At 34.0% G+C, this 72,089-nt stretch overlaps 4 protein-coding genes across 9 annotated transcripts in view; 2 read left to right on the top strand and 2 right to left on the bottom strand.

Annotated features, from left to right (window-relative positions):
* Positions 1-6,066, top strand: part of LOC100801355 (asparagine synthetase domain-containing protein 1) — a 12,549-nt gene extending 6,483 nt beyond the window's left edge. For 2 of the 5 annotated variants that reach the window (XM_006605476.4, XM_006605474.4), the window contains exons 9-14: positions 2,319-2,412; positions 3,200-3,396; positions 4,342-4,441; positions 4,543-4,659; positions 5,011-5,067; positions 5,615-6,066. In XM_006605476.4, the coding sequence (XP_006605539.1) occupies positions 2,319-2,412; positions 3,200-3,396; positions 4,342-4,441; positions 4,543-4,659; positions 5,011-5,067; positions 5,615-5,728 (679 nt within the window). In that variant the 3' untranslated portion in view covers positions 5,729-6,066. Of the gene's footprint in view, positions 1-2,318; positions 2,413-3,199; positions 3,414-4,283; positions 4,507-4,542; positions 4,660-5,010; positions 5,068-5,614 lie in introns of those variants that run through there. The other 3 variants (XR_001386968.3, XM_014772772.3, XM_014772773.3) reach the window with 3 other exon arrangements.
* Positions 6,067-29,320: 23,254 nt separating this feature from the next.
* LOC100812197 (L-ascorbate oxidase homolog) lies at positions 29,321-31,743 on the top strand. Its single transcript, XM_003556642.4, has 3 exons — positions 29,321-30,062; positions 30,151-31,148; positions 31,351-31,743. Exons 1-3 carry the CDS (start codon positions 29,688-29,690, stop codon positions 31,649-31,651), a joined length of 1,674 nt encoding a protein of 557 aa, XP_003556690.2. The 5' UTR covers positions 29,321-29,687; the 3' UTR covers positions 31,652-31,743.
* A 19,052-nt stretch (positions 31,744-50,795) lies between these two features.
* Positions 50,796-60,523, bottom strand: LOC100782805 (transcription factor Pur-alpha 1-like). 2 transcript variants are annotated; one of them, NM_001254479.2, is made up of 5 exons: positions 59,848-60,523; positions 59,724-59,771; positions 51,795-51,935; positions 51,444-51,686; positions 50,796-51,348 (listed from the first exon to the last, which is right to left on the bottom strand). In NM_001254479.2, exons 1-5 carry the CDS (start codon positions 60,121-60,123, stop codon positions 51,196-51,198), a joined length of 861 nt encoding a protein of 286 aa, NP_001241408.1. In that variant the 5' UTR covers positions 60,124-60,523; the 3' UTR covers positions 50,796-51,195. The 2 variants fall into 2 exon arrangements, with proteins under 2 accessions (NP_001241408.1, NP_001357519.1); NM_001370590.1 differs by having other exon boundaries at positions 50,796-51,305.
* Positions 60,524-64,223: 3,700 nt separating this feature from the next.
* On the bottom strand, positions 64,224-70,703 carry LOC100780119 (RGS1-HXK1-interacting protein 1). Its single transcript, XM_003556541.5, has 8 exons — positions 70,435-70,703; positions 68,461-68,527; positions 67,766-67,843; positions 65,628-65,680; positions 65,345-65,481; positions 65,187-65,251; positions 64,580-64,638; positions 64,224-64,489 (listed from the first exon to the last, which is right to left on the bottom strand). The coding sequence occupies exons 1-8, from the start codon at positions 70,576-70,578 to the stop codon at positions 64,400-64,402; spliced, it is 693 nt and encodes a 230-aa protein (XP_003556589.1). The 5' UTR covers positions 70,579-70,703; the 3' UTR covers positions 64,224-64,399.
* Positions 70,704-72,089: the final 1,386 nt, after the last annotated feature.

Genomic DNA, 72,089 nt, shown 5'->3' with positions numbered 1-72,089 from the left:
CAACATTTTCAAATTGAGAAGCTGCATGAGCAGGCATGCCATACCAATATTTTTTTTTTTTGCACCAAAATGATGATGATTTATGCTGCAAATTAAACATAAGTGAAAAGAAATTGTCGAACAATGTAGAAAATGATGTTGACAATGGAGCAGAAGGCTAAATTTTGAGAAATACCTGTACAAATATTGATCTTGTACATGCCATGCAAACATGCTGAACAGAATCCCGATGTACAGCATAGGATCAGTTATTCCCTACAAAGTTTATTCATGGGTTAAAAAAAACAATTTAAATTCATTTTTGGTTTCAAGAACTTCTTGCTTACTGGTATTTCCTTGTCAACTAAATGCAATTTGGATTGTGGCAGCTGTGAGAAATTCTGATATAAAAGAAATCAGATATAAATATATTGAGTAAGCAATAAATACTTATGCATAGAAGAATGGCAATACCACACATGGAAATTTTTTGAGGATCACACATGTAAATAGAACAAAAGAAATGGAGTCAGTATAAAATCTGAAGTCAACCTTAAATTCCATTTACTTGTTCCAAGCTTGTATTGGGAAAAACCCAAGTCCCACATCAGCTAAAAATAAAGCCAAGTTAGAGTATATAAGTGAGGGACAACCCTCACCCCTTAAGCTAGCTTTTGAGGTTGAGTTAGGTTTAAACTCATTCTAAGAATCTAAGATGGTATTAGAGTATATCTAAGCTTAATCCAAAGGGCCACCCACAATAGTTATCCACGCACCACGCCTAAGAAGTGCTGGGCGTGACGGAGTGTATTGGGAAAAATCTAAGTCACACATCAACTAAAAATAAAGTCAAGTTAGAGTATATAAGTGAGGGGCAACCCTCATCCCTTGAGCTAGCTTTTGGAGTCGAGTTAGGTCTAAATTCACATTCTAAGAATCTAAGAGCTTGTCATTAGGATCACATGAAAAGGCATTATCCTCAATATTTATCATACTGTTCCCTTTCCTTCATGTGCCATCTCGCGCAAAAACTCTTTCCCTCTAAATCTCTTTTCCATAATGTATGGGCATTGAAAATGGTCTGAAATGTATCTTTCTAGTGAGATTGTTTTTCTGAGTTGACTGGAAATGATTTCAACCTAGTTTCAAATAAAATGATATTCGACCAAATCTTATTGTACCCGTATGCATAACAGATACTAGTACTGTACCCATATCCTTGCTACTTAGGCTTTAAAGATTGTAATTCCTCAAATGCCAAAAATGGCAGTTGAGCAAAGACAGTGGCATGGCTGATTGGTTGTTGGTGACTGGAAGGGAGGCAGGAAAACTAAGTGATCGGAGGCTTGGGAATAAATGTGTTGGTGTACCTGTGGAAGAACCTGTTCTGATTTAAAATTGATGTAGATTGTAGAATATGTAGGCAGAAAGGGAGAGATCAGAAATAGAAAATATTGTTTTCACCATTTCCTTTACGGAAGTTTGAAAAATAGGAAATTCATAAAAATAAGGTGGGCAGAAAGGGAGAGATCAGAAATAGAAAATATTGTCACCATTTCCTTTATGGAAGTTTGAAAAATAGGAAATTCATAAAATAAGGTGGTATTTTTGTAATTGTCATTGAACACATATAGATTGAAAATGAAAACAGAAAACAAACAAAACGTATCCTAAGGAGAAAACAAGAAAATGAAGAAAACAGGGGAGTGACAGAGTAGACCAAGATTGGAATAGAACAGAAAGTGCCAAAAAAATATTGATACTTAATTCAACCTCAAATTAAAATGTATGTTAGTACAGCACTACAGCGCAGCAATCCTTGAATGTGCAAATTTCAACTTGATTCTAAATTACTGAACAATCAAATGACCTAATTTATTAAAGATTTTCTAATAACCCCAAATTACTAAAAGTTCCAAAAATACAATAATTTCCTTCCCAATATATGTCATATACCTAATAATCCTACAATTCTATTTCTATTCCTCATTCTTTACTCTGATCTCATACTCCATGACTTGGTATCATGAATTCATGATGCTTATGTTAAGCTTCAGTCCAAGTTTTATTGTGTTAGTTTTAATTTGCATGTAGGTTCTAGATATGTTTACTACAAAAACAAATACGGGTGAATTACACAGGTAAAATGATATCATTGGGCTGTATTAAGGAGAATAAAGAAAGATATTCTTTTTTTGGCTTCATGAACATCAAATACATAACTTTTATATCTAATGAGTCTCTTATTTTTTGCTTTTGATATATATTAGATGTTCTTTATGTCAAAATATCTTTTGTAGCATCTATGATGTTCAGGTGAAAGTGCATTATAATTGCAGGTGGAGACTTGTGGAAATTGATGCTGACTTGTCAGACTTGGTGTTCGAAACTAGTCATGTTATGTCCCTCATAAATCCTGCCAACACCTACATGGTACTAATTAATGCTCTGGATCTGTAATTTATAATATTATTCTATCATGCATAAACTTTCTAGTTGCTTTAAGGATTTGAATTATCAACCAACTGCAACTGTCATTCTTTTGAGAGGGTATATGCATATCATCAAAGTAGTCAATAGCACAAGTTCAGGCAAGCATTTAGTTATTTGGGGATAAATGATTTTGTGAAAACAAAATTATGAGAGAATTGAGGAAAACAGTTAGAGGTGGACAAGTCAAAAGAATGGAAATTTAACTGTTAGTTCTATGGATTTAGATACAAAATTTTAAAATTATAAGGACTTTGTTAGAAGTTTTTAAACTATATGAACTTAATTTAAAACTTGGTAACAAAAAAAAAAAAAATTAAAACTTGGTGAAGTTATAGGGATGTATAGATTAATTTAACCAAAAATGGTTAGCTGTTATTTAGTAAATTTCTTGTAGCAAGAACTAAGAAGAGACAAACAAACAATGCATACAAGGTTGAAAAGGAAAGTAAAAGGCAAATATATATAGTTTAAAAGTTGGGCATTGATTTCAGCACACATGTCATCTAAGAATTATTAAAGTTTGTGCCACTGACCACAATCTGCATTCTGCTTCTGCGTTGGTAGTTCCTTTCTTGCTGAATGGATTCAATTTTTTTTTTTAATTTTAACTTCACTTTTCATGTTCTAGACAGGTGAGATGGAAATTTCAGACTGAAAACCTTGTACTAAGTTTTTGAACACCTTTATTGTTTCTGATTTGATGATTGGTTTGCACATATCTTTTCAGGACCTGAATATTGGAATTGCTTTATGGCTTGCTGCTGGTGGTGATGGATGGGTATCTGATGCAAATACATATGATAATGATGGCAATCATGTACGAATTAAATATAAGTCAAATGCGAAGATTCTCCTTGTTGGTTCTGGTGCCGATGAGCAGTGTGCTGGGTATGGGAGACATAGAACAAGTTATAGACGTGGAAGGTACTACTATGATAATGGTAAATTGTGTTTGAGCATTATTCTTATCCTTATGTTTACAACATACAATGATTATATCAAGTTGATTCTATGTTGTAATGAATAAAACTTTTCTTTTTCCATTTTTATAATAGCTTGGATCTTATAATATTCTGTTCATATGTCACTGTCGATTCTTACATCTTTGCATTATTCATGGGTAAGTCTAGACAATTTGTCTTTTCAATTGGAAAGAATATAAAGCATATACTTTAATAAATTTCCTCTGGTTTAAAATGTTATTCCACTCACTATGTCTGTAAAAATATTGAATAAACTCCTAATTTTCTCCTCCAAAGATACCAGGATTATCATTTTCATCCTCTAAAATTTATCATTAATATAGTTTCTCAATTATAAAAAGTGTCAAAATTTCTGTTTGATTGAGAGAAATAAATGTTATTTAATCCTAATTTAGGGACTACTTTGACAACGTTTTGCATGATTGGGGGACTAAATTGATGAAGCTTTACGAAGGACTAAATTGATGACATAACATTTCAAGGACCGAAGTAATGTTGCATATCTGTAGATGATGAAAATAGGTTTCACTAAAAAATTTATCAAACTGAATGTACTTGATCAATATTTATTTAGAAGATGTCTTTTTTTTTCTTCTTAATGTGGTAGTTTAATGTATGCTTAAATATGATTTTGGTCCCTGAAAAATATTAAATTTTACGGGGACTAAAATAAAAAATAATAATTTAAAGGACCAAAATCAAAATGACCCTATTTTTCAGGGACCAAAATCATATTTAAGCCTTTAATGCACTTTCACTAAGAGAAGCAATATTAATGAAATTCTTAAGTGGCCTGATTGTTAACTTAATAATACTGATTAACTGTAGAATGTATGTGCATTATCTTTTTAATGCATTCTGATGGCGTATAGTATGCCTTAATCAGTTGGCTGGGGTTACATGAGGAAATGAGACTCGACATGCAAAGAATTTGGAGAAGAAATTTAGGGAGAGATGATAGATGTATTGCTGATAATGGGAAGGAGGTAATGCTCAAAGTCGATAAAAAATCAGTATGGACCTACCCGTTACTTATCAACTTTTTTTTTTCCTTCTCTTTTTTGTTTTGCTTCTATTTTTCCTTTAGGCTAGATTTCCATTCTTGGATGAGGATGTTATAAGGCTTTTGCTCAATATTCCATTGTGGGAGGTAGCCAACCTCGATCAACCTAGTGGCATTGGTGATAAAAGGATTTTAAGAGAGGTATTGCTATTTCTTTGTTAAGTTTGAATGCTTTATTTACTTGTCTCGTTTACTGATTTATGAATTTACAGTATCTTTTTTTTAATGGCTGACTGAGTCAACACTTTCTCAGGATCTTTTTTTTTTCGATCACTTTTTGACTGAGCTGAATGTAGTGATGAGTGTTTGGTAATGCAAGCAAAATTATATGCCTTATGAACAAGTGCTGTTGCCTGAGGAATTCTGTTTTCCCTGAAAAGAAATTATGAGTCTCCTTATGTTGTTACCAAATTACAACCTTTTCTGTTTGAAGTCCCAAAAAAGAAAATAGATTCCTAAACTTGAATCTCATAGTTAATGTATTTCTTGAAGGTTGCTGAATTGCTTGGTTTATATGAAGCAGCAGTTCTGCCAAAACGAGCAATCCAGGTGTGCATCTCTGAAACTTTACACTTGAATTTTACTTGATGTAAAATGGACAGTGGGCTTCTAAAACTATTCAAAGCCATTAAAGGAAGAAAAAAAATGCTATTTGAGGGTTTGCAAATTTTAAATAAATCCTCTAGGTTTATTATTAGTTTTAATCTACTCTTTCAGAATACAGTTGTTCCATTCGTTCAACAGTTTAAGTTTTATACTCTGCTGGTTCACCTGTGTACCGGAACCATATTGCCTTTTCCTTTCATGTTAGATGTCAATAGAGTTTTGTTATTGCTGGGATGCATTGAAGAACTAAAATGTATAACTGTTATGAGTATAGGGAAAACCTATTATATTTTTCTCACAAACTGTTGTATTTTTAACTTTAAGAAACTAACTTGTCTATAAGGAAATAATAGCCAGAGGGTGCAAGTTCACTAGATCAGGCAATGACTATAATTTGTTTATAAGTTGCACATATGTATGTAGCTTGGTTAATTACCACTCTTTTGCCTGGTGATTAATGTGTCATTCTGTTATATGTTTATTGTTGTAGTTTGGTTCAAGAATTGCAAGGGAATCAAATCGGAAGAATTTTGGAAGCAATCGAGCAGCAAATCAGGCATCGGCTGGCAGCGTAACGATTCATAGGAAATCCAATTTTTGTTGATTTTTTTTTTGGCATGCGGAACACATTATCCTTTCTGATCCAAACCATTAATAGACGTAGTTGTTTGAAACCGTGTGTGCCTATATATTTGATCAAGAAATTGGACAGCATTTTGGAACTACTTGAGATGTTATGCTTGGTGGTACCTTTACTATATCTGAAGGGTTTTGATCAATAATATCTGTAAGGAGGATTCGACCCCCAGAGCTCTCCCTAACGCCAAAATTTCTGCGAGCTTGACCTCAAACGTGCTTGTAAACCACTTTTGAGTCTTGGCTAGATACTGATTTTGAGATTAATTGTATGACACGATACAAGTTTATGGTGATTTTCATGAACAACAGTGTAATTATAATTTAATTAATTTTTCATTACTCTTCAAATTTCAGATATAGCATATTTCCTTTGTTTGGTGTACAATGGTGGCAACAAGATATTTGGTGTATAATTTAATAAAGTCAGCTCATTTTTTGACCAATTAATATATATATATATATATATATATATATATATATATATATATATATATATATATATATATATACACACACACACACACATTCACAAAGCTTGATCACCAAACAGTCCTCCTTCTAGAGGATTAAACTCCTTCTATTCTTCAGAAAAATGTGCTGTACTCATCTGCAGCTACCTATTGATATTGTGCTTTGTGACTACTTATATAAGTCTGTCTAGAGTCACGAAATTATTATTCCCATAGTCATGTATAGACTTTATGGTGTGCCCGATAAAAGCTTTTACTTGATAATGTTGATACATTGTTTTGATTTTGACTTCTCTTTCAAATTCTTGTATCAGCTAAGTTGAAAAAAATGATAATATGTGGAACATATGAGGGGTAAAAGGCCAACCAATATTGTTTCAACGATCGAAATAAAGCTCACCTCCAATGATCAACACGAAACAGAAACAGTAACAGTGTGAAACCATCAATTTAAGAGCTCCATGTAGTTACATTGCCAATGACAGATTTTAAAATGAGAAAATGTTGTTCGAGAAGAGAGAACATGAAGCACATTCTTTTAAGAGGGAGATTTTTTTTTTTTTATTATAAAAAAAGACTGTTTAAAACCCCCTAAAACTCATAGGGGTACTTGACATGTTGCTGGAACTAGAACTCATGTGACACTAGCATATTCATCAACACCGGAAGCACATTCTAAACTAAACTACTGATTGAATTATAGAACAGATGAAAAATGTATCAGTATCACGTTACAGTAAGCACACTATTATTTGGAGCTTTTGCAGTATCAGAAGACACAAGTAAAAGAGTAAGAGGAATGCAAAGAGAAAGAGGGTAACAACAAATGAGTAATATTTATGAAAAATCAACACTAGTTAAAGGTAAAAGGAGTACAATTTTTTTAAAAAACTAAAATTGTTGGATGGATGCTGATGCGTTGGAGACAGAAAAATAAAAGCAATATCAGAAAAGAGAATATCAGAACCAAGGTAAGGGAAAATTGTTAAATATCTACTTGCTTTATTCCTTTCACTAAGGGGTACATATATAGTGCAATTGTAACAAACTCAACCAATTCGAAGATACCCCCACTACTAACAGAATAACAAACTTCTATTACCCTCCACTACAACAAGCATTAACAGAATACCCTTTCGTTGACAAATAAGCCAACATATTGCTTTGCTAATCAAACCTAATCTCTTAGGTGCCTTGGGATGGTGATTACTCTTTTGGGCCTTGTACTCATCTGATCATTGAACTTGGGCCCATCATTTCCTATCCCATCAGGCAACACCTTGTCCTCAAGGTGATAAGCTTTCTTTAAATTGGCCCAGTCTTTCCAGGATGTTTCATTTGGATGAAGACACTCCCATTGGATGAGGACCATTAAATGAGTTTCATCCCCGATAACATCCTGGCAAGTACTCAGAATTGCAAGAGGTGAAATGACAGGTTGCTGGTCTCTGGTCTGAGAAGGTAATGTTATTGGTATGTCGGTGGCTGAGGGGGATTGGTGGAATGGTTTAAGTATTGAGCAATGGAAAACTAGATGGATGCGACAACCTTCTAGAAGCTGTAATTTGTAAGCCACTTTGCCAATACGAGAAAGGATCTGAAATGGGCCATAAAATCTTTTGGCCAATTTGGAGTACGAAGCTTGCACTGTAGAGAGTTGACGGTGGGGTCAAAGTTTGACCATGACCCACTGTCCAACTTCGAAGTGGATTTCCCTTATGTGGGTATTGGCTAGACTCTTCATGCGCGCTTGTGATTTCGAAAGCTTCTTCCGCAAACTAGTGAAGACTGTCTCTCTGTTAGTCAGTAACTCATCCATAACTATTACCCGAGCCGATCCTGTGAGGTATTGAGGGATGCTGGGTGGTTTCCAGCCAAAGGTTATTTCGAATGGAGAAACACTAGTTGCATAGTGAATTGAGGTGTTGTAGGACCATTCGGCCCACATAAGGAATTTGCCCCAAGTGGTTGGTTTCGAGTGAAAAAAAAGCGTGTAAGTACTACTCCACTACTCGGTCGATGACCTCAGTTTGGCCATCCGTTTAGGGATGGTAAGTCGAACTCATGCGCAGTCACGTGCCACTCAGACGAAAGAGCTCCTGCCAAAAGCGGCTGATGAACAGTGGGTCTCTGTCGGACACCAAACTGCGAGGCATGCCGTGGGGTTTCCCTACTATTTCTAGAAACAGCAAGGCAACAGTGTGTGCCATATAATTGGGAGTTAACATACCCAGGTGAACCCCCTTTGAAAATCTGTCAACGACCACGAGAATGGTAGTGTGCCCCCGATAAGGTGGAAGGCCCACAATGAAGTCTAATAATAGGTCTTCCCATGGTCGTAAGGGCATTGGCAATGGGCAAAGCAGGCTCGCCGACTTTCGTGCTTCATACTTGGTATGTTGACAGTCACGACACGATGCAATGATTTTTCGAACATCGTCACGCATACTCGACAAAGTAAAATTCTCCACCAAATGTGCTAGTATCTTTTTGATACCCATGTGTCCTCCTGTGGGTGTGGTGTGAAATTCCAATAACAGGGTATGGATAAAGTCGAGTCTAGAGGGAAGCCAGATACTATTCTTGTACAAAATGAAATTCTGAACGACAACATAATCAGGCTTAATTGTCGGATTATCTTGCAAGGCCTGTTTGAGAGCAATGAACTCAGGATGGAATGTTAATTCGCGCTTGAGTTGATCCAAAAAGGCGAAGTGGGGCACTGAAAGGACCAATAAGGAAGCGTGTCCCTCCTCTAGGATTCGTGATAACACATCGGCAACTGTATTGGTCTTGCTTGTTCGATAGTGTATAGTATAATCATACCCCATAAGTCGAGCGAGGTATGTCTGCTGCTCTGGAGTCTAAATGGTTTGGCTCATTAGTTCCTTTAGACTACAGTGGTTTGTGAGGATTACGAAAACATGTCCCAGCAAATACTGTTGCCATTTCTTGATGGTGGTCGTGATGACAGCAAACTCACGAACATAAGCTGAAGCTAGACGAAGCTTGGGGCAAAATTGCTTGCTAAAAAATGCGAGAGGGTGACCCAACTGTGATAGCACCGCTCCTATTCCAATGCCTGATGCATCAATTTCCACCGTGAATGGAATCGAAAAATTAGGAAGTTGCAGTACCGACGCTGTACTCACGGCATGTTTGAGCTTCTAAAAGGTGATTTATGCTTATGAGGACCAAACCAAGTGAGGTTGTGTCAATGCGTTAGTCAGGGGAGCCGCTAGTGTGGCATAACCTTTGATAAAGCGGTGATAAAATCCAACAAGACCAAGGAACCCGCGAAGAGCTCTAAAGCTTCGAGGTGTTGGCCATTGGTGGATTGCTCTGACCTTGTCGGGTACGGGTTCCACTCCTCGGGTCGAGACCAAATGACCTAGGCACTCAATCTGGGATTGGGCAAATGAACACTTGGACTTTTTGAGGAAAAATTGACCCTTCTCTAGAGCACGAAATGTATGCTCCAACTGATGAAGATGATCTGCGAAATTTTTGCTGTAGATAAGAATGTCATCAAAAAACACAATGACAAATTTTTGGTGGAAAGGTCGAAAGGTTTCATTCATCATTGTTTGGAAGGAGGACGGAGCATTGCACAATCCAAAGGGCATTACGCGAAATTCATAATGCCCGTGATGAGTGCGGAATGCCATTTTATTGATGTCAATTTCCTTCATCAAAATTTGGTGATAGCCCTGAAGCAAGTCGAGCCTTGAGAACCATTGAGCCCTACCCAATTCGTCCAACAACTCATCCACTGTTGGAATTGGAAACCTGTCCCTGATGGTGATGGCATTTAATGCGCGATAGTTTACACAAAAATACCAGGACCCATTGCATTTCTTCACAAGAAACACCGGAGAGGAGAATGGGCTCGTACTGGGTCGGATCACTCCATTCTTCAACATCGAGTCCACCTGTGACTCAATTTCTTGTTTCTGGAAGTAAGGATAATGGCATGAAGGTTAATGGCATTGGGACGAAGGTTAATGGCATGATTTGTGGTGCGCAAAGGAGGCAAGGATGTTAGGGTATGGAATAAATGGTTAAATTTCTGAATGAAGGTCTGAATTTCTGGGTTTTGGTGTGGTGTGTAAGACATTTGGGTTGAAGGGGCTCAATAAGTAGATGAAAAAATGCACTCGCCCCATCGGTTCTTATGAGACGCCGTAATTAGTGCGCTGTAATGGATTGAATTGCACCTTCCCGCTCCCCTCTCAGCTTAACAACTCTGCCATCATAAAAAAACTTCATGGTGAGGTCATTATAGTCCGTGAGGACTGAACCCAATGACCTCAGCCATTCAATGTCGAGGACGAGGTTAGTGCCACATAATGGAAGTAAATGGAAATTGACGATGAAACTTTGGTCCTGCACTTGAAGGGAAATGTCTTTGCACCACTGATTGCATTTGAGCGCATGGCCATTCCCCACCATGACCTTCAGAGGGTGTGTGAACTGTGTGTGTAAGCTTAAGACAGACACTAAACGTTCCTAGATAAAATTATGGGTACTACCCCCATCAATTAATATTCACACCTTGTGCCTGTTGATACAACCCAATAGACGTAATGTTTTTGGGGCCATGTGGCCCGAAAATGCATGTAAGCTAATTTGGGCTGGTGATGGCCCATTAGCCTCGTCGTTATCGTCACTCATATCAGGGAAAAAATCACTCGAAGGGTTATCCTCTTCGTCTGTAATCAGAAGGAACAATTTGGGAGCACACCTATGACCGTGGATGATTTTTTCATCGCAGTTGAAACATAAGCCTTTCTTCCGGCGCGAGGCAAGCTCTTCTGGTGACAATCGCTTGAAGGGAATGGAAGGGGACTTTGGAGGTGTGGGTAATAGAGCAGGTGCTGGTAACAGAGGGGAAGTGCAAGAGGGAAGAGGTCTTGGAGGAAGTGTTGGTCCAGGAGGACGTCTTCGAAAGAGGTGTTGAGAGTCCTCGAATTTCTCCTCTTGGAGACGCGCTAAGGCCGCGACTTGAACCATCTTCAAAGGCTGTGAAGCCTGGACCTCTCGATGGATTTTCGGAGTCAAGTCAGAGATGAAACAACTGATCAAGAAAGCAGGATGAAGGCCGATAACGCGATTGGCAAGTGATTCAAATTCAGCAAGGTGCTCGCTGACTGTTTCACGCCGTCTAAGCTTAAAAAATGTGCCGAAAGGGTTGTCATATTGAGACGGGGCAAAACAGGATTCTAATGCATGCAAAGGCCTGGCCAAGAGGAGAATTGTCCGTTCCAGGACATCCATTGGAACCATGCCAACGCTGGCCCTTCCATATAAAAAGAAGCGATGGTAAGTTTGTCTGCTTCTGGTGTCTCATGATAAACAAAAAATTGGTTGATCTTGAAGATCCAACCAAAGGGGTCTAAACCATCAAAATGAGGAACGTCTAATTTCATGCGGTGCAATGAAGATAGGGGCTGAAGGGTGGAGGGGCTGGCCATAGACGATGTCGGAGAATGAGAACTGGTTTCAAGGTAAGAGACCTTCTGACAAAGGTCCTCTAATTTGGTGGACAAAGGGGCAATGGCATCCTAGATGCGGTCAATGTTGGTTTTAGATTGAGTGGAGTCAGCCATCTCAATGAAAGCACCAAGATGATGCGTTAGAGATAGAAAGATAAAAGCAATATCAGAAAAAGAGGATATCAAAACCAAGGTAAGGGAAAATTGCTAAATATTTGCTTGCTTTATTCCTTTCACTAAGGGGTACATATATAGTGCAATTGTAACAAACTTAATCAATTCAAAGATACCCCCACTACTAACAGAATAACAAACTTCAATTACCCCCCACTACAACAAGTACTAACAAAATACCTTTTTGTTGACAAATAAGCCAACATACTGCCCTACCAATCAAACGTAATCTCTTAGGTGCCTTGGGGTGGTGATTACTCTTTTGGGCCTTGTACTCATTTGATAATTGAACTTGGGCCCATCAGATGCACCCACAAAAAAGAAAGAAACAAAAATGAAATTGCTTATACTTCTAAACGAGTTGACCACAATTCGGTCAACAAATCTGATGCTCCAAGACCTTACCTTAATCTTATTCTTCTTCTCTACTTTTGCATATAAAAAAAAAGCTACCATACTAAGAACTCCACAAGTTTTGATGGCACTCCATTTCCTTATATATATATATATATATAGTCTCATAGGCCCTTAAAAGTGCCACAAATCAATGCGTACTATGGGATGTTGTACTCGTCCCTTAGAGAACGCTCAGGAGTTGGAACACTGGTGTACATTTAAAGATGACGCACTTGGTGAAATTAGAAAAGCTCAGACATGCAAGGCTCCACCCTTCCATTGAGATTTGTGATTTTCAGGCAGCAACGACATGTTTTCAAATAATTATTAGTATTAATTAATTGAAAATTAGCAAACAAAAATATAGAAAAAAATAAAACTGTCAGATAAACTTATATGGGTCTAATAAGTAAACAAGCTTCAGATCAATTGGGATATCATCAGGGCTATCAAAATACTCTGCTTCATAATGACCTGCAAAATGGGCACATTGGACGCACAAAAAACATTTATCCTGTCCACGCAACTTCCCATTGCGAATACAATGCATTTTTCAACGGATTTGGTGCAGACAAAATGAAATACACACATATGTATATTTATTCTCAAATAGTTGCCAATATTTGTACAAGCGTGCTTTTAATGTTTACAGTAACCATCAAATGTTTCTACATCAAATGTTTTTAACTTTTACAAAATATGCTGCTTATTTCTTGTGAATTGTTGTTATTGTCTCTGTTATGGAAGTGATGAAGAACAAGCAAGAACAACAGCAACAGAAACAGCAGAAAACTATGTCATACACATAGAGTTTTGTAGCAAGGTGAAAGAGAGAAAGATGAGGAACAACACACAAAATTTTACGTGGTTCACCTTGAGTAAGGCTACATCCACGGAAGGGAAAATAGAAAGCTTTTTATTACTGATGCAGTATACAAGTGGAAGCTTGTTAAAATACAAGGCATCCTTGCCTTATATAGGCAGAGGACAAAACAAAAAAAATAACAGAATGAACTGCCATAAGGATTTTATTCACAGCCCAACAATCCACCACCTTCAACTAACATCCATATAAAACAAAAACTGCACCCTCCAAGCATACATGAACTTAACCTCAACAATCAACATTGAGCAAGCTTAAACAATGATCAAACTTACTCTTTGGAACTGGCTTTGTGAACATATCAGCTGGATTGTGCAGAGTGCTGATCTTATGAACTTTGATTCTTCTTTCTGACCGAATGAAGTGATATCTAACATCTATATGCTTGGTTCTATCATGATGAACCTGATCCTTGGCCAAGCATATAGCACTAAGGCTATCACAGTAGATGTTAGCATATTCTTGATTAATTCTGAGATCATTTATCAGACCTCTCAGCCAAATTCCTTCCTTTGCAGCTTCAGTAAGAGCCATATATTCAGCCTCAGTAGTTGAGAGGGCAACAAAAGGTTGAAGTGTTGCCTTCCAACTTACCAAGAAGCCACTAAGGGTGTAAGCATACCCTGTTAGGGACCTTCTTGTGACAAGATCAGCAGCAAAATCAGCATCAGAATAGCCAGTGAGATAGCAATCTGAGTTAGATCCATAGATCAACCCTACATATGCAATCCCTTTAAGATATCTGAAAATTCTCTTCACATCCTTCCAATGTTCCTTCTGAGGTTGGTTTAAGAACCTGTTGACCATGCTAACAACATAAGCAAGGTTAAGTCTGGTGCATACCATGGCATACATGAGACTGCCAACAACACTTGAGTATGGAACCTTTGACATATAGTCCTGATCAGTCTGAGCTTGAACCTTTATTACAGCAGACAACTTCTCTTTTTCTGAAATGGGAATACTGATAGGTTTATAATCAACCATTCCAAACCTCACAAGTATCTTTTGAATGTAGTCCCTTTGAGACAAAAGTAGCCTTTTCTGAGTTCTGTCCCTATAGATCTCCATTCCTAAGATTTTCTTTGCAGCCCCTAGATCTTTCATATCAAATTCACCACTCAGGAGGATCTTCAGATTTTGTATATCACACATGCTTTTTGCTGCAATAAGCATGTCATCTACATAGAGTAGAAGATAGATCATTAATCCGTCCTCCACCTTGTTGTGATAAACACAACAGTCATAGAGACTTCTCTTGAATCCTTGGCTGGTGATAAAGTTGTCAAACCTCATGTACCATTGCCTTGGAGATTGTTTCAATCCATACAAAGACCTCTGCAGTTGACAAACATACCTTTCTTTTCCTTGAACTTCAAACCCTTCAGGCTGTTTCATTAGAATATTTTCTTCCAATCTTCCATGGAGAAAAGCAGTCTTGACATCAAGTTGTTCAAGTTCTAAATCTTGGTTTGCCACTATAGCAAGCAAAACCCTGATGGATGTATGTGTAACCACAGGTGAAAAAATTTCATTGAAATCTATTCTTTCTTTCTGGCTGAATCCCTTGGTTACTAACCTAGCCTTGTATCTTGTCCCTTCCATTTCTGAAAGACCAGGTTTCCTCTTGAATATCCACTTGCAACCTACCACATGTCTTCCTTTAGGTAGTTCAACAAGTTTCCAGGTCTGATTCTTATATAAAGATTCCATTTCCTTTTTCATAGCTAACAACCAATTTTCAGCTTCAGGATGATTGATAGCTTCTTGGTAAGTGGCTGGTTCATTTGAATCTATTTCTTCAACTGCATGTAATGCATAGGTAGCCATGTCTTCAAAACCATATCTCTCAGGAGGCTTAATAACCCTCTTAGGTCTCTGACTGATTCCAGAATTGAATTGTGCAAGCTCGGGTTCAGCATTCTGATGAGCCTCATTTGCACTGGAATCTTCTGATTGCTCACCTTCTTGAAGAATAGGAGATGTATTTGTATAACCCCCTTTTTTCTGAGTCTTTGGTTGTAGATTCTACCTCCTTTTCTTGAGGAGAGTGGCAGCTCTATGTTCCAGCAATTGGAACCTCAATTTTTGGATGGAGCAGATATGATTCATCAAAAATTACATCTCTGCTGAGAAGAACTTTCTTTTCAGAAGGTGACTAGATCCTATAGCCTTTCACCCCATCACCATAACCCATGAATAAACCATTTCTTGATCTAGGTACCAGCTTTCCTTCATTGACATGATAATAGGCATTGCAGCCAAATACTCTTAGATTTGAGTAGTTTGTTGTTTTACCATTCCAGATTTCAATAGGAGTTTTAAGTCTTATAGCAGTAGAGGGTGTTCTATTGATCAAAAAACAAGCTGTATTGATAGCTTCTCCCCAAAAACTTCCATTGAGACCAACATTAGACAATAGGCATCTTGTTCTTTCCAGAAGTGTTCTGTTCATTCGTTCAACAACTCTATTTTGCTGAGGAGTGTTCCTAATAGTAAGTTGTCTAGCAATCCCTTCATCTCTGCAGAATTTGTTAAATTCTGTTGAGCAAAACTCCAAGCCATTATTAGTTCTGAGTCTTTTAACTTTCCTTTCATTTTGTTTTTCAATCAATGCCTTCCATTCTTTGAAGCATTTGAAAGCTTGACTCTTCTGACTCATGATGTAGATCCATGTCATCCTTGAGTAATCATCAATTATGGACAGAAAATACCTTCCACCACCTAGTGAAGGTACTCTTGTAGGCCCCCAACAGTCAACATGAATGTAATCAAGAGTTCCTTTGGTGGTGTGAATTGCTTTCGGAAATTTAATCCTATGTTGCTTGCCGAAAACATAGTGCTCACAAAGTTCATCCAGTTTTTGATTTCTCAACAGCTGTTGTTTTTGAAGTATCATCATACCTTTCTCACTCATATGACCAAGCCTCATGTGCCACAATTGAGTTAAGTCAAGTATGTTCTTATTGGATTTTGATGCAACATCTACTAGACCATCCTCAACACATGTTGTACCTTGAAGTATATAGAGATTACCCCTCTTTATACCCTTCATCACCATTGTAGAGCCTTTCTGAATTTTCATGACCCCATTTTCAGTGTTGCATTTGAACCCCTTTCCATCCATAATACCTATAAAGATTAGGTTCTTCTTCAGCTCTGGAACATGCCTAACTTCAGTGAGTGTTCGGATAATTCCATCATGCATCTTGATTTTTATTGTGCCAATTCCAATTGTTTTGCATGAGACATTATTTCCTATGAAGACATTTCCACCCGATTTCTCTTCATAGGTGTCAAACCAGGTTTTGTTAGGACACATATGAAAGGAACAACCATAGTCTAATATCCACTGATTTTCAAAATATTGGTGATGATCAACAACTGAGAGAACAAGCTCATTTTCAGATGTGGAACCTTCCTTGTCAACAACAGCAGATGGTTTACCCTTTTTCTTAGGACAATCTTTCTTCCAGTGACTTGGCTCCTTGCAGTAGTTACAAATGTCCTTTGGATTGACATGAGTTTTCTTCTTTCCTTTAAACACCTTTTTCTTGATGTTCTTGTTAGAGTTTGAGACCACAAGACCTGATCCATTTGATTCTTCAGAATTTCCAGGTGCTTTAGATCGAAGTTCCCTTGAGATAAGCTGGATTTCACCTCCTTCATGGTGACACATTCCTTACCAACACTAAGAGAATTAACAAAGCTCTCATATGATGGTGGTAGAGAGGCTAACAGAATCATGGCAGCATCTTCATCCTCTATCTTAACACCTATATCTCTCAATTCCATAAAAATAGAATTTAATTCATCAAGATGATCCTTAAGAGATGTACCTTCTTTCATGTGTAAACCAAACAGACACCTCTTCAAGAAGAGCTTGTTGCAGATTGACTTAGTCATATACAACTTTTCCAACTTGAGCCATAAGCCACTTGCAGTTTCTTCATTAGAAACTTCATATAAAACTTCATCGGACAAAGAAAGCAAGATTAATGAGTGAGCCTTTTCTTCTTGTTCCGCAAGTTCTTCAATCTTTGAAATAGAAGCCTTTTCTTTTGATTCAGAAGCCACTTCTTTCTTCACAGATGCAAAAGCAACAGGAGCCCAAACACGTTGTTCCTTCAACAAAGCACACATCTAGATGCGCCACAGATTGAAGCTGTTATTTCCATTGAATTTCTCAATCCTGATTGTGCTTGACATGATTTCTTGAGTGTTCTTGATCATAGTGAAGCAGCGAAAAAACCAGAAAGAAGACTCCCATAGCTTGATCTTCGTATTCATACGAGAATCTTGAATTCCCTTGATCGCAACTTGAGCTCTTGATACCAGTTTTTTATGGAAGTGATGAAGAACAAGCAAGAACAGCAGCAACAAAAACAACAGAAAACTATGTCATACACACAGAGTTTTGCAGCAAGGTGAAAGAGAGAAAGATGAGGAACAACACACAGAATTTTACGTGGTTCACCTTGAGTAAGGCTACATCCACGGGAGGGAAAACAAAAAGATTTTTATTACTGATGCAGTATACAAGTGGAAGCTTGTTAAAATACAGGGCATCCTTGTCTTATATAGGCAGAGGACAAAACAAAAAAATAACAGAATGAATTACCATATGGATTTTAGTCATAACCCAATAGTCTCGATGTCTAATGTTGTGTCATCACCAAACCACTACAAAATATGAAATATACAAATAATATGTCACGTACATGTATAATGATTACAAAGTGATAGTCAACTAATAATTTAAAGTTGTTCAAGCAAACATAGCATGCTTTAATCATTCTTTAAACCCCCGCTTACTATGTTCCACATCCAATGCATCACATAATAGCCACACTCATAGCCTCTGCTATGAACATCAATATAAAAAATAATTGAATATAAAAAGTGTATTGAGATTACCATCTAAACATCACCAGTCAGAAATAAACATTAATAAAATGACTAATCTTTACTTCAATCCACTTAGGAGTTCCTTGATCATTTTTACCATCCACCGTGATCTTTAATGTCTTCATTGCACTGGTGAGAAAAATAAAACATCAACTATATACGACGATAAAAAATTTATCATTCAAAGTTTAGAATAAATTAAAGGAGTTACAATATAAAACTTAACTTGTTAATTGCAACTTTGATATGAATATCAGGCTTCTTACGTAATGAATAGAACTAGGCAACAACATCGTTCACCCATGTATAATGCAAACATTTTTTACAAGCATTTGCATAAATACTACTTACTGATTCAAGTAAGCTCCTAGGTACACCTCTCGTTGAGATTCCTTCATCCATATTTGTATGTAATGTTCACATTCAACACATTGATCCTTTGCATTATGTATCGATTGAGGCTCAAAGAATCCATATTCTCTCAACTTCTACTGTAAGCAAATTATTATTTATTATAAAATTGCATTTTTGGGTAACTAACCATTTTTTTGTAATACAATGTATTATTATGACTACTTCATTTATTGCTGGGAAAGTTTGCCAAAATGAATCTAATAAAGGTCATCATTGCTTACTTAATTTTCAACATCAACATCTTGGTTTTCCTATTCAAGTGCATCAGTCAAAGCAAATCAACCAACTCATAAAAACTTCAGCACCCCATCACACAAGAGTTCTTTAGACTTTGAAGTGCATGCAACTCAAAGGCCTATTCTATCTTTGGCTGAAATTCAATTTCATTTACAAGCATAAGGATTGAACTCTTGATGACATGGTCATAAAGGCTCTAGTTCCATGTCAATAACTAATTCTCCTAAAAGCCCGATAGTTGATTTGGTGTGAATATAATGCCCAATTTAAAGTGAAAATATACAGACTAAAGAAACAAGCATAAACACATTCTATCAATACACCAGAAGGGATAACCATTTGTTTCTTTGTTGGGATTGGGACAAAATGCACATCTATTTGATAATCATACTATTATACCCTTATGAATGACAATGTACCTTAGTCTTGACCAATAAGAGAACAGTAAATGGCTTCACCTGCAGTTACTCATTAGAATTTTACTAAAGCTTTCTCAAATTAGTAACACAAGAAAGCAATACTGGGCCACACATCTTACACATTAAGTCAAAGCCATCAGGTGCACAAGACAAATGTCTCATTACATCAGATAACAACAAATAATATGTCCTATTATGCACAACACTGATAACTACCACAACACCAGAGCATGAATGATGCATCATACTTGCAAGTTGAAAGAAAAACTATTCATGAAAGGCCATAACAGTATACCAATTAAGAATTAAATCTTAGTGTTTTTACATATCACTATTTAGTATACATTAGCTACCAATGTCTATGACCTCTATCCAACAAAGCATACAAAGTGATAGCTTCATGAAGAGAATCAACTGTGTAGTTACTCTAGTGTCCCAAATGGTTAACACCCCTCCTGATAAGCATAAGGCATACATTGCCAATCTTTGAAAGAAAATGCCCTCAATCTCCTAAACATCCATTGCTTCCTTGTTTGTCTTCAGAAGCACTACAATATAAGGATAGGTATTTACTTCACCTTCCTCGTTCCTACTACTAGACAATATCATGAATCACAATATCCCATCTATTGAATTTTCAGACGTTTGTCCGTCATTCATTGCATAACAGAGAGTAAACAATAGAATAATACAAATAGACAAATACAAAAATAGGGCTTCAAAGATTAATTATAATCATATGATACAAATAATTACTATTGCATTCTAAACATGTTTAAGTAAATTCTCCTTTTTTGAAGAACATTAAACAACTGATCAAATGGTCCATGCAAGATATTTTTGAACAAAGTATAGATGAAATTGAATTATTAAACTGAAATATATTTCTATTAGAACCTATGAAGTCAATTGTAAGATCATAAAATAAAAAATAAATCTATACTAACTATTCATCATAATCTTTTATTTTGGTCTCGTCCTTTTTTTCTTTGGATTCCACAACTTACATCAATGTCCCGTGGGTAGAAATTGAATAAAGTGTTTGTATGGGCTGAATTTTTTTTTTCTGTTAACAAAAATCAAATCTACATCATATATGTACTTGTGTACCCCCATTCATTAAATATAGGCACCATTCATGATAGTATGTATAGTCATATGTGATTTTGACAAAAGGTGTGAAAATACTAATTGCCATACTGCAATAATATAGTGGTATTGTTTTGGCACATTGTCCCATTTAGTTGTTTATTCTTTGTGATACAAAGGCTGGTCAAAACACCTGAGAATGTTGGTGATCTTATTTATATCAGTAAGTTATTTTGCCAGTACAACAGTAAATCATCCTTCAATCTATTAAACTTGAAATGAGACAACCACTTCTCTCCCCTAAACATTTTATTTCCCAAATCAATAAATAAATAAATAAATATACACTTGATCTTTTAGACTGTTTGTCTTTGTTAGCTACAAGATTAGTTTGTTACTTCCCTTATCAGGTTGTAATCTACAACTATATAAATGCTATCCTATGTATCACCATGTACTCAATTTGATGATCTCAATAATAATTAGCTCCATCATGATTCTATGACAACCACCAATTCATAAACAAACAGGTTTGATAGGTAATTATCTTTTAAAAACTCCATAAAATGTTATTTTTCTGTTGGGTTCAGGCCTCAATAAACTAAGTCTAGGGATCCAATTACAAAACTAGTAGAAGATCAAGGATTCATTTATAGTTTTTTTTTTATAGTTTAGGGACCTTATTACAAATTTCCAAAAAATTGAGAGAACTACTTATTTATTAAACCTAAACAAAACACTTTGAAGATATGATTCACATCTGGTTGGTTGTTGTGCTAGAGGGTAGCCTTCTCAGGGGCATTTATTCAATTTTTGTTTCAAGTAACTGACAATTTTGCATTAAAAAATAACTTGACCGAAGTAGCAATGTTAAGGTCAAATAAGATAATTTGAAGTTAATGATATTATACCTTCCTTATAGTGTGGCCAATTTGTAAGTATTAGTTGCTCCAAATGAGCTAATATGCAAAACTTATCATCCAACTAGATCTGATATTTACAAAGCTCATTCTTGTTATCATTTTGGCAATATGAAAAATTTAAGAACTTAAAAAGCTAAGATCAAGAGGATATGCTCTCTTTGCATAAAAAAATAATATGCTTTTAATTCCACCGAAGTAGCATGGTGTGATGAAGTCCTAAGTCCTTTTGTTTTATTTTGTTGTTCTTTTTAATAATGAAACTAAAGATTGGAGGATGTATGGAAGAAAATTTAAAAATATTGACAATATATCTAGACATCATTAGGCCTTCATGCATTACCAATTTTTAGGCTTTGTTATCCTTGCCTGCTTTTTCGTTCCTAAGTATTATGATCTAGATCATTTCACAAATTCATATACAAGCATATCACTTATAGTATTTATGACTACTCTAACTCATTTAACAAGTTGAACCAAAGCAAAATAAAACCTAACTTTTGTTGTTATGTGGTTGGACTTTGGCATGAAGAGCTACTCATGCAAACGCTCTTGTTGCCAACGAGTCTAACAATCCTGTCTCTTTGATGCTACTAACTAAATGGCAGAAACAAACAGTTGCAGAGTGAAATAAAACTTACTTTGAAATCTCCATACTTGTTATAGTACAAGCAACAAGCATATAGGGTAGAGATCCCTATAAATAGATCATGAAATTCAAAGCACACTGATCCAATTAAGTGTTCCTAGGCTCAAACTTTCAGACTCATAGATAATTACAATCATGTCTTCTACCACCTTTAAAGTTTTGACACTAATGATATCTATTTTTGCCATCATGCAAATATCAAGAGCTGGTGACCTAGACATTCTCACTGACTTCATAGTCCCTCCCAACACCATACCTGATGGCAACTTGTTCACCTTCATCGGCTTCCGAGTCATATTTTCACCTAACAACACTGTCTCAGATTTCAAAGTGTTGAAGGCTACCAAGGTAGAATTTTCTGCCCTTGATGTACAAAGTGTCTCATATGCAACCCTTGAATTCCCAAGTGGCAGCATACACCCACCACACACACACTCGCTTTGCAGAGCTACTCTTCACCGTTGAGGGTACCCTTCAAGTGGGGTTTGTGGACACAACCAACAAGCTCTTCACTCAGACAGACACTATGAACCAGAGTAAAGTAGATAATATCTAATCCTAATACATCATTAAAATAGCAAACACATAAGAAAGTAACAAACTAAAAATGGAGAGTGCTAAACTTGTTGGCTAGCATGGCAGTATCAGCCTAATAAAAGCCCTTGCCTTTAGCTAAATTACCCGACGGGCCAAAGATCTTTGCAAAATCAATGTCGTGTAATATTTTCACCATTTTCTAAAATTTTTCCTTGTAGAAAGTTGAGTTTCAAGTTCAACTCTCAAATTTACATCTTCATCTCTTTATGCTATTTGTAAGAGATATAATCATGCATTATAATTAACTAATTCAGGCAATCTGGAGGGCTTGGATTTGTTACTTCCGTCACTTTAGTATTTCTCCGGGGAATTTTCATGACATCGTGGTGCTAGGAACTTCAGTTCTTACCCTAGGTGAATGGTTCATCAAGAAAAAGCCTCTTGTAAGCTATATATATGCTGCCTCTAAGCAAATAAGTGCAGCAATATCACCAGATATATTTCTTAACATATTCATCTATTTGTTTGTCATTTATATCATGTAATTAGCAAACTCTATTTTTTTTAGTTATTTGACTGATCAAGGCTCCAATGCTTTCAAAGAAGTTGCCATCATAAGGCATCCTTGTGTTGGTGAGTATGCACTTGGGTTCATCACTTCTTCAATGGTTCTAAGGAACAAAGATGAGAAAGAGATTTTTTATGTTTACATTCCCACCAATCACTTGTACATTTGTGATATTTATCTCATTAGCCCAGAGGATATTCTATTTGAGAAGCGATAGACCTAGCCACACACAACCCAATCAAAAGGGCCATGGATTCAACCATAGTACCCACATCGAAGGAAAACAAACACTTCACGGACAAGGGTTCTTACCTACACAGACACCTTTGATGGAGACACTTGACAGATGAACTGCTCCAACGTTGCTTCGCAGAGCTTCAAGAGAGAGAGGGCCCAGTGAAAACTTGAGTGAGAAAGGGCGGATGGGTTCGAGGGTCACAACTGTAAACACAAAGGCAAACGCACTTTTAAACAAAAATTTCTAGGAGGGACAGAGAAAGTCGAAGAGAAACAAAAAACTAAAGGGGCTTTGAGGGAGTCATTCAATTCTAACCTTTGAGGGAATCCACAACTTGGACAACGATGAATGAAAGCAGAGAAGGCGACTGAGAGGAAGCTAGGTTAGTGAATTCGGGAATAGTGGTGAGAATAAGTAACATTATTCAAAGACGGTCTTATATAAAAATCGTCTTTGTACTAACAATACAACTACATCGGTTTTTCTCAACCCGTCGTTGTACTCCCTGTTCAAAGATGGTTTTTGGTTTTTCGAATAAACATCGTTAAACTCACCATTTGAAGTGGATTATTCAAAAACCGTTATGGTATACATTTGTGAATATTACAACACTGCCACTGCATATCCTTTAATGACGTATTCAAGCAACCGTCGTAGTTAGTGTGTCGTAAATAACCATTATTCTAGTAGTGTATTTAGCTAATCTTGAGGATTGGTGTTCCTACTTTGTTATCGTTCTTATTTTTGGTTTCATCCTGGGTTTATTTTCTTGAATTTTTTTCCCCCTCTAAACTTTGGTGATGAAAAATGATTGTTTATTGAGAAGAAACCATTCCTTGAATAATTACTGATGGTGGTGCTTACACATTCTCCACATTGGATAGCTCCAACGCTGAACCAAGAAAGTGTTCGATTCTTAAAGCTAAGAACGTTGTCTAACTCAATCATGTTGGAGTTTCTCTGAAGACTACAAATTTTATATCCTTATTAGGGACAACTCTTTTAAGTCATTTATTTTAATCTGTCACAAAGATAGGAAAGGAACTCGTACGACAATCTCAATCTAAAAAAAAAAAAAACTCCTAGACTATTTTTTTTATCAAAGGGGTAATTTTATTTCAAACTTACTAAAATTATGTAGAATTAGAATTAATTCTCAAAATATAAGTCGTTACTTATATTTTGATGTCATAAGTAAGTTATATTTAAAATTCATCATTTTTCTTCAAGAGTGTGACTTTTTATTTTAAATATAAATAAGCATAGGAAAATAGAAAAATTAAAAAATAAATGAAGTTATTGATAAGATCAACAACTTTACTTTTACGTGCATTTTAAATAATAAAATAAAAAAATTGGAACTGTCATCTACTATTTTTTTTTATATAAAAAATATGCCTTAAAAGTCATATAGAGAATGTATAATTTATAATTACTTTTGTTTATTAATTTAATACCAAGGTCGTAACTTTTGCTGTTACGACTATAATGATTTTGATATTAAATTTGTAGAAAAATTAATTATAAATCATACATGACTTATATGAGTTCAATTTTTTTAAAAACTAATTAAAGCCATAACAAGTTTTGTATATGTATCTTCATCCTATCAACCACTTTATTTTTTTTAATAGTTCTTTCTCTTTTAATACTTATTTTATATTTAAAATAATAAATTGTTACTTATATTATTTCATTTTAAATTTCTAAGAATAATTTAAATTCTACACCAATTTTAATAATTTGAAATAAAATTACCCATCCTACATAATCTATATATATTGTGGATGTCAAAATTTCGTAGTATTGGAAGGAGTGCAGCTTATAGACTGTTGGGCAACTTCACTTAAGGCCAATTGGTTTTAAGATGAAATCTACGTGGTATCAGACTTTTCTTAGCTTAACAGCACCTCGATCCTCCCTCGAATCAGCCGCCATGGCCACCACTAACCCCACCTCTTCCAAATCATCTCCTCCTTAATGCTTCCATCACTTTCAAATTGTCTCGTGCTAATTACCGGGCTTGGAAACGTCAAGTCACCGCCCTCTCTCTGGTATAAGAGCAGACTCTGACCCTGGGACCTCACGCGCTGCGACGAGCACCCACCATTTGTGGTTCACGCACCAAGCCCAATAAGTGCTGGGTGTGAAGGGGGTGTATTGAAAGGAGTGCAACTTATATATCTGTTGAGCAACTTCACTTAAGGTCAATTGGTTTTAAGATGAAATCTGACACGTAGAGACATATTTCCTGACGTAGGGTATTTTATTTGAAGTCCATATATTATTTATTTTCAGTTTTAGCTTAAATACTAGCCAATTTTAAGACTGGACCAATGATTGTTATGCATTTTTCAACCGTGGATAGGCTTAGGCTGCGTATGCATGGTTTAGAACGATGTGTAGGTTTAGTTCATGCCAAGATTTGAGTCTTAAAAAGTGTATAGGTTAGCCGTAGGTACTCTGTGTTTTGGGTGTAATTTTTTATTTATTTATTTAATATAAGTAAAGATAACATTATGAAGGGAGTACAAGGGAAGGGATACTCTATTTCTCTATCTATTTACAAAGAAAGGTCAGTAAAACTTTTACAATTGAGGAATACAAGTCGGGATAAAAATAGGTTGAATTGATCTAAGTTTTTTTAGACTTAATCTCTCTAGGTTTAGGTTAAAAGTACATTGCACTTGTCAAATATATTTTAAATGGTCTAAATTTGACTTACATAAAAGTTTGATGTACCCTATAAACTTATTTAAGGATTTAATTTATGATAATTAAATACCAAAATAAGATAAAAATATGTATGTCAATTTTTATAAGAATCAAATTTAACTTATTTATATGATATAAACATATTTTAAAGATTTATATAAAATTAAGGGTAACTTATTTAAAAATATATTTTACAATAAGATATTTAAATAAAACATAATTTTTAATTACTTTATTTTTCTATTCGTTGCTTGGTTAATTTCGTTTGAGCAATGAAACAACTTTGGTGCCATTTTATGCATACAATATATGGGATAATATCGGTAAGGAAACTAAAATTAGGCATATTTATTTGTTCCGATAGAATTTCCTTCATCTAAAAAATCATCATTTGATGAATGAAAAAAAAAATAAAAAAATCCTTATCTGAATAAGTTAATTAAGTTACTCTTGTTACAAATATTGAACTTAATTTGTTGTAAAACTGAATAATTTATGATATTCAAAGCAGGAGCTATCCACAGTAAATTTAAGTATATATATTTAACTACTTTAATAATAATGGTATATTTAACTATATCAAGCACCCTTTAAGAAAACTTTTTATTTTTATATCAGTCTTAATTATATCAAGGACCCTAAAAAAAACTGTGATATCAGTACCCTCCTTGTTCGTTAAATTCCCTAATGCCTATCATACAGCTATTAAATTAAATTTCCGAGAGAGAGGGAAAAAAAAATTAATTCTATCATACAACAATGAAAGATTATATTATAATTATAATTATATTATAAATAAAATGATATGCCTAAGCCACCACCTTACGAAGAGAGTTTTTCTCTTCTGATATATATATATATATATATATATATATATATATATATATCAGGGTGGAGCTAGGATTTTTATGTAAGGGGTTAATATAAAAAAATTATGACTTATAAAAGAACATTTAAAATTTTACATCCATGATAATTATATAATTTTAAAGATATAAATAAATGTTTTTTATGAGAAAAATGAATATATAATTATGTTAAGCATGAGAGAAATACTAATGATCAAGTGTAATTAACACATAAGAGCCAAAAGAAGAAAAAACTAAAAAAGAAAGAAAGATAATTGAGTCACATGAAAAATACGTAAAAATACTTGGGTAAATGAATCACAGATGATAAATATTTAGATAAATTATCAAAATATAAATGTATCATTAAAAAAAACAGAGACTATAAATTAGAAATGAAGAGAATATTGAATTTTAGATAAAGTGTTTTAATAAAAAAAATATGGAAGAGAACTTAGAAAAGTAAAATAGTTTTATATATGATATGAGAGTTTTTTTTAACAGCAATGAAAGATTATGTTATAATTATAATTATATTATAAATAATTTTGTTTCAGCAATGAAACAATTTTGGTGTCATTTTATGCATACAATATATGGGATAAAATCGGTAAGGAAACCAAATTCAGAAGTTAATGTTTAAAACCATAATACAATATTGCTTTAAAATGTTGTCAAGAACGGAGCCAGAAATTCAGTTGGAGAGAGGCTAAGAAATAAAACAAATAATTTAATAAAAATGATATTATATATATTTAATATTTTTATAAATAAAAATGTGTATATCTATACTGTGTAAAAAATAATATTATATGAGAAAAGAAATAATTATATGGTAATATTTTTCAGTTATAAGTAGACACCTCAACATCACAAACAATTTATTAATATGCATAATTTCTCAGCTTTATAAGAATGAAAAAAATAATATTATATGAAAAAAACAAATAACTAGATGATAACTTTTTGACTTGTAATTATATATAAACATCTCAACATTACAAATTTTAACACTTCATTAATGCTTATAATTTCTCTTTTCTTATTATATCATATTACATATCATACCTATGCCGGTCTCTCTTTCTCTCCTTTTGTATATTTTTTTTAATATTTTTAATAAATTTTAAGAGACCATAAACTATTTTTATAGTAATTTAAATAATCTTTTCTTTTTAAAAATAGGGGCGGATATTTTATCAAGTAACAACTTTTGTTATTGTGAAAAAATGATCACATTAAACATAGAATTTTAAATATATATATATATATATATAGTAATGGAAACAAAATTTAAACTTAAAATATTGGAATATGCATGCCTTTTGTAATTTGTAGTGTAAAAACTATCAACAAACTTCCAGACTTATAAATATTCCCCATGTGATAGAGTTTTCACTTACTATATAATATTTTTTAATTCTTGTTATATTATGCAAAAATTAATTTATTTCTATTCTTATTAACTTTTAAATTGAATAATATCTGAATAATAATTAAACAATACTTTTAAAAATATTTATTCTACTATATATAACAAAATTTAAAATGCTAAAATTTTTCAATAGTAGCCAAACGACATTTTAAAATTTATGATTTTTGTAAAGAATATACATCTTTTAGTGGGAAAGCTCAAAATTAAACCGAAGCTAAAAAAATAAAGAATTTCGTATAACTTAATTTCTGATAATGGATTAAAAGATATGAATATACTTAAGTTATATGACAATTTTATTATATTTTAGTTTTAACTGAATGGTGTCAAATTAAAAAAAAAAAAACTCAGTTTCTTAAATATGGAACTTTATAATATGTAATTTTTAGTATTTTAATTCATAAGTGTGAATAATGAAACGGGAATGGAAATTGTAAATTTAGTTTCCCGTTGAGTTGTTTGCGGATTAAATTTGATTGATTTTGAACATAAAAATAATTTGATGTAATCATTTTAATTTTGTTGATTTATCATCCAATTAAATTTTAAATTTTAATTTGATATCATTGGATCTAATTTAAAGCAGTTTAAATTGGATCAGTTTTTTATTTTATTCTTATTTTTATTTTTTATTTAAAATATTAAATAAAAAATAAAAAAAATATATAATAAAAATAATTTAAAATAATAAATATTTCATTTATATTATCACTATATAACTAATAATAATATATTTACACATCTTAAATAAGATATGTATAATAAAAGTAATTTAAAATAATAAATATTTCATTTATATTGTCACTATATAACTAATAATAATAGTATATTTACACATCTTAAATAAATAGTAAAAAAATTCTTTAGCTAAACCTATTTTTCATAAATAGGTATAAGTTATATATGTGGTAGTTTTAAAAATATGTAAAAAATAAAAATATGAATGATATTATAAATTTATGAATAAAAAAAATATACATGCGCTGCAAGTTCACTTTGGGTTAGGTTGAATTATTTTTTAAATTCAAATTTAAAATCCAATCCAATTAAATAAAAAATGATTTTTTTTAAAAAAATTTATCTTTTCAATTTTTAGTTTATTTGGTTATCGGTTTTTTGTTCATATTGGATAAAATTGGTTTATGAATTGGGTTAGGTTGAATTCTAGCTTGTTATTTTTCTTCCCAGCCCAAACTCCCAAAAACATTGTCCAAAGAAAAATTCTAAACCGTAGAAGAGGAAACAGAAAGTAGGTCAAAGAGCGAACGATGAAGTGCGTAACGTGTTAGCGACATGCAAGGCGCACCAAAGAAGGATATTATTGGTTGAGAGACAACTTCGTTAAAAAACGATCGAAGAATGATCGAATTCATGGAATTCGTTGGCACAATGGGGTATAAAAGGTGAAGGTCCAGGGTCCAGAAAAAAAAGAAGCTAGAAGAAGAATAATTATCTTCTTCAAAATAAAATAAAATAAAATAAAAAAAGGAAGCAGATAGGAAAGGGTTGAATCCAAAAAAAAATAAAAAATGGCATTTCTTGACGTACGGAAAAAAATAATGGGTAGGGTTTGGACTTGGACGATGGCACTGATGCTTTGCCTGATGGCAGCATCGGTTAGGAGCGAGGACCCTTATATTTACTACACATGGAAAGTGACATATGGTACCATTGCCCCTATGGGTGTTCCCCAGCAGGGTATCCTGATCAATGGCCAGTTCCCCGGCCCTGAAATCAACTCCACCAGCAACAACAATGTTGTCATCAATGTCTTCAACAACCTCGACGAGCCCCTCTTGTTCACATGGCATGGTGTCCAACACAGGAAGAACTCCTGGCAAGATGGTACATTGGGTGTCCAGTGCCCCATTGCCCCAGGAACCAATTATACCTATCACTTTCAGGTGGTATATATATTTTTGTATGATTATATTTTAATAGATATACTCTATTCGTCTTATTTTTGTTTTTGTTTTTGGGTCTCCCTTTTAGGTTAAGGATCAAATTGGAACTTATTTCTACTACCCGACCACCGGCTTGCAACGCGCAATCGGTGGATTCGGGGGTTTGAGGATCTTCAGTCGTCTGTTGATTCCAGTGCCCTATGCCGATCCCGCCGATGAGTATTGGGTGCTCATCGGCGACTGGTTCGGCAAGAGCCACACTGCCTTGAAACAGAAGTTGGATAGCGGGCGCAGCATCGGCAGGCCCGTTGGGGTCCACATTAACGGCAAGAATGGTGGGCTTGAGCCCCTTTACACCATGGAGCCCGGGAAGACTTACAAGTACAGAATCTGCAATGTTGGGCTCAAAGACTCCCTCAACTTCAGGATCCAAGGCCACCCCTTGAAGCTCGTTGAGACCGAAGGGTCCCACGTGGTTCAAAACAACTACGACTCCCTCGACGTCCACGTCGGACAGTGCTACACTGTCCTCGTGACCGCCGACCAGGAGCCCAAGGACTACTTCATGGTCGCCTCCACGCGCTTCACGAAGAAGGTTCTCACCGCCACGCGCGTGATTCGTTACTCGAATGGCGTGGGGCCCGCATCCGGCGGGCTTCCACCCGCACCCCAAGGCTGGGCTTGGTCTATTAACCAATTCCGCTCCTTCCGTTGGAACCTAACCGCTAGTGCTGCCAGGCCCAACCCTCAGGGCTCATACCACTACGGTCAAATTAACATCACCCGCACCATCAAGTTGGTCAACACCGTTAGCAGGGCCAACGGCAAGCTCCGTTATGGACTCAATGGCGTCTCCCACGTCGACACCCAAACACCTCTCAAGCTTGCCGAGTACTATGGCGTCGCCGATAAGGTCTTCAAGTACAATCTCATCTCCGACTCCCCCGACACCGCCTTCCCTGACCTCACCGTCGCTCCCAACGTCATCAACGCCACCTTCCGTGACTTCATCGAAGTCATCTTCGAGAACCCTGGCAAGGTCATTCAGTCCTACAACCTTGACGGCTATTCTTTCTTCGCTCTCGCGTAAGTCTTTCAAAACCCTAAACCTTAATCCTTAAGTATTGATATTGATGTTGAGCATTTTTGTATTGGGATCAAACCTTATTCGCATGGCCTAATGGTAAAACAAGACATTTAGCATGCGGACTGAGGATCCCAATAATTATTATTGTATTGTATCGATGTGTTGATATTGTTTGGTTGTTGAAATGAATGAATTTTGTAGGGTTGAGCCAGGGAAGTGGACCCCAGAGAAGAGGAAGAACTACAACCTTCTTGATGCTATAAGCAGGCACACCATTCAAGTGTTCCCTAACTCTTGGGCAGCAATCATGTTAACCTTTGACAACGCTGGAATGTGGAACTTGAGGTCGGAGATGGCAGAGAATCGTTACCTGGGACAACAGTTGTACGTGAGTGTCTTGTCTCCAAACAGGTCTCTAAGGGATGAGTACAACCTCCCAGAGACCCAGCTTCTATGCGGAATTGTCAAGGATATGCCTAAGCCACCACCTTACTCCAGTTAAGAAAGTTTTTCTCTTCTGAGATGTATATATATACACCACCAGTAAGGGCGGAGCTAGAATTTCTATGTAAGGGGGCTAATATAAAAAAAATTAATTAATACTTGTATAAATGTATCATGAATTTTAACTTTTAGATAAAATGTTTTAATAAAAAAAATTTAATTACTCATTTGCTCTTTATAAATTTTTTATATATGATCAGAATTTTTTTTTAAAAAATTATATTATAATTATAATTATATTATAAATAAAAGGATTAAAATTTCTGAGAAGGTGTGACCAAATTATCAACCACAGAAAATTATACCAAGAAATTACACAAACACAACCTATAAATATAACATGACAACTTCACACAACACATAAAACTCAGTCTCTATCAAAAAACATCCAGACTCATTGAACCCATTACAAAACAAAACCGCAACATATTAATACTAGCTAAACCAAACTAAAAGAAAGTATGACAAATTCCCTGTATAGTGCGTCCAATAAGAAATAACCGAGTATACTGCTGCTATGAACCTCTCCTACAGCGTGTTATAACATCATCTAATATTTGTTCATATACAATATCTCCTAATATTATAAGAGTTTAAAAATCTTGAAAGAACAGACCATGGACCCCGTAGGCCCCTCTGTGCCTCCGCCTGTGCCAGCTCCAAAGTGTTCATCATCATGAGATTGAGACCAAGAGTTAATTAATTAATTAACTCTAGTTAATTTTCTCATGTGTCTTGATGCGAGGTCACTGATGCAATTGTTTCCTTCCTAATTTTCCAAATATCTTCTTCTTGTTCATTTTTCTACTTACTTTTGACGTGAGAAAATAATAATAACTTCTGCTATCTTCTATTTCAAAGTGACAGAAAATAAATTTAACTCCAGGTTAAGCACTTACGGTCCTTATTATCTAATTGCAATTAACAAGAAGAAACCTAAAAAAGGATATCGGTATGGTAAAGTCAAACGTTTTTTTTTTTTTGATAAAAAAAAAATCAAAGGTTATTATTCTATTGCTCGAGCTCTTTAATTAATTTAAGATATTGAATAAAATAGATCAAGAGTGTAAATATTAAATGAATAAAATATATGACATGAAAATGTAAAACAAAATATATGTTTAACCGAAGATATTAATCATTAGACTATCTGAACTTCATGTCATCACATCTCTATCTTATCTAGCTATCGCTTATTTTTTTTCTTTATATTTTAAATTCTGTATTAGCTAGGAATCGAACAAAACAAAAAACTAAACATAATGCATATCATCTTCAACAAACTGTAAAATAGTTAAAGCCACTAGAAAAATATTTTCAACATTTGTTTTTAGTATATTTCATGACAGTTCTCAAACTGTCTTTGAAATTGCCTTCGTGAATAATATTTACTGTTCACAACAGTTTTTTAACAATCTTCGTATGTTGCTTACTATATCGATTTTCTTAGAAACTGTCTTAAAATTTTTTATTTATTGTTTAAAAATATTGGTATTCTAAGACGGTTTTAAGAAAAAATCGTCTTAGAATATCATGTTTCTAAGACGATTTTTACTAAAAATCATCTTTATTTTCTTTTTAAATGTTTATTTTGTTTTATATAAAACGAAACCTGATTCATTCAACTGATTGAAACTCAGGTCACTAGAATATACACAAACAGAAATTAGTACAAACAATATCAAACAGTCTTGGACGATCTTTTAAACATGTACATGACATCTAACTCGTCATTTTGTCAGGTGCAGGCACTTGTCTTCATATGGAATCCAAAATAGTTAATTCATAAACTAAGCTAACTAAACTTACAGATAAGTAAGGTGTGATATCCTACTGAAATTAGGAATTGGTCCTTGCAAGTTGTGGTTCTGATCCTAAGGCTCCTGATTAAACCAAGAATCCAATAACAACATATAGACCATCAACCTTTAGTTTGGTATCCTCCAAATAAACAAAAAAGGAAAATATAAGCAGTGATACTTTCGTATCCTCCAAAATCCAAATAAAGAAAAAGGAAAATAGAGGAAATAAAAAAAAATTGAAGTAATTTGGCCATCAGGAAAATGCAACAGTAACAACTTTGTTAACATCTTTATGCATGTCATTGTTTTCATTTATGTTTTACAAAGTGGTCAATTGTCTAAATATCATTTCTGAGAAACAATATTTAGTTTTACAAAGTGATGAACTGTAAATATCATTGCACTGACACAATCATTAGGTGACAGTTTCTGAATTTTCAGATCCAACATTAACATCCCTAAAGTGTTATCATATTCATATTATTCAAAGTATGTCACATGCAACAATTAAAAGGAAGGAGTAAATCATAAAATAAAAAATAAATAAGAGAAGTAACAATAGAGCATTGTTGGATTGAGTGGCCTCAGAATAATTAAGAAGGGGGTTGAATTAATTATTCTTAAACCTTTACTAATTAAAAATTTACTCTTCTAAGGCTTTTACTATGTTGTTAAGAGAATGAGGAGTAGAAGAGAAACTTAACCAAAAGTAAAAGCGGAAATTAAAATACACAGCGGAAAGTAAAAGAGTAGGGAAGAAGGAGACAAACACACAAGAGTTTTTATACTGGTTCGGCAGCAACCCGTGCCTACATCCAGTCCCCAAGCGACCTGCGGTTCTTGAAATTTCTTTCAACCTTGTAAAAATCCTTTTACAAGCAAAGATCCACAAGGGATGTATCCTCCCTTGTTCTCTTTGAACCTAGTGGATGTACCCTCCACTAGAACTGATCCACAAGAGATGTACCCTCTCTTATTCTCAGTCAAACCCAAGTAGATGTACCCTCTACTTGTACCACAAAGAATGTACCCTCCAATGTGTTAAGACAAAGATCTGAGGCGGTTAAACCTTTGATACTTTGTGAATGGGGATACAAATGAATTCTTAGGCGGATAGTCCTTTGAATACTTTTGTATAAGGGAAAGGGAAGAATCAAAAGAATTCTCAGACTGTGTCGTTTTGAATTCTTTGACAAGGGAGAAGGGAGACACAATAATTTAGGCAGTTAGTCCTTCGTTCTTTTGGAAAAGGGAGAAGAGAGACACAAAAAGAATTTAGGCGGTTAGTCCTTGGCGAATTCTTTTTGGCAAAGGGAGAAGAGATGAAAAGAATGAATAGCACAAGTTTTCAAGGTTAAGAAAACCAGAAAACTTTGGAAAGCTTTTGGCACAAAGAAGAAGAAGAAGTTCAAAGAGATTCAAGGCTTGTAAAGGATTGTATAAGATTGATTGGAAAAGTATTAGAAAGATTGATTGAATGAATGATTAAAAATACAAAACAAAGCTTTGCTTTTATAAACTCTTCATGTCTGGTCAAGAGGACCATTTAGAAGAGTTATAACTTTTAGAAAAACTTAAAACCAATTTGAAAAAGTCAAAAACCTTTTGAAGAGTTGCATCTTTTGATTTATTCAGAAACAATCACTGGTAATTGATTACCAAATCAATGTAATCGATTACACAAGGCTTTTATGTGAAAAGATGTGACTCTTCACATTTGAATTTGAATTTCAACGTTCAAAGGCACTGGTAATCGATTACCAAAACATTGTAATCGATTACAGCTTTTTGAAATTAATTGGAACATTGTCAATTCAGTTTGAAAAACTTTTTCCAATCCATTTTGCTACTGATAATCGATTACAATAATCTGGTAATCGATTATCAGAGAGTAAAAACTCTTTGGTAAACATGTTTTGAGAAAAATCCATGTGCTACTCAATTTGTGAGAAAACCTTCTCATACTTATCTTGATTAAGCCTTCTCTTGATTCTTGAATCTTGATCTCTTGAATCTTGATTCTTGAAATCTTGATCTCTTGAATCTTGATTCTTGATTCTTGAAATCAACATTCCTCTTGAATCTTGAAGTGTTCTTGATTCTATCTTGAATATCTTGAACTCATTCTTTGATTGACCTTTGAGCTTTTTGTCTTCACCTTTGTCATCATCTTTTGTTATCATCTTTGTTATCATCAAAACATCTTTGAATCACTCTTGATTCACCATGAAGCTTTGCTTCTACAATCCCCCCCTTTTTAATGATGACAACTTCTGAAATCAAGAAACACACACACACACTTTTTTCTAGTCGATCACTCACATAAATTCTCCTCCTTTGTTTTTGAATTTATGCTTTTCTTAAAATTAAGTAGATTACTCATGTGAGTTCTTGATTTAATCCCTATTTCTCTCCCCCTTTGGCATCAACAAAAATCCAAAGTGCATATCAAATTTGAAGTATTCAAATATAACTAAACATCCATACAACATTCATGGAAAAAACTATCAACCAAATCATGAAGCAAGAACCATGAAGCAATAATCATGAATAAATTAACTATAAAACCCACATACTCAAATAACTTACTTAATATTTGTTCAAACATACCATGCAAATAAGGAAATAGTAAATTGTTCAAATACCATAATAATATAGCCAAAATACAAGGCTGAAAATCAAAGTACTAATAATATAGAAATCTAAGATGATGGTGGCGGCGGTGGTGGAAGATCGAAGCTTGAACGAATGTAAGACACATCTTCTTCAACCTTTGTGATTCTTGACTCCATTTCATTGAAGTGCATATCCACTTGTAATTCCAAAGTGTCAAACCTTTCACCAACAAAGGTTTGAAGACCATCAAACCTGTCCATTATCTTTGAAAGGAGAGATGAATCCTTTCCATCATGTCCTTCTTCACCAACATGTTGAGCACCTTTCTTCACCCAAGAGCCATCATGCTCCTTTTGATAACCAAAAGATGCTATGACTGAAGCGCCTATAAGGAAATATCTCTTGATTGGAACATAAGGTTCAGAATCAAGAGGGATGTTGAAGTGTTGAAGGAAAAGGGTAACAAGATGAGGGTAAGGCAATGGAGCATTCAATCGCAATGCCTTATGCATGCGATATCTAACAAGATGTGCCCAATCAATTTGTAAACCTTTATGAAAGGCCCACATGACAATGAGATCTTCTTCAGAAACCTGAGCAAGGTTTGAAGATCTCGGAAGCAACATGCGAACAATAAGGTAATAGAGGATGCGACTTTCAAAAGCCAATGAACCGGCAAGAAGCCTTCTGGCCATATCCGTTTGGTTGGTACAAACCAACCGGCGGGCATCATGTACAGAGAAATCAAACTTCCAATCGTCAATCAGTGCATCTTCAAATGGTACACCTTCGCTTGGCAATTGGGTTAAATCATAGAATAGGGGCTGGTCAATGACCATCTTAATCCCATAAACTTCAGAAATTAGGGTACCTTCATGGATTTCTAAATTAGAATAAAAGGCTTTGGCTAGTTCAGAATAAACAGGTAATTTCAGAGACATGAATGGAATAAGATTGTAGTTTTCAAATGCTTGAAAGCATTCAAAACTCTCATTTGAGAAGAAATCCATATCTATGAATTTTGGGTCTATAATGGAACGAGAGGAAAAGAGGTTTGTGTACCGTATACACTGTTCCTCTGATGAAAACAATGGTCCAGAGGGAATGGATGAAGGAATTGGCGTTTCCTATGACCCGGAATGTCGTTGACTCTGACTCGAAGTGCCCTTTCGCTTTTTCAAAGGTTCAGCCATTTGAAGAGATTTTTTGAGATTTCAATTGGTTCAAATGAAAGAGAGTGGAAAAAGAAGAAGTTTGGGCTTTGTGGGGAGTGATTTGGACAAGAATTGAGTGAGATATGGCCGGAAGAAAATTTGGGGGCGAGGGTTTTCGAGAGAGAGAAGAGTTGCAGGTTTCAGAATTTGAAATTTGAATATATAGGTGCAGGGACGCGTTGTAATCGATTACACAAATATGATAATCAATTACCAGAGAGCAACATTGCCAGAAATAACTGTTTGTAATCGATTACACTATTATGGTAATCGATTACCAATGGTTATTCTAGCCAGAAAACAAAAACCAAAAGGCTTTCTAGGAGAAAAGAAATTTTGAGTGATTATCAAAAACACTTTTTAAAGAAAAAATACTAAAAATACTTTATGAATAATTCTCGATCATGTAATTCTCATATCATATCATGCAAAAACATTAAAACATGTAGATAATTAATTATATCAAAAACAATCAAAACACAAGTATGAAGAATATTGATTTTATTTAAATATATGAATAAATATTTCATGCAAATAAGATGAAATCAATCAAGAACACATACTCATGATTTCAAACAATAAAAAACAAACAAATAAATAATTGTTAGTCATGATACTCAAATTGTTTGAATAAAAATTTCAATTAAAGAGAAATTTTAATAAGAGAATGGTTTTGATATTACCTTTTTCAAGATTAAAGTGTCTAGATCTTCAGAGATGAGGATCATACTTTTTCTCCTTGCTTTTAATTCTTGAGAGATGTTCTCATCACTTTCATAATCTTTGGTTAGAAGATTAATCTCCTTTTCTGAACCATCGGATGAATCATTGTCATCCCATGCAATGTAGGCTTTCTTAGTTCTTCTTTCATCAAATCTTTTCTTTTCACTTTTCTCCGACCATTCTTCATTTGAAGGGCAATTGGCCTTGATGTGACCAATTTGGTTGCATTTGTAACACCTAAGGACTTGTGAATCATCTTGTGATTTTCTTCCATTATTGAAATTCTGACGCCTGTCAATTCTTCTTTTCTTGATGAATTTCTGAAATTTCTTAACAAAGAAAGAAAAATCTTCTTCATCATCTGAATCTTCTTCTTCGTTTTCTTCTTGTATTGATGATGAGGCTTTAAGGACTATACTTCTCTTCTTTTAGTCATTTTCTTCATTCTGATTAAGGCGTTGAAGTTCTATCTCGTGTTCCTGCAATTTACCAAATAAAGTGGCAAGAGACATGGAAGAGAGGTCTTTACTTTCAGAAATAGTAGTTACCTTGGGCTGCCATTCCCTACTTAAACATCTTAAAACTTTATTAATCAAATCTTCATTAGGAAAGATTTTGATCTCTTGAATCTTGATTCTTGAAATCTTGATCTCTTGAATCTTGAATCTTGATTCTTGAAATCAACTTTCCTCTTGAATCTTGAAGTGTTCTTGATTCTATCTTGAATATCTTGAACTCATTCTTTGATTGAACTTTGAACTTTTTGTCATCACCTTTGTCATCATCTTTTGTTATCATCTTTGTTATCATCAAAACATCTTTGAATCACTCTTGATTCACCATGAAGCTTTGCTTCTATAATGTCAAAATTACAGAACCTACTATATCTTTGAAGTTAAAGACAGTTTCAGAAAAACCATTGTTAACACCCTGGTTTCAAAGAAACACCAAGTTGTGTTCAAATTTGAACATACCGCATAAAGATTTAAAGATTATAAACTTCCCACCAACCATCCTAAAAATCATCAAATTTTTTGTTGAATGAAACAACTATAACAAGATATAGCGAAAGGCTGAGAAGATCTACAATGTTTTTTTTGTTAGTCTCTTTACTAATGTCTCCCAACTATATCAAACTATTAATTCAATTTTTTGAATCATAATAATCAAGCTCATAGAACAAAAACCTTAATGTAACAAAACAACCAATAGATCCCTCATCAACCTCCAAGCTTTTCTTGTAAGCACCATTACTATCACCATCGAACTAACATCACCAATCACAAGCCTTTGTCAAAACTGGAGAATACCAACTTGCAACCGGAAAAATTAAAAATAAAACAAATAACCCGTGCAAAGAAAAGGAGAAAAAGGAAAAATCAAAAAAGAAAAAGAGAAGTTTTTCTATCACAAATAATTATGTGTCGTTGACGGTGGTGACGTTTCAATTTTTTTCTTTGTAGTACCACAGATCTAGAAACAAAAAGAACAAAGGCCACATATCTGGAAGCAAACATGGCGCGACTTTGAAGATAGAAAGATGCGACCATGGACTCCGTTGTTGGTGGCGGTGAGCGGGAGCAAGCGAAAAAGATAGAGAGCGTCGTGACAAGAAATAGAGAGAGCAACACGGACTTGGTTTGTGTGATCTAAAATGGCTTAGCCGTGACAGTGGTGACGGTGGTGATAATCCAATTTAATTAGGGTTTTTTTTAGAAAGAACAGTTTAAGGTAGGGTTAAAATGGTCTACTCACATAATTTTATTTTGATATATTTTTTAAGTCAAATACTTCATTTTAATATTTTTTAACTCAATTACTATTTTATAATATGAATCATCCAATTATTTAATAATATCTAATGATGATGAATGAGGGTAAGATTGGTATATAATTATTTAAAAACATTATTTTACTATTGAAAACACTGGTTCACCGGTGTACCACTTATTCTAATGGTTCATTGTAGAATTTACCTCGGTTCAATCGTAAAATTGGTTAGTATTTGGGCTATGTCAAACTCAATAATATCTTGATTAAAAAAATATGCACTACGAATTTTGACATCCAATTATTTTTAATTTTATAATATAGATTAGAATTTATCGTTTTTAGTCCTTGAATTTTTTAGAATTTTTGTTTTAAACGCTAAACTATTTTTATTTATTTTAGTCCCTTAATTTTTTTTATCCTTACTTTTTTTTATCCATTCTTTTTACCCCTGCTAAAAAGATTAAAAGTAAGGGAAAAATAGAGTTCACTTTATTAAGTCTGCACTCTTTAAAGAAACTCCAACATGATCAAGTTAGATGTTCTTTTCTATAAGAATTGAACTCTTTCTTGGTTCACCTTGGAGCTGTCTAATGTGGGAATTAGGTTTAAGTACCATTTCTATTTAAGGAACTATTCTTTCTCAAGAAAGTCAAATGAAGGAAGAGAGATTGATGTTGTTGAGTGATTGAGATAGGCTGAAAGTTTGGGGATGTTGAGTTATAAAGAAAGAAGTGAATGAAGGATGTCAATGATTGAAAGAAGAAAAGGGAAAGGTAAATGAAAGGTGTTATTTGTCTTTTTAGTTTAGGACATTACTTCGTTGGGCAATTTATAATTAAAACTTGCAGTGTTTACAATAAAGAGAAGGAAATTTGGAAAGTTGTTGGAGCTTAATTTCAACAAAAGCTTGACTACAAGCATGGAACTTTGGAGACAATTGAAGAAAAGAAAAACTAGAAAGTCCACACCCACGGGTAGGTGAGCATAGGGGCACAAAAAAAATGTTGTTATAGAGTGCCACTACCAAGTTATAGGAATCCTCACAGCCATGGTGCGATCCCAATCACTTTTGCATTTTTTTCTTATTCGGTTTAGTTGGGCTTAGACATATTTTGTATCTTAAATATAAATAAACATTTTAGGGGTGGAAACCAACTTCCGAAGAGTTATTCTTCCTGTACCGAAAGAATTTCTTCTACACCCAGCAATTAAAGTGAATTGAAAAAATTACCCTTCATTTAAAATTGAAATACAACATCCCCTCCCTACACCCATTTCCTACTTGGCATTTCAATTTTCGTCCTTCCTGTTGTGCTGCCCTAAGTTTCTCCGCTCTATTCATACCTCCGTTCATCTTCACCATTCTTGTTGGTGGTGTCGTCTTCACCGTCGGCATGAGTACCCATACCTCCCCATAAATTTTAATTTTTAATATGTTAAGCTCATATGAATTGACAATCTGTATGGATTATACAAATTGAGAATCCCTATCACTATACGGTAATCCGTATGGAGCATACAGATTGTCAATTAGTATGGATCATATAGATTACCAATCTGTATGGATTATGCAGATTCCCAATCCGCATTTTTGTTTATTTTTATTTATTTCATTATTTAATAAATTATTAATTTAATTAATTTTTCATTTAAAAATTAATTTTTAATTTTTGTTGTTATTTAATTATTTTATAAATAACTATTGTTGTTTATTTTAAATATTTATTTATGTAATTAACTATATTTGTTTATTTAAGTTGATTTTTAATAATTTTTTATTTAATAAATATTTTATTTATGAATTTTGTTTATTTAAAAATCAATGTATAATTTTTTTATTTAATTATTTTATGCATAAATATTTTAATTAATTTTTATATTTAAAATAATTATTTATAAAAAATTTAAATAACGAAAATTCCAAATTTTTATAATGTATATATTTTTAAATTTTGTTAAACAAGAAAAGGTAATATTGTATATGACAAATGTTTTTTTATTGATATACTTGTACAAATATTATTACATTAATAGTATTAAATATTTATATAAATAGTGTTTGAAAGTATTAAAAAAAATTCTTCATTCATTTATGAATATTTAAAAGTATTAAAATAGTTATTTATAAAATAATGAAGTAGTCATTTATTAGAAATAAAAAATGAAATTGTACTTTATTTTGATCATATATTTTAGTTTGCTAGAATTAGTGATCTGAAGTATAAAAATTTAAAAAATGAATTTTTACATTGATTTATGAATATATAAAAGTATTAAAATAGATACTTATAAATAATTAAATATTTATTTATGAATTATTAAATAGTAATTTATAAAATATTTTATATTAAATTGTAGTATGATTTTGATGATATATTTTAGTTTGCTAGATTAATCATTTAATGTTAATATAAATTTTTTATTACCTTTCTTAGAATATACTACATTTAATAATACAATAGGGTTTTAGAAGATTTATTAGTGAATATGTTAGTTAGTTCTTGAGTAATAGAATGAAACAAAAAATGTTATGAAATATGAAACTCAACTATTATTTGAACGATGACATTAATTGTTATTATTGTTTAAATTTGTAGATTATGGTTAAAACCAAAGGATTGCATCGGGCTTTAAACAAAATTTTAGGAAGAGTCTTAGGTAGATAGGTTAGTGGTGATGCGGAAGAAGTCTTTGGCCGACAACATCTTCACATAGACAATGGACAACTACAATTGTTGTTGAGGATGTTGACCATGTGGATCATGTTGCTGACGAGGCTCATGAGTACCCTTAGGAGCTAGTTACGGATCATGTCGATGCTAATATAAAGGGTTTTCCAGGCGGACCCTATGATACATCCGTGTTGACGTCATATGCTGATCATGTGGCAGGCAGAGTTTGGGCATAAGAGATAGTTATTTGTTTAATTATATAATATTTGAATAACTATTTATCATTTTAGTTGAGCTAATTAATTTTAATTTTTTCAGGAACATACTGAGTTAAAGTTGCTCTCTCATGGAAGGAAGGTAGAGAAATTTGGAAGGCCTGCACTTAAGATTGAAGGCATAGTGGTTGCTATAGGATTATGTTCTCTAATTACTTGTTCGTTGGAGACATGTGACAAGGGACTTTTATCTTCTTTTGTGAAGAGGTGGCACAAGGAAACTAGTAGTTTCCATCTACCGATAGGAGAGCTAATGATGTGGCATCCTTATTGCATCTGCCTATTACAGGTACCTACTATACCTTTGATGCTATTGATGTAGATGAAGCGGTGGACATGTTAGTTGAGTTGCTTGAAGTTAGTACACAAGAAGAAAAAGATGAGATTGAGAAATGCAGAGGGGCATATGTTCACCTAACCTGGCCGCGAGTCATTTATCGTAGCAAATGTGACGCAAGACAATGAATCCTAGCAGCTTGAGCATATTTATTGCATCTAGTAGGTTGCACACTCTTTGCTAACAAGAGTGCCACACACTTCAGTGTCATATTCTTGGACGCATTTCACGACCTCAGCCAATCTAAAGGCTATTCATGGGGAGCGGCTGCACTGGTCCATATGTATAACAATTTACATGTTGCATCCAAGCATACGAAAAAACATCTTGTAGGATATATCACTTTGTTACAGGTAATTATCATTACTTTTACCTCCAGTTATTAATTTTATACTTTGAATGTACTATTGAGTAATAGATTTTTTTTTTGTATTTTTTTAATATATGCAATGCTGGTTCTACGAGCATTTCCCTACAATCAATTCCATTATTGTTGATGAAGATTACCATTAGAGGAAACCATGTGCTTGTCGCTGGAAGTTTGGAAGGCATTACCAGTGACGATGTATCGTAAGCGCTTGGATAAATTGACGCAAGATGTTGTGTGCTAGGTACCTTATGATGAGCTCCGAGCATTTAGAGAATATGAGCTTATTTCATTATATTCTGAACATATCAAATGGGATTCATCTATTGTTAGACACCAACCAGAGAGGGTAGTGCAATAGTTTGGTTACGTTTAGACCATTCCTCCACTCCTTATTGCTCTATCCTTATCCAATGAGGAAATTGACGATAAATGGCTTCGGTTTTTAGAATATCTTGCACCGGTTTGACAGATTTATAGTACTTCTGGTTAGTGTGTATCAGACTACATGGAGTGGCTCTATAGGATATCTCACCCCTTCATGAGTCCAACATAGCTTGGGGACCTTCCTAGACATCCACTGGTGATGCATGATGATACATTTATTGTGCTAGATCCTCCTCAGGAGCCATCCATGCAGCAACTATGCCATAACCACCTACACTTGCAGTTGCCAATAGAGACATGCCTCCGCATGCAATGGTATAATATATTTTTGCAATTCACTATTAGTGTTTTTTTGTATCATGTTTCCAATAATTATTTTATACTTTGTTGTCAATGTCATATAGGACGCTTGCCAAAAGATAGCAGAAAGTTTGGAACACATGATCAACATGAGGATGGTCACTGTTGGAACTAATGCATACACTTTGACTAAGCACTATCTAAGATTAGCCAGGGGTGTCACAGAGCAACGAAATTCATATGTGCAGTCCAGACAATGGATACACAAGACACATGAGGATAGTTTAGGGTTTAACTAAGTACGATAGGATATTTGTATGCAATATAATTGAGCATTGTTTAATATTTTTATTACTTCACTAACTATGTATATTATGACTATGGTTTTAATTTGCGTTTATGTATATTACGACTAACTATTTTTACTATTTGTCTGTTATCATCTTCGGCCTAACCCCTAACATTTGTAAGCCCTATACCCTTAATATATCAACCTTTTAAACCTAAAATACTAAACCTACACACTTTAAAAACTAAACCCTAAACCCCATCGCATAAACCCTAACATAACTAAACACTAAACCCTATTATAATTAAACCATAACCCATAATATATGTAAACCCTAAACCCATAATATATCAACCTTTTAACCTTAAAATACATAAACCCTAAACACTTTAAAAAGTAATCCCTACACCCTAAACCCTTGACCCCTAACATAAGTAAACCCTATAATAACAAACAATAAACCCAATAATAACTAAACCCTAAAATATATCAACCCTAAAACCTAATCCATAAACCTTAAAATAAGTGGACCCTAAATCCTAAACCCCGTAAACCCTAAACCTCGTAAACCATAAACATAGTAAATAATTCTTCCTTTTATGTTTGGTAAACCTGCCTCTTTTCTAATCTTAATATTTCAACAGCTCATGAATAGGTATCAGAAATAATTATATGAATGTCCATTCAAAGACATGTTAATTAACACATTACATGCATTATCCTTGTTGTCACAACTATGTAAATTACAAACATTGTCCCAACCTTAACAAAAGGTTCAATCTTTTCCTAAATCAACATATTGTGTGGTCAACCTCATCAAGTTGGTATACTGGTGCATTCTACTAATATAAGGAGTAGGTCATTGTTTTACTTGATAATAACAATGTGTTGACCATAACAAAGTTGTTGGCGGAAAGGGACAACCATCTCTTAGAAATACATGTTACATAGACAAATACACATTCAAATGTTCATAACACATGTTATAATAAAAAAAATTAACAAATATGATGGTCATTGTTATACTTGAACAAAATGATTGTCATACACTTGACCAATACATATAATGTGATGTACACAACCCATATCAGTTATATTCATCCACTTATTCATGGTAACCTGCATGTAACAATTTTAATTAGTATTATTTACAAAAAAACTTATCCATGAATATGTAACAAAAAACATATATACCATGGATAATTCATCAGCAAGTAGCAACCGCTTTAACTCCTCATATAAGCCAACAATTGCACGATATACATAATTACCATCAGCTTTGAAATCGACTATGTTTTCAATGAAATCATGAATGCATGGATGAAATTGATCCGGCATTGGCATCTTCCTCTTTGGTTTTGGTTGTTCAAATGATGATGCACAATGTTTCACTGAAGAATTACTATTTTTCACAGAATGTAATGTATCCACATAATCCTAGTAAGATTGATCACATTTCATTAATCTTTGTTGTTTGCTCATCTATTTCTTTTGAGCATCTTTTGTTTTGACCATTTCATGAGGAGCATACATGGAATTTAGATCATGGTAGAAAATTTCTTGAAGTTTACTCTTTATAGTCACTTTGCCACATACATCAAGCTCTTCAAACTGCCTGGATATGGCTTGTATCTCTTCAATTATGTTGACTTAGGGCTAAGATAAACCTTGGTCTGAAAAACTTAACCTCCATCGAAACATATGGATTGTGTCAAGTGGTATGCTACCAAGAACATATCTAGCTAGCTCACATGCACATGGAAGACCATGAGTAATTCTCATTATACATACACAACGAGAATTGTCAATGTCAACATATTTTATATGCTCAAACTCAGCAGTAATCTAGTTTAAAACATACATTGATACCATGTCAATTAGTCTCTTGTATAAGGTAACTTTAAAAACATGTCTGACCACATGTGTGCTTGTCTCAAAAGATGCCTTAATTTCAATGTGTTGCAAAGTGATCATGTTGTTTATGGCTCCCCAAAAACTACATAGGTTACCAAGATTATTTTGCAGTAGTCTCTTTGAGGCCTAATGTGCATACTCAACTTTGCATTTGAAAAACACAAACAATTATTTTTATGCATTGATGTGTTGTTATTTAAACCAATACACATTTACAATTTTCATACCTGTTAGTTGTTGTGTTTACTAGATGCATCACCTTATTCATCCAGTCTTTAACAAATCTTTGCTTATGATGAATCAATCATGTTTGTTTCACATAGTCAACAAACATTGGCCATGGTGAGCAAGCAATTTCAAACTTCATAAGGCAGTCATCAAACTCTTGGTCAGAAGGACAATCCACTAGACTTTCCTATACTTCTATGACATAATCACATGCATTTTTTGACCCACAAGGGTTTTACATTTTGCCTTCACATTCTTATCAATGTGAAACTGACACAACAAGTTAGTTGCCTCATAGAAAACCTTTTTCATTGCATTCATCAATGTTGAATCTTTGTCGGTAACAATAACTTGAGGAATTGCATCACATCTTAGAAAAATACCTCAAAATCGTTCCAGAGCCCAAACAATATTGTTTACATATTTTCCCTCCAAATAGGCAAATGCAGCTGAAAATGTCATCCTAATAGGTGTCACACCAACAATGTCAAGTAAAGACAGTCTGTATCTATTTGTTTTGTAGGTACTATCTATGAGAAATACCAAATTATATGCATTGGTTAATTTCACTGCATATGGATGACTCGAAAATATATCACATACAACATCTTCATCTTTCAGTCTATGCCAATGAATATACTGATCGTGTTCAAGAAAATTCATTAGTTGTTGCATTTCACTGTTATTGCCTCTTATAGAAGAACAACATGTAGATCTTGCATTGTATATTTGCTTCATTGTTGTACAATTGTTGACATTGTGCTCCTTCACAGTAAGAAGAATATTCTTTGGTTTGACCATTGACTTTGTCATATCACCAATAATAATCTTTTCATCCTTAGTCAGTCAACCAACATATGGATGTTCAATGAATGACTTCGTTAATGCATGATTACGACTATCACATATTAACTTCACCATCCTTCACCTCCCAACATTGGTTTCGCTCGCAGCTTAAAGGGACACCCACTTTTTCTACTACAGTCATTGTTCGTACTAAATTTTTCTTGTATGTTTTATATTTTCCACTCCTCTCACTAGCAATTAAAACATATAAGGTCTTTTCTTTCTTTCCAGTATCTATTTTTGACCTCATTATCACTGCCACAAAACCAATATCATACGTAACAGAGCGAGTCCAATGCAAAACCTCATCGCGGGTAGCAAACACCTACAAAAGGAATAATACATGCTTAGTTTTCAACGAACATTCATTTACTTACTTTAAGAAAATACAAAATATGAATACTTAGAAGTATTGAAGGCATCAGAACAATAAATATTTTCAAACACACTAGGTTCATCTCCATTGTCTTCATTCATATTAAGTTTTTCACACATTATGTTGTCATATATCCACTGATCTTCATCCATTTTAACATTAAAAAAAATTCAATGACAAACTAACGACACCTAAAATACCATACATAATTCTAATTATTTATAAATTAATTAATTTATTTTAAAAAACTTCCATGTTAAAATCTATTTTAAATAACTATGTCGATATATCAATAAATATGTTTTTTAATATTTACTATCCCACAATTTTATTATTTTTTTAGTGCATATACTAATATATTACATTGAAATTGATAAGCATATATATGAAAATTTATACACTTGCATAAACTATTTAACGTAATAAAATTTACACAAATATATTAAAAAATATAAATAAATTTATTAAAAAAAACATTCAAAATAAAATTTATTTAAGTTTTTAATTTTTTTTAGGTTATACGGATTGGCTTATACGAATTGACAATACTTATGAACCTTACGGATTGTCAATCCATATGAATTATACAAATTGTTAATCCGTATGAAACTTGTGGATTGTCAATCCGTAAGTTTTATATGGATTGACAATCCGTAACTTTTATACGAATTGTCAATCTGTATGTTTATTACGGCACAAATCCTTCAACTTGCAGATTGAAAATACATTACCTACTTTGTCGTTGCACCGCAACACCCCCACGACGACAACCATGAATTGCGAACAAACCATCATGACAATGCACCTCTATCAAACCAACCACAAAAATGAGGAGCTCACCTAAAATGAAGAATGAAGTATAAAGAAAAAAGAAACAAATCGAACAAAGAAGAAGAAGAAATAAATAGTGATAAGGTTGGAATTTTAAAATTTATGTTTGGTGTAGAAGAATTTCTGATAGGTGCAGGAAGAAAAACCCACTTCCCAAACCTTGAGATTATATATATTACTAGGTGTACCTATGGATTATTTTTGTTAATTGTTTTGTCATAACACTAAATTATTTATCATCATAATTCATTAATTCTTGTTAATACATGTTTTGCTATTTCTTTTATATAGTCAATGGTTTTAATTTGTAAAAATAAGAAAATATTAATGTTTGCTGAAAAAAAAAATAAGATTTAAGATGAAGTTTGATTTGGGCCTTTATTTTTTTATTTCCATTTGCTATTTTCATTATCATTTTCAATTTTCAATTTTCAATTTTTCAAGATTTATAAAATATGTACTGGGAAGAAAATACTCTAAGGCACTGTCGTGTTTTCACTTTTTTTTAAAAATACTAAAAACGTTAATTTGTTATTTTTAGTTTTGGACATATTTTAAAAAATATTTTCTAATTTTAAACAAAACATATTTTCATCCTTATTTTTATTTTTTTAAAATAAAAATAAAAAACACTAAAAATCAAGCATTACCTAAAATTCCAACAGAGTATAGTTCTATCTTCAACACACTCAACAAACAATGTTAAATCAAATTGTTCCACTTCCACTAACCAAAATCATGAGAAACCACAACCTCTAATAACATTAGTAAAAATATTCGTGAGTATTTATTGGCTCGGCCATTAATAGAATAAAATATTAAGTTGGATTTTATTAAACTATACTATTTTCTAAATAATTTACTATGTGTTTAATGATTGAACAAAAATAATTTAATCAAATCAATTTGATTTTTTAAATGTTTGCTTCTTTTTTATTTGTAATCGGGCACAACTTAAGATGTATGCAGAATATAGTTTTATAGATCCGGTGAGAGGATCAAACCTTCTGGTTATATAAAAAAATATAATATATTTCTAAATATAGTAATGCATAAGCTACTACTTTTTTAAATTTTTGTTTTTCATAAGAACCCAATGATTATTTATATTTGAATAGGGAGTCATATAATCTAATAAATTATTTTTCCTTTTAAAAATTGTATTATTTTAACTTTTTATTTGTATATAAGTTTATATACAATAATAAAATGTTACCAAATATACATAGTACTATACGTTAGAAAAAACTAATAACAAAAGCAATATATAAAAGGTTTAAATACTTTTTCTCAACAATGTAATTTAGTATTTTTTTATTTTCTTCTTTGAAAAAAAATATTTTAATCTTTACAAAATATATTTATTTAATTTTCTATCCATAAAACATTTTAGATAATACTTTTTAACTATCAAATATTTATTTTACCGTTCAAAACACTTTAGGGACAAAAGATAAAAAAATATTTTATAAGGTCTAAAACAAAAATAAATAAATTTACAAGAACAAAAATAAAAACAAAAACACTAAAATACAGAAAAAATATATTTAAGTGTATATTAAAAGAAAATCAATTATCACATTTATGAGAATAGTAACTTACAATTTTTTTTTGGTAAAATAATTTATAATAAAAACCAAACTATCAGTAAGTGCACCAGCACACTAATTCCTAACACCCATCACCCACCCCATCACATATAAAATCCAGTTACACCATGTAAAAACCGTACATAGTATGTAAAACAATTTTAATAAATTTAAAATAAATATTCTCATAATTTTAATTCTTCATATCCAGTTTTCCGAACAAGATAATGTAAATGCATTCATAATAATCTTTAACCGAACGTGTTTGTTCTAACAAAGCCTCTGAAGAAAAAAAAATAATAAGAATGATAAAAGAAAATCTCTATTTTCCTCTTCTTTAGACGTCATCAAACGAATCAAATGTAACCCAAAGGTCGAAATCAGCTTTTGTTGGGAACAAGTTTAACGAATCTACTACAATAAGACTATCTGATGTTCCTTATTTTCAAGTGCATTGACTTCCATGGAACAAAATGATATGGTCCTAACAAGATATTTCATGCAACAACAACTAATTTCGTTCCTAAAAGCATTCCCCACATCCCTCCTTCCATAGGGTGTGTTTAATACAGATGAAACAGATAAATGACGATAAAACAGATATCACTATGAAAGCAAAGTTCATGCTGTTAGATGGAAACCAAACCCTACAAAATAGTTAAGTCACCAACCTAACATATGGTAGGCATGAGAACTTAAATCCATGCGAAATCTGTGCAAGGAACGCAAAATAAACAATCAAACATTATTACAGATTGTAGCTTGGGTGCCAAACTATCCAAACAAGTACAAGTCTCTGATCCTTTTTTTCTTCCGTTATTCCTATTCATATTAACCTTGCCAAGCAATTCAAATTATTCTGCTGACCAACCAGAGTTTGCATTATTTCAAAAGCATTAATGGAAGAACAATATGAGAAGAAGAAAGGAGGCTGAGGGAAAATAAAATAAAATAACACAAATCAGACTCGAAGACAACACCCATTCTTATCCCAAGTTAGCATTCATCTTTGAGGGGGATCAATTGTGCGAACATTAGCAACCGCCATTCCCTCAATTCGGTCCTTTGTGATTTCGACAAAGTGACCAACAATCTCATGAAACTGCTTGAGCCCTGACAGGGGAAGAATAATGGAGGATCTATCAGAACCCGCAACCTGCGATGAGATAGCAAGAATTTACAGCAAAAATTCCTCTTCCCACAATATATAAAAAAAAAAAGGAAAAAAGGACAGAGATAATGACAGCACACCTCAGATATTCTTAAGAAATGACCCCTATTATTGCTCCCAAGATCAAAGAAGAATCTTTTCTGATCAGCCCTGATCACTTTTGAGACCCCCAAGTTCCCAATTTCATCCTGAGGCGGCAAATCAACAGACCTGTCCACATTCAACTCAGAAGAAGTGGCAGGTTGAGTACTATGACCAGATATGAAGCCAGCACCAACATCATCCGAAAGTCCAACAAGATGCTCTGAGGATTCAGAATTTTGCTATTGCGGAATGCAAACAAGCAAATAAGATGAATAAAAAAAAGCAACAACTTTGACTATTCTTGTGGCTAAGCAGGAAGAAAAATGTCTGTTTCAAAAGAAGGAAACCTGATTGGGCAGAATGAAAAGCCTTGAGGCTTCATTGATCTCTGCCAAAATGTTCCTGAATGCTGCCCATCCTTCATCCCTGGAGCTTCCAGCCGGAACAATTATAGTGCTACGGTTTCTGCTGACAGAAGCTTCAGACACCTTCATAATAATAAATAAGAATTATAATCTTGAAACAAAATATACATATGGATAATATTCTTCATAAGAAAGAAATTCCAAAATAAATGTAAATATGGAAGCCCAAAATGATGAAAAACAGGGTAAAAGTTTTTCATGAGGGACTTCATGCAACTTCATTAAAACATTATTTGTGCAGATTTTACTTAAGGATCTACTTTTGCCAAATTCAAATGCTTATTGAAGATAAAGGAAGAAGGATTTATAGTCTTTTGGTCTCTAAACATTTTAGATTTATAATTTTAATCCTTAATCTAAATTTTGACTGGTCAAAGTTCTTGAATTTTTTCTCCATTATCACTTTCGGTCTTTATTGTCAAGTAACAATGTTAACTGATTATGCAACAGCAGTGTTGGTAGTCTAATGACTTGTCACGTCATCAAGGAGTTTGAATGGGCAACCACGTGCACCTTTTTTGGGTTAACTATGCTTTTAATCAATCATCTGTTTAGAACAATTGATGTCGTCAAACTAATTGGTAAGGGATTAAAAACATAATTTACCAAAAAAATACTCATGATTATCCCATTAGACTTCTTGATCACATGACAAGTCACTAGGTTGTCAACATCAATGTTACGTTCTTAGATAAAACAAATGGAAAGAAAAGTGAGGGGATTGAAAACAGAATTCATTAACTATTACAAGTTCTCTTTATACAGAGAAGAGGTACAGCTGTCATAACTAACTCTAATGTGATGACTCACATTTACAAATACACCCTTATTACATACTCTAATACCCCCCCCCCCCCCCTCTCAAACTCATGGGGAAGGTTTTTCAGAAGAAAAACCTTTCACCGTGAGTTTGGACTTAAGAAAAGTAAAGCGAGCAGAAGAGAGAGGCTTAGTCAAAATGCCAGCCCACTGATCAAGGGCAGGGATATGGAAGATCTGAAGTTGCTTGGACAACACCTTCTCATGCACAAAGAAGACATCAATTTCCATATGCTTTGTTCTGCTGTGGAAAACCAGGTTGTGTGCAATGGCAACAGCACTCTTATTGTCACACAATATAACCGGAGGAGTGAAAGGAATCTGAAGTTCCATTAAAAGAGCCTGAATCCAAGTAAGTTCAGCGGAAGTCTGAGCAATACTTCTATACTCTGCCTCTGTACTAGACTGAGCAGTAACCTGCTGCTTGCGAGACCACCAGGAAATCAGATTGGGGCCAAGAAAAATAGCTGATCCCAAGGTAGACCTGTGATCATCAACATCTGAAGCCCAGCCAGCATCACACAAGGCAGTAAGAGAGAGAGGCTGGGAGGAGACGGCAGGTTTTAAATGAAGTCCATGAGAAATAGTGCCCTTAAGGTAACGGAGTATCTGTTTGACAGCAGTCCAATGAGACTCCAAGGGTTGTGACATGAACTGACACACCTTGTTAACAGAATAACTGAATTCTGGCCTAGTCAAAGTAGCATACTGAAGAGCACCCACAACTGATCCATAAAGAGTAGGATCTTGAAACAAATCACTCCCTGATTTTGATAGTTTGCAAGAGGAGACCATAGGTGAGGAGATAGGTTGTGCCTCTGCCATTTTAGTCTTGGGCAGGAGATCCCTTTATCAGGTAAATATTTGACTTCAATTCCCAAAAAGTAGTCTAAAAGGCCAAGTTGCTTAAGTGCAAACTGAGAGTTTAGCTGAGAGATAAGCTGCTGAATAAGCAAGACACAATTGCCAGTGATGGTAATGTCATCCACATAGACTAAAAGAAAAACAGTGTACTGTTGTTGCTTGTAAACGAAAAGAGAGGGATCACATGTACTTGCTGTGAACCCAAACTTGAGGAGAGTGGATTTAAGGCAATCAAACCACTGCCTGGGCACCTGCTTGAGACCATAAAGAGCCTTGTTTAGTTTGCACACCAAATGTTTATTAGAGTCATCAAAACTTGGGGGCTGAACCATATAGACTGTTTCATCCAGAATACCATTCAAAAAGGCATTATTTACATCCAATTGGAAGAGATCCCAACCATTAGTAAGTGCAAGAGTAAGAATGAGACGAACAGTAACCGACTTCACTACTAGAGAAAATGTTTCATGAAAGTCAAAGCCATGTACTTGTTGAAAACCTTTAGAAACCAAACGAGCCTTATATTTATTGATAGAACCATCAGCATTTTCTTTTACTCGAAACACCCATTTGCAATCCACTGCCTTTCTATTGGAGGGTAAGGGGACTAAATCCCATGTATGATTCTTCTTAAGAGCTTGATATTCCTGTTCCATGGCACCAAACCAACTTGGGTCGGCAAGGGGATGCTTCACTGATTTTGGTTCTAAATGAGCCAGTAAAAGAGAGGGATGAAATCTAGGATTATGAAATCCAGACTTGGACTTGGTTTGCATGGGATGATTGTTTACTGTCCTAGGGGGTGACTCTTAATGACCAGAACTAGAATTAGAAGAGGAAGACCCTGTTGGTGCAACAGTAGAGACTGGACCAGCAGAACTGTGCTGATTAGCATCACAATCAGAAGTAGATGAGGTGAAAGCGTTGTGAGAGGTAGATGCTGTAGGATGAGAATGAGACACTGAAGACTCAGACCTGGACTCTGCAGAACCTGATGCAGATGGTGACACAGAAGCAGCAGATGTTGCTGAAGGTGCAGTGGAGTTAGGATCAGAATGAGCAACAGTGACGGGGGGGGAAAGGCCAGGATTCAATGTAAAATATTGTGACAGAGAAGAGGAAGATACTGGTTTTTGAGAAAACAAATCACAATAAGGGAATCTAAGCTCATTGAATACCACATCCTTTGAGATAAAAATCCTACCAGAAGCAGAAAGGCATATCCCAAGAAGAGACATTCTTGGGATCTAAAGTCAAGCTTGTGAGTGTTGTATGGCCTTAAATAAGGAAAGCAGGCACAACCAAAAGTTTTTAAGAATTTGTAGTCAGGATCCTCACCAAAAAGAATGGTATAAGAAACTGTAAATTGCAAACCAGCACTTGGAAGTCAGTTTATAAGATAGACAGCTGTTTGGAAAGCAAAATCCCAAAATCTAGGTAGAGAAGCATGATGCAGCAGGGGTAGACCAAGTTCAACTATGTGTCTATGTTTGCGTTCAACCACACCATTTTGATGATGTGTGTGAGGACATATCAACACCCCCCCCCCCCCCCCAATCAGATTGGGCATTTTTAATTTTAGCATTCAATTGAAGTTCAGCCATGGACTTAAAATGTTGAAAAACAGACTGTCTCAGATTTAGACTTAATTGGATAAATCCAAGTGTATCGAGAAAAAGCATCAATAAAGGCAACATAATACACATATCCAGAAAAAGATGTAACATGAGCTGGACCCCACAAATCAGTAAAATAAGTTGCAAGGGGGAGGTATAGACAGAATCAAAAGCTGTAGAAGGTAACCGATGAGATTTTCCAACACAATAGTTACAAAAGTCAGGAACATTTTAATTGATTGGTGAAATATTTCAATGATTGAGTATGAGTTTAAGTACATATGAATTCGGATGACCTAGCCTAGTATGCCATATAGAGCTAGTACTAGGAACAATAGAAGAATCACTATTAATGGTGTGTACAAAAGGAGATGATGTCAAAGACTTATTTGACAAACTACTAGGTGATATTGAGCTGGAACTCGACAGCAATGCAGATGAAGGATGAAGATTGACATGAGTGAAGGAATGGAGACCATTAGCACCAATAGTACCCTGAATAAGAGGTCCATGTGTCGCCTGAGATTTAACAACAAAAGTGTAAGGATGAAATTCAAAATAGACAGAATTATCCCTAGCAAACTGACTAACACTTAAAAGATTTTTGGTAATGGAAGGCACATGAAGCAAATTCTTAAGGACAAATGAAAACTTAGAATTAAGAGGAGACTTAAAGAAAGAACAACTAGATCCCTTAATATGCAAACCTTGGCTATTGCCAATGAAAATTTGATCCGGACCATCAAAATGCCTGATGAATATTCTGAGAAGCACCAGTAACATGGTGAGAGGTGCCAGAATCTGGAATCCAAGTAGAATTGGCTTCAGCAGTGGCTCCCAGAGCAGAGGTGTTAGTAAGCATTGCACTAGTAGTGACTGAATCCTGAGAAGTAGACTTGGCATTGGGATTGATCCAAGGGTACGAACCATGACTGAATGAGAGAGGCTGCTGAGTAGCAGGATCATAGAGGACACGCGAATCAGGAGGCTAATAGGAATCATCAGCACGAAAGTGACACACATTGGCTGTGTGACCAAACTTCAAGCAGATTTGACACTAAAAGTTTGGCAAAATGACCGCCGCCACAGCTGCGACCAGAAGAACCTCCACGCCGGCTGCCACTAGCACCTCCACGATCACCAGAACCACCACTTCAAGTAGAGGATGAGCTCGCACCACTGCGATAGCCAAAGAAACCACCGTGATAGGAGTAAGAATCAGGAGAGGCATAATTTGCAGTAGGAAAACTCTGTTGACGGAAGCGATTTGTGCGAAATTCGAACGAGAGGAGCTGAGCCTCGACTTCCTTCACCGGAGGAGTTTTGAACTGACCTTCAATGATTGCAATGACCGGTGCATAATCCTAAGGAAGATTCACAAGTAGCACATCAACATAATCTTCATGTTTCACCGGACAGCCAACACCGGTGAGCACATCAGAAATCACCTTGATCTGAGTGAGATACTCGCGCATCGATTTACCTTCAAGCTGAACAGACCGCAGATTGGTGCGAAACTGGCGCGCTCGAACTTTGGTTTGCAGCTGAAAATACTCATGAACAGTATCCAAGACTTCATACGAATGTTTCACGCCAAGAACACAAGAGAGAGCAGACTTCGATGGACTGAAGCTAGGTGAGAAGCGTTTGATCCTAAACTTCCCAAGCATCATACGCTGGATTGACGCGATCTGCATCACGATCGTCGTTGGAGAGAAAGCTCGGAGGAATTTGTGGATTCACCACAAACTGATGAAGCTTGTGAGATTTGATCACAGGTTCTACTTGCTGCTTCCAATACAGATAATTGGAATCATCAAGCTTCTCACTGATCGAATTCAGAAATGAAGACAAAGAAGAATTCGCCATTGAAGAAGAGGAAGAAAGCCTCGTTTGAGACGAAGAGAGGATTTAGGGTTACAAGAAAAAAAAATCAGAGAAAAACCTCTGAATCGATGGCTCTGGATACCATTTTAGATCAAATGAATGGAAAGAAAAGTGAGGGGATTGAAAACAGAATTCATTAACCCACTAACACACTATTACAAGTTCTCTTTATATATAGAAGAGATACAGCTGTCAAGTACAGCTGTCATAACTAACTCTCTAATGTGATGACTCACATTTGCAAATACACCCTTATTACATATCTAATATACATTATCAATTAACGTTATTACTTGACAATAGGGACTAAAAGTGGTAATGTATAAAAAAGTTCAAGGACTTTGACTTGTCAAAATTTAGATTATGGACTAAAAGCAAAAACACAAAAATGTTTAGGGACTAAAAAGATAGTAAACCCATAAAGGAATTACAGAACATAGTAGTTGACATCATAGCTACTCTTCGGCGGTGCAGATTGGTTTACTGTTGTTCCTATGTTCCACAGCGATGCATACTATAAAACTTGCTTTTGTTTAATTGTTTGGGGTGAATAATAAATGCTGTTACACATAAAATCCAAACAGCTTTTTTAGTTTTGTAACAGTACATGTAAAAACAGACAGCTCCCAACAATACTCACATCCCAAAACTTCCAATACAAATTTTATCTGGTCTTCAACATCTTTCACACCTTTCTTACCGTCAAACTCACATTGTAGGCACTTCAGTTAGTCAATTACACAAGGGCAGGTCTTAAATACGAACAAAAATTTGGCAATAAGAATATAAGAGGACATATAGGATACCCCTTAAATACTGAATACAGAAAATTTTACACAGACAAGATAAAAAAAGGTTGACGTCTGAGCATGTTTGATTTAGCTTATTTTGGAGGGGAAAAAAACTTATTTCTTCAGCATTCTAAAAGAGCTTTTGAAAAAAAAAATTATTTCCCCAAGAATAATCCAACCCAAGCATGCGCTCTTCCTTGATTATTTTACACCAGAAAAACATAATTCACTCCTCCCCCCTTGAAATCCACAAGTTGGTATGCATAGTTTTGTGAATTGGTTCTTGCCAATTCCCTATGCAATTCGTAGAAGTGATGAACCTATGGCTAAAGATGGAACATTCCACCTTAAGGAACCATCAGATTTCCCCTCTTTAGCAGGTTGTTTGTCCCTGAGTTTCCATTCTGCCACACCTGCCAGTGATTCAAGCTTGACTTAAGATTTGATTTTGGTGGGAGATTTGTGATTGAGAGAGGAAAACTTTCTGCAGCATCTGAATATGAAGGTGCTTTGCAGTTTGCAGGAGCGATAGGGAAGACAAATGAAAGGGATGACCAGATGAAAGGGGGTTTGAGAAGATGGATGAGTGGAAAACTGGGTCATTGGTTTGGACGTTTGAGGAGATTAATCATCCATTACATGTAATATTTTATAATTTAAAACATACCTTTGGTGTTATCTTTTCTGACTCTGTCTTTGATAGCAAAAAGAATAGGAATGTCAAACAAGATGCCCAGCCTTTACCACAGAAACCAAATTTAAAAATTTGTTTCCCTTTTCTACTTTTTGATAAAAAAAAACCTCATTCAGAACCCTAAGGTTATTAAAGCCCCAACCTATAATGCACTCCGCTCAGCTCTTCCTCAGATAGTATTCCTCATTTTCTACCTCTTTCGTACATGCAATAACAGATTGGGTTAATTGACAGCTTCATTGTCATCATTAACTTTCCTTATTTTTCACAAAAGCACATATATGCCTAGATATTTTGACCTTCATGCAATGACAATATAGAAAAGCTTTTCTACATACACAACCAGAGTATATAAAGAAACCAAGAAAAAAAGTCATATTAAAACTTATCCTTAATTCAGACATATTTACAGACACACCCCCATTCTAATTCATTGACAAGTAAAGCATTCCAAGAAGGAACCGTTATTTTGACAGCCAACACACTCTTATTAACCATTTTTTACCAAAAATATTACAGCCATGCATATCAAAACAGCATATAATTAGATGAAAAAATGTTATGCAATTCACTTAAAAGCTTAACCTATACCTATCAAAACAAAGACAGGCAATTAAAATTGGGTTATAATTATCACACACACTGCTTCTTTTACATCTCACTTCCACCCCATTTTTCTTTCTATCTCTCTTTTCATTTTCGGCCACATCATTTGTCAAATTTATCAGCTTTTCTCTTTCGGTTAATCTCCCCCTAGACTTCTATCTTCCTTTCACTTATACACACATCTATCAGTTTATCTCTCTTCACTCACTTTCCCTGAATAAACCATCAATTTGGTGTCAGAAGTATAACTCTCTCTCCTAATTAATCCTTAAACTAATGAAAACATATAAGTAGTCCCTATTGTATTACAAATCATGCCGCATAGCCCCTCAAGTATTGGAAAATTCTTCAAATTAGTCCCTCAATATCAGTAAAACATATCAACCCAGGGACTAAATTAATAGATACTTATATAATTTCATTAGTTTAAGCACTATTTATGAGAGAGTGAGTGATACTTCATGAATAAATCTAAATTAATGGTTTATTCTTTTCCCCCTAGTATTCTTATCTTCCTTCTAATTAAAATTCGAGCGTATGAGAAAGCGAGAAAGAAGAGAATCAAGCCAAGTACCTTCAAAAAACGGCCCCTCCGATTCTCGCCAATGTCAAAATAGAAAACCTGAAAGAGAAAAAAAAAATCAAATCAAACAAATGCGAGGGAGCGAAAAAAGAGAGAGTCAAATTAGGGTTCTTACCTTGGTGTCGAGCTGCAATTCCTTGCTGAAGAGGTCCTGGTCGTCGGAATTGACGTAGTAATTGAAGAGATCGAGGAACCAGGAAATGCCAGAGAAGGGGACGATGATGGTGGACCTGGTGGCGGAGGTCTTCTCGGAAATCTTAAGGTAGCGGCCGCGAGGATTCTCCTTCAGATCGAAGTAGAAGAGCTTGTGCTCCACCTGCAGCGTCTTGCAGAGCAATTCCACGTCGTTTCCACCGCCACCGCCGCCTCCTCCACCGGAGTTCCCCTCCATCTCCCTCGGCCAATAACCAATTTCGATAACCCCGCAACAGATCTGAGTCGTCACTCACTAGTCACCACGCATAAGGGTTTGTTTGGTTTACGAATTTTGCTTTACTTTAAACGGTTTATTTCTTTCTTCTTCTTCTTCGTCGACGGTTACAGCAGCAACGGACACATGTGTGTGAGACTGGAGAGTCTGCACCACGCACGTGTGTGTGCGCGCGTGTGTTTGTGTTTCTCCGATGTGGTGGTTAAACGAAGAAGACTCTTCTTCTTGTTCAGTGGTTTTCCAGATCCATTCTGATGGGATCTTTTCACCGCACGAGTCAATTAGTAGCGATTGGTAAATTACTGGATTTGCAAGTTTCTCATCATAAATTCATCAAATTTATTAGCCAATAAGTCAAAGAAAAAAAAATAAAGAGAGAAAAAAGGGAATTATAAATGAAATAAACGGACGTGTGACGTGTGTGTGTCAGTGAGAGGTGGTTTAATTAATTAAAAGGCTCAATTATAGTATCCACTTAGAAACCCCACCAAAACACATGTCCACTTTTGTTTCCAAACAAAAAAATAATATCTCCTCTTAGAAAAAAACGTGCTTATATCATGTTGAATAAAGTGTATGAATTAAATGTGGTCACTTATATTTGATTCTTACGCTTAAAAAAATATAAGTTTAAATATGTTTTTGTCCTTGATAAATATGTGTTTTTGTGTTTGATTTCTGAAAAAAATTTCTTTTAGATTGGATCTCTAATATTTCAAAAATTTTGTCTTAGATCTCTGTCTTTAGTCCACAATCGTTATATACATATGTAGCCGTTAACTGAATATGTAGAAGCGTGATGTGTCTTGTCACGTATAACCTTTGATGTTACTGTTTATACATGTTGAATTAATTTTTTATTAAAAAAAACAATGTCATTTGAATGTAGGCACTGTAGGTTAAAAAAACGACAACATTTGTGTCATATAGAAAGGGCGTAACGACATTGCTTCAGAAGATAAATGCGTTTATTTGTTGTTTGCTAGGTTTCCGTCAAAGTTCTCCACAAAAGCCAATTAGGGTTAACAATTTGGTTCATTGTTGCTATCATGGTGGGTTTGTTTAGACGACACGTGGGTGCGACGTTTGGTCTTCGTCTTTGTCGTTGTGGTCCACGCATCTTTGGGGTTAGGGTTTGGTACGATTGGAGGAAGATTCTGGTGTTAAAGCTTGTGGTCCCAAAAGTGAAGATCGTGTTCAAGAAAGGTACATTATTAAGTGTTGTTTATTGCATTTGTATTGAAGAAGACTTAATTTTTTGTTTGGCTTTTTGGTATGTAATCTTGCCATTTTGGTTGGCTTTTTGGTCTGTAATGATTCCATTTTAGTTGGCTTTTTGGTCTATAATGATGTCATTTTGGTTGGATTTTTGTTGTGTACCACATGGCTTTGTCAATAGCCAAACTTGCACTCTATTTTAATATTGTAGGATTTGTTGCTTGTTAGACATCATGTTGTTCAATACTCTTTAATGTCAGTGATATTAATGTGATTCTTATTAGACTAAAATTCATGTCATTGTTATCAGACTGAAATTACTAGTTCTGTGATATTAATGTCATTATTATTAGACTCAAATTAGTAGTTCTATTGGAGTAGCACTTGAAATTGAATACATCTTTTCAGACTGGTATGTATGTTGTCTTCATAATCAAATATAAAAGTTTCAACCGGGATTATTGAAAACAAAGGATGGTGCAAACAAAATATTACAAATTGAGTTTGCAACTCATCAATGTAATTGCACAATACATACACCTCAAACATGGATAATTAGTTCCACAAAAAATTCATTATTAATCATGTGTTCATACAAACTTGTTCTTACAATAACTAAACACCAAACCCTAAACCTTAAACTTGATCACAACTTGATCTATTTAATTGCAAATGCAAATGTGACAGCACACAACAAACCTCAAAGGAAGACCACAATGCATCCTAGGACCTTCACCCTTTTTCTCTGAATGTTTGTCTTCATTTGTTGGTTTGGTAATTTTTTCTGTAGCTCTTTAACTCCAGTGACATATCCTTGACAATGAGCCTCTTCTTTTGCAACCATTTTCTTCCGCTGCTATAAGTTTTTGCTTCAGCTCCTCCACTTGTGATACATAAGGATTAACCCCCAAAATTTACACCTCCTACTTCCTAAACATTAAACAACAGAGACAAATCACAAATGATGAACAAGAAGTTGAAACACACACCAAAAACCAACAGAAATACACCACAAAAACACAACACAAACAAAATCACACCAGAAATCAAATATGTCAAAAGTAAACTTTTCTTACCTTCCACTCAGCACATCACCAAAAAATCTTGTTAGGATGCTTCTTGGTTCGAGATGTTAGTTGAATCACGGGCTTATTGCACAAACAACGAACACAATCAGACTCAAATGACCAACAAGAGGCTCCTATGGATGCCATTCTCTTCTCTGGACCATGTGAAACCCTAAACGAAACAACCCAAAACTATACAGAGGTATAGCAATGCGAATCTTAGACCGTCATACTCATGATCCCTATCACAATCAAAACCAGGTCTGACAAGAAGACACACCAGACATAGTAAATGACAATGTTTGGGCATTACCTAAAACCCTAAATATTTTTTATTATGTTTTAATAAAATTATATTTTAATTAAAATATAGTGTCACACGTGAACAAACACGTCATTAGCTTACATGTGCACTTATTTCGATGTGACAGGACAAATCACACTCCTACTTGTCTAGTTATCGGTCACGTAGGCAGATAACGATTACGAACTAATGGTAGAGACCTAAGACAAAATTTTTGAAATATTAGGGGCCCAATCCAAAGAAAAAATTTATCAAGGACCAAACACAAAAAATGTATATTTATCAGGGACCAAAAACATATTTAAGCCAAAAATATATTTAATAAATACTAATTTTTTTATAATAACACACTTTTTCTAATTTTCTTTAATAAATATAAAAGGAAGTTATATGATTTATATATATATATATATATATATATATATATATATATATATATATATATATAGTGAATTTTAAATTTTTCACCACTAAACCAATCATAGTGAAATAATTATATAACATTTATAAACACAAACAAAAGATTAGGATATTAAATTTAAGTTAATCTATTATTTTATTTTATCACATAAAAAAATTATTATAATAAAATGAACTTTAATCTCAATGTTTTTCCTAATTGAATTAAAATTAATCTATTATTTTATTTCACCTAAAATTTATAATTTATGTAACTAACTCAATTCTATTTCTCTCTTTGTATACCAATTTTTTTTTAATTTATTTAAATTCTAATTCTGTAGTTAATTAAACAACCTTTATTGTTTGCTAGGAATTTTACCATTCACACTTTGAGATTGTTTAGATACAAGTTAGAGGAACTCTTAACAACTTTTCTACTAAATGTTTGAAAAAAAATAGTAAAGAAACTCTCAAAATAATACTTTTTAGTTTTTGTAGATACCACAAAAAAAATCTAAAACTTAGTTAACATTTATCTCTTTGACCATTCCATATATGGTTTAATTTTTATTTTTTTGAAAGACCATATATGATAGCGTCCAACATGCTATAAAGGAGCAAGTAAATGCATAAAACACTGAATTTATCATATATGTTTTCCAAAGAAAAATTTAACGTCCCCCGTGCTACAAAAGAGCATGCGTCCAAAAGCCTTAGCAAAAACTAGTATCTAATGTGTTAGACCTTTTTATCGTCCAAATTAATATAAAAAAACTTAAACTCTGATTTATAGTTATACTAAAGTTTCTTTCGTCCAACACAATGGATATATATATATATGCGCGTGCACTGACCGAGATTGATTCTAATAAAAAGTTTATGCCCTTTTATGTTCTCTCAGCTTTTCAAAATTATCTCATCATTTGAATTTCAAAGTGTTTATAAGACAGGACAAAAACAAAATTAGGATATTTTTGCAAATCCATTTTTATGACACCTATCTTTTTAGGGGGATTTGAAAAATCAATGTAAAGTAATTCATAAGTAGATTTTTTGTTAAAAATAGTATATTGCCTGAAAGTTATATATATATTGCATGAAAGAGACTGATCATTTGAAAACAAAAAAAGATGCCCCGGGACATGGGTCTGCATTATACGTAGAACTATCTACTTTAACAGGAGAATTTATTCAGTAAAACTGGGGGTGCATCAAGAGAAGGTCCACAACTTGTCCATTAATTCAATCACACAGGAACCCCTAACTCGTTGATCTTCATTATCCGTTTGTTCAGCGAAGATCTCTGACGCTTCAAATTTGAAGCCATGGAAGCAACCTGTCACGTGTTTGAGGAAGAGAGAAAAACAATGAGAAATGAACATTACTGAACTTTTGGGAAACACACAATAAGACAAAGTTGGCTTGCCTCAGCTCGAAGTGCCAGAGCTTCACGACTAGGTATATACCGCAGCTTGTCAAGCAAATCTGAAGGATGATAAAATGAGGGTAAATTCTAAGGCCACAATATATATCACAAACAATACCCAAAGCAAATAAGAAAGAGAGAATCACAAAAGGAACTCCTGATTTTCTTCTTTTTTAAAAGAAAAAAGAAACATGGAATGAAAAATATTAATGGAGTTAAATGACAACGTATGATCCATGTAGCTAACTTCACATTTTAAAGAGCTCCTTATTTTATTTTTTATTTTTTTAACAAAGCATGGGATTGGGATAAAAATAATTTGTTAACTTTGTGTACTAAAGTGTTTAATTTTGATACATAATCAATTAAGTTTTGATACTACCAATCAATTAAAAATCACCTTAAATATGTTTGTTAAACTAATTTTTACAAAAGTCAATAATTTCAATTATAAATTGCAATTATACATTGATCCAATTTCAATTACACATTGATCCATGATTGGATGACACTATAAAAAAAAATTATATTATCAGTATATATTACAATTAAATTCGATATTTTATCGCAAGTTTACTTAAAAGAAAAAGAAAGAAAGAAAACATACCAGCAGCTCGGGTTTCAACCTTGTATGCTGATTTTGCCAGCTGTTGAAATTGGGTTCCGGCACTCCTATGAATTTAATCATTTATTGGAATTAATAAACTTAAGGCATACTTAAGCAGTTAATCAAATAAGTCACATCCTTTAACTGATTATACATACACTAGTTCCGTATGCCCATATTTCATTTCCTTCTCAGCAAGAGTTGTCCTTTGAAGCAATTTTGCATTCTCCTTCTTCAGTAAATCCACTGAAAGGTTCAAGTCCTTTACATTCTTCTCAATTCTAGCATATCGCGCCTTCATAAACATTCATGTAAAAAGTAAAGATCTTAAGAAATCAAGTTACAAAATAAGAAAAAGCAGGTTATGCATCACAAATAGAGAGCAGCAGTACGTAAGAACATAGATAAGGGATGCATCTTGATTGTTCAACTGAGTAATACCTCCTCACTTTGGAATCGACCCAATGTATGGCGAAACAGAAACCTTCTTGGAGCTGCAAAACCAAAATATGTTTCAGTTTAAAACAAATGCAAACTCAGCAGAGACCTGAGATATATAAAATGGCATGGAAAAAACTGGTTTCAATCACAAGCAATATAATACAGAAGAGTCATAATGATAGATCACATTTTCCAAGAAAGATATGAAACAAAAACACATACGTTATACCTTGACCTTGCTATATGATTCAGCTACACAGATCAATCAATGCCATTGGGCTATATCAAAAAACAATTCAAGCAAAGTTATTTTTTAATGGTTTCTTCTACAGTTTTCTCGGGTCTTATAATTGACCCCTATTGTCTTACATCAGTTCCCCTTCACTTCAATTTTTAGCTCGGTCTTGAAATCTTCCACTCCATATTCAAAGATATTTTGAAATTTTGAATATTTTAAAACCTTAAAATTATTTTGTGGCTCAAATATGAGCTTTAAGATCCCTTCCACTAGCACCATAAAGTGTTATGCATTTATTTTTTTTGTGCCCTGTTATGAGAAGTATTTGGGATGTTTGTTATAGTTGGATTGACACTACAACTGTTTTACCACGGGAAGCCCAATCATGCCTTTTACAACATGTGGTGCCGAATGGTTTGAGAAGGATGAAGGAAGCTTGGAGAACAGTCTGGTGCTCCATAGTTTGGAACATTTGGACATGCAGAAATAATTGTATCTTTAAGGGAGGATCCTTTGAATTATCAACCCTTTTGGAGAATATTTCATTCTGGTCATGGTCATGGATGAAGGGATCAAACAAAGGCTTTTCTTACTCTTATGTGCAGTGGACATCAAATATTAAGACGTGCATAGCAAATCTGAAGTGATTCGTGACCTCGCTGGATGCTATCAAGGAAACTAATCACAGTTGGTATAGTATGGGGGATTTTTTTTAGGGCTTCGATATTGCCGGCTCATGCTCAACTACTATTCTTCATCAATTGCTTTTTGTTTGTATGGTCACTTATATAGGGGGGTGGAGTTGATTTTCGTTGGGTTGTAGGGAAGAGGATACAATTTTCATTTCTGTTTATTTTCCCTGGGATAGGAACCCCTGGTACCTTATATCCTCTTCTTGTACCTCGTTTTTTTTTATCAATACAATTAATTATCTGTTTAAAAAAAAACCATTAATAGGTTGGTATCTGACTCAATAAATCAATATTTTCTAATACTGAAAATTCTAAAAGCTCAAGTGTCTAAAACTTGGTATTATAATATTGAAATTTCAAGAGGAAAGTTTTCTGGAATATATTATGAATATTTTTTATCATTGATTTGGCATATCATCGTCCATTTGTTTTGTGATTTCTTGATTGTACCAACTAAAAAACAATTTATTCATTGAAGTCTTAATGTGGTAAATCAAGTGCCTTTTCAGGATCTATGATTCATCAAGATATTATAAATTGGTGGAGAAGTCTCTTATACAATGATGTCTTACTCTAGACTACTTTCCAGACTGCCTACAAGTGCCTTGTTTATTTTCCGTGCTTCCACATGATGCCTTTCACTATGAAGCATGTATTACACATGACAAATCTTCAAGCATATGTCAAGACAATTCAAATTCTACTCTATGCCTCACCATGGTTTTAGTACCACTTGATACAAGGAAAGTAGAAAATAGCAGCTTAGTAACAGAATTACTGCTAAAAGTAGGATAAAGAAAATGCAAAGTCCCAAGGGCTATTTATATCAGGTTAATTGTATATTACCAAGTCCAAGCCAAATTATGTAAGTCACATCTAAACCCAGCTTTCCAGTCATTAGAAGTTCAAATGCTTTCCATGTGACTAGTTAGTACAATGGAAACTACATTAAAAAACAAAACCAAAAGAAAAACAAGGAAATAACTCAGAATACACAAAGAAAAGAGCAGTGATCCTGCATTAGTTTCCCAGGTTTGGCCACTATATTGAATATAATAACTTGTATTATGATAACATATTTAAACTAAATTGCCTATCACAAGAGAATTTAAGATACAGAAATATTGATTTGATCCTTTAAGAAAAGCTGAGCTGCCAAAGTAAAATTTGCTACTTGTATGTGCAAATGATAGGGGGGAAAAAATTACCTCGCATAGCCAGAAGGGCAGCAGAAATAGCTACACCAGCACTTACAGCTGGATTCTCCTTTGCAATCATCAGTCCATCTGCAAAAGGGTAAAATATAAACCGGTGCTATATATAAAAGATTACCATTCACCAGAAAGCAGAAACAACTCTGATGTTTCTATGGTTACCCACTTGTTTGAGGCTTGATAACGTTCAGTGTGTTAATTCATCTAAGTTCTAAGAAAAAAGAATTTTAAAATAAGATTGATAACATTCATTACTTATGGAAAAATTAAAATTTAGTAAGATCTGCTCATTCCTCTGAATGCTAGACAAGACTTGAGAGTCCTTTACTACTAGGGTAAGAAAAATATCCTACCAAACAGGAAAACAAAATCATGAAAAGGCTCATCAAATATAGAAAGATCTTTCTGCAAATCAGTATGTGAAAATCTTTGAAGAAACAATTATGAATTGAACAACAAATACAAGCCATAAACATAATCCTATGACATTACAAGTATAGGTACAAAGAGCAATCTGAAGAAATGCAAGCATTTCCTATCAATTTTTTTAAAATTATCACATAAATTACAGTGCCATAAAAATTTATCTTACTTTTGCCAAAACCTTTAAAATAAACCAACAAAAGGATCATAAAAGTTGAAGGACACAACCAACACTCACAAGATTGATACTATCAATTTTTAATCACCTTTAACTTTATTGACAAAAGCATCTTCATATGTTCTATACTGTGATACTGCTTCTGGTAAAAAATTCTGCAAAAGAATCATGCATAGCCAGATGAGTTTTGGAGCCATTCATATTTTATTGAGGGATAAAAAAGGGATTACACATGGTCAGGAATTTCCCAAATTCATATAAGATTGAACATGGAAAAAAAATCAGAGAATGGGAAAAGATGCTATGGCATTAGAAGAATGGTTATTTTCTATAAACAAGAGTAGGAAAGCATATAAAAATACCCCACCAACCTCTTATAAAAGAAAATAAAGAAATTCAAAATAGAGCCTGCACTTCAAAAAATATAATGAAAATAAATTAGATTTGATCTTTAAAATTATTTGACTTTGTCTACTATTTTCTTATATATTGTTAATGCAGGCCTTACATATAAAAAAAATAATCATGCTTCATTACTTTAGACTGGTTTAGCAGGTTAAATCATATGATAACAAGTTATTAGAGCTTTAAATTAGTTCAGAGCTTCAAAAAAACATTTCGTGTGACTATACAAAGAATCAGGAAATGAATTTATAAATCTAATTCTAATGTTTGAGTGAATAATCTAGACATTTTAAAAAACAATTCGATAATATAGTTGCTATAATTTTAAAATTAGGTAGACATAATAAACTAATATTTTACTATGGACACAAGATAAGATAAGGTGGCAGTTCACAAAACGAAAACCATGATAGTAAAAATAATAGTGATGGTTGTGACAACAAACATGAGAAGCAGGGTTGATGCTGTCAGTGGCAAAGGTTACTATGCTGCTGCTGGTGATGATAAATTAGGATTAGCAGTAGCAGCAACAGTGATAGAGATGGTAAAAGTGGTGTGTTTTGGCACTCGTAGAGGGACAATATAGAAGTGGATGCAACATCAGTGATATGTATGTATGATATACAAAACTTCTACGCTATCTATGAAGCACGGACACCTCACTTGTTCGTTGTGTTGGACACGTTTCTGACACCGACACACTCCGACACTTGTTCAACACTTCTTATTAAGTGTCAAATTTAAAAAAACTATTTTTGTTGGCTTGAACACTTAAGTTGTCACCTTTACACAACTAATACACTTGAAAAAACATAGAAGATTGGTTTAAAAAGTTGAACATCAATTTAGATATTTTGTTATATGTTATTCATAGTTCATTTCATTAGAGTCTTTATGTTTGTGTGTGTATGCACTATGCAGTATCCCCGTGTCCTAGATTTTAGACATTAGTCGTGTCAAAGTGTCTGCGTTCGTGTCGTGTCTGATGCCTGTGTCAAAGTCCATGCTTCATAGTACACTACTACATTATCACTAAATTCTCACTAACATGTTCTCTTCCATCTTCTTCCAAATCCCCCCCTTCAAAATTCAACAGCTCCACTGCTACGGAAGCTTGCTTGGTGCCCTACATACACTATTTTCTCACACTTGTTCAGCAAGAAATTAAGCATGAGCTTGTCATTCAATGGCAAGCAAACAATCTATTCACATTTATTATTTGAAAAAGGGTGTTAGATATAGTATTAGTATCATATGGAGTTATAAGGTTGACTTAGTGAAGAAAGGAGAAGGAAGGAGAGAGAGGTCATGGGTTTGAATTCTCCACTAACAAAAAAACTAACAACTAACATTTCCCAATAAAAGAAAAGTATTAGTATTATGTAATGGGGCAGTGGCAGAACTACAAATAATTCAAGGGCCATTACACCCCGAGAAAGAAAAAGAAACTTATAAAATTAATTATGAAAATCCATGAAATCTTCATAGATTATTTTTTTTTCACCTAAATATTACAGAGGAATGGAAATCCCCAAGTCCGCATTCACCTTCTCAGTTCTCACCAACTAAAACATAAATCCAGCAAATAGGGGGATATTATCTTACATTCCGTATAACGCAAATAATACACAAGATCAAGAGAAGATGATGGGGAAACCTGAAAGGCACGGAAATGAGTTGAAGAGCTATGTTGCACAGTTCGAGCAGATTGAATGGCAGAACGCTGAAGATTCTCCGCAATCGACGCCAGCGATTGCGAGGGTTCTCCATCTGAAGAGGACGACGAATCTGTCTCTGCCATTATTTTCCGATGGTTGCACTGCACTCGGTGGCTAGCCCCCGACGATGTGTATGCCGAATAAACAAGGGGGTTCTACTGGCCTCCACTCCCTCTTGTATTCCACGAGAAGACGAAGAGATATATATATATATATATATATATATATATATATATATATATATATATATATATATATATATATATATATATATATAATACATATTTAAATCATGATTTTTTTTTCAATCCAAACATTATAATAGAATTATAATTATGTTGTTATTTTTTTTTACATCCCTTAACACATATTTTTCTTCATTTTTTGAATTTTCTTTAAGTAAATTATTTTTCAATGATGGTTGACTACTATTGTTACAAAGATAATTTAGTTAGTAGCATAATTTATTCAAATTTAATAGATTTTTGGAATATAATTAATAATAATTTTCTTAAGAAAGATATAGTTAACATAGGCACCAATTTTTATTATAAATTCCATTAAATTTATTGGTGACATATGAAATTGATTATTGTGATTGTAATTTAGGATCTTCAAAATACGTTTCATATCTTTTGTGTAAATCTATTAATTTTTATATTATTTTTAAAAATATATAAATATTTTGTATGAATTTTAATATTTATATATTTATTTGATTTTGGTCTGGGTCATTGAATCTTGGGTTCACCCTTGCCTTGGACAAAGATCACATGTGTTCTTCAATTTATTAGGTTAAAAAACTAATTTTGTTCGCAATGTATGATTATCAAAAATCAAAGAAAATTTTGCACAAACAAAAAATTGAACACAAATTCTCTTAGTAAATAGATTTTTCTTCCATGTGTGAGCATAACAATGTCTTATACCACTCGACTTTTTTTTATTAAATCAAGTTATTTCGCAAAACTAATTACGATAATGGGTGTTTTACAAAATTAGTTACTTATCATAAGTGATTTTTACCACATAGGATGCAACATACATCACTCTGAGTGACATCTTGTATTTTTTGTTTATCTTGTAACATGAGGTGTTATCTTGGTACATTTCATCCATGTCAAGGTCAATCACATTTTCATTCATTTTAATATTGGCTTGACATACACTAAATACCAAACATGAATGATGTGTACTAAGATCAACAAATAATATAAGATGTCACTCAAAGTAACGCCTCCTACATTCTATGTGATGCAAGCTCCATTGGAGCTTGTAGGCCTAGGATCTTCTTCATCAATGGATTCCTTTGCTTCTTGGAAGATAAATGGCAGCGGAATGGAGAAGGAAGAGAGAGAGGAGACGCCACTTCAAGGAGAAGATGAGTCTAGAAGAAGCTCACCACCATAGGAGGCCATGGATAAGAGCTTGGAGGAAGAAGGAGATGAATGAAGGGAGAGGGAGAGAAGAGCACGAAATTTTGTGCTCAAAAGGAGCTCTGAAATCTGAAGTTAATATTCAAATGATCAAAGTTGAAAAAAATGCACACACATGACCTCTATTTATAGCCTAAGTGTCACACAAAATTGGAGGG

This window comes from Glycine max, chromosome 20, assembly GCF_000004515.6.
Source record: "Glycine max cultivar Williams 82 chromosome 20, Glycine_max_v4.0, whole genome shotgun sequence".
Lineage (NCBI taxonomy): Eukaryota > Viridiplantae > Streptophyta > Magnoliopsida > Fabales > Fabaceae > Glycine > Glycine max.
Note: the sequence above shows the minus strand (reverse complement) of the source record. Positions and strands in the feature narration are given on the sequence as shown.

Bases quoted from the DNA above. Each gene is read 5' to 3' on its own strand.
- LOC100780119 (XM_003556541.5), bottom strand. From the start codon at position 70,578: ATGGCAGAGACAGATTCGTCGTCCTCTTCAGATGGAGAACCCTCGCAA. The intron at 68,528-70,434 runs GTTTCCCCATCA...ATTCTTTTGCAG, and splicing joins CTCATTTCCGTGCCTTTCAG to AATTTTTTACCAGAAGCAGT. The intron at 65,681-67,765 runs GTAATTTTTTCC...TTGGTTTTGCAG, and splicing joins TGCCCTTCTGGCTATGCGAG to CTCCAAGAAGGTTTCTGTTT.
- LOC100812197 (XM_003556642.4), top strand. From the start codon at position 29,688: ATGGCATTTCTTGACGTACGGAAAAAAATAATGGGTAGGGTTTGGACT. The intron at 30,063-30,150 runs GTGGTATATATA...TCTCCCTTTTAG, and splicing joins ATTATACCTATCACTTTCAG to GTTAAGGATCAAATTGGAAC. The intron at 31,149-31,350 runs GTAAGTCTTTCA...TGAATTTTGTAG, and splicing joins TATTCTTTCTTCGCTCTCGC to GGTTGAGCCAGGGAAGTGGA.
- LOC100782805 (NM_001254479.2), bottom strand. From the start codon at position 60,123: ATGGAGGGGAACTCCGGTGGAGGAGGCGGCGGTGGCGGTGGAAACGAC. The intron at 51,936-59,723 runs GTACTTGGCTTG...ATTATTATGAAG, and splicing joins GGAGGGGCCGTTTTTTGAAG to GTGTCTGAAGCTTCTGTCAG. The intron at 51,687-51,794 runs GTTTCCTTCTTT...ATTCCGCAATAG, and splicing joins TTTTCATTCTGCCCAATCAG to CAAAATTCTGAATCCTCAGA.